General features: G+C 42.4%; 1 protein-coding gene and 1 pseudogene across 2 annotated transcripts; one reads left to right on the top strand and one right to left on the bottom strand.

The window, feature by feature from the left end:
* Nucleotides 1-405: 405 nt before the first annotated feature.
* LOC138825220 (lactosylceramide alpha-2,3-sialyltransferase) lies at nt 406-53,015 on the bottom strand. Of its 2 annotated transcripts, none has more exons than XM_070019612.1 (7): nt 52,824-53,015; nt 24,600-24,723; nt 21,622-21,733; nt 7,267-7,610; nt 4,785-4,971; nt 3,500-3,658; nt 406-1,873 (listed from the first exon to the last, which is right to left on the bottom strand). In XM_070019612.1, exons 1-7 carry the CDS (start codon nt 52,924-52,926, stop codon nt 1,625-1,627), a joined length of 1,278 nt encoding a protein of 425 aa, XP_069875713.1. In that variant the 5' UTR covers nt 52,927-53,015; the 3' UTR covers nt 406-1,624. The 2 variants fall into 2 exon arrangements, with proteins under 2 accessions (XP_069875713.1, XP_069875714.1); XM_070019613.1 differs by lacking the exon at nt 52,824-53,015 and adding an exon at nt 52,595-52,689.
* LOC138825221 (F-actin-capping protein subunit alpha-1 pseudogene) lies at nt 30,638-31,478 on the top strand (annotated as a pseudogene).
* Nucleotides 53,016-72,089: the final 19,074 nt, after the last annotated feature.

Below are 72,089 nucleotides of genomic sequence, written 5' to 3' on the forward strand. Positions count from 1 at the left end.
CCAGCCCCTTCACCCTGCCTGGGTCAAGGAGGGTAGATGCTAGAATGGGCTGGGACAAAGCCACCCTGGGGCTGCATAGCAGTGGAAGGACTTGAGCAATGAATGAGGAGATGACAGCAGTGACAGGGCACAGCAGAAAGTAAGGAGAGAGAGAGAACACAGGCCTGACACCAGAGACACTGAGCCACTAAGAGAGCGGTGACCCCAAGTCTGTTGGCGGGGTAAAGACACTGACACTACTGCCTCTCCAGCAGAATGCATCACAGTTTGTGGATCTGTCACCCTAATTCTCTGCCCCCACCTGTAGCATCTGCAGGGAGGTCTCTGCTTAGCGGGAGCATCCAGTATCATCACGAAGTATTTAGAGACTTCTTTCCCCCAAATAAATCAGCCAGACCACGGGAGTCCTCAAAAAACCTTTTATTTTTTTCTTTTGACCAGCACACTGTCTGGTCCCCTGTCACACAGGCATTCGAGAATCTTTTTTTTTTCCTTTTAAATAAGCAATTTGTAACACTGGGAGGATTTCATTTCAGTATTTCTGAAAATGATTTTGAAAATGATTATTCCTAGAAGGGACTCACCCCCCATGACGTGGGTAAGGTTCTGTCTGCACTGGAATAAACCACTTCATCAGCAAACGTCTCAGAAGCCACCTTAGTCAGCGACTGTCTCAGAGAACTTAAGTGCTTTGGAAGGGCAATTAAAAAAACAAACAAAAAAACCCCACTCAAGACCAAAAGTCAAGAGTTGTCCTAACTGCTGGGAAGACTGTGGTATGTTCAGTCCAGGGCAGCTTCACAGGACTCAGAGGACACAGAATGTGTCCCTTCCTCACCAGGGATACCCAGGACAGCTCCCCTGGCTGAGTCTTCAGCAGAGGATGGACCAACAGACTTTGAACTTGGCTCACTGGCCTGGGCCTCCTGCAGCTGGCTTAGCTAAGGAGCTGTATGTAACTCTGAAGCACGCTCTCCATGGGTTCACCAGATGGAGCAGCAGAGAACCAGAATCAGGCAATCCGGGCCATCATCAAAGGAGTGGAGACTCCCCTTTTCCTACCACTTCATTACCTGCCATTCAACACACACTCGGCATGGACAGACCTTTTACAATTTAAATTATTTTCTCAAAAATACAATAAAACATCATTCTACACAATTCTCTTTGCGGGTCCAATTCCATCCTGAAAATGAACTTGTAGGATTTTATACAAAAACAAACACTGATTTCAAATAAATAGAAAAGTGAAGGATGAGCTGACCTGCCCCCCTTTTTGTGCCAGTATTGATACTTGAACTCAGGACCAGGGCACTGTCCCTGAGCTTTCTCCCTCAAGGCTGGCACTCTATCACTTGAGCCACAGTCCTACTTCCAGCCTTTTGGTTGCTATTGGAGAGATAAGAGTCTCACAAACTTTTCTCCCTGGGCTGGCTTTGAATCTAGATTCTCAGATCTCAGCCTCCTGAGTACCAAGAGTGCCTCACTTATTTTTGTTGTTTTTAAATTAAAAGGTAAAAACACCAGCTGCATCACAAAGTATTTGCAGGATGAAACACATCAAGAAGGCTCTTTGGCACAGCCTTCAAGTCACAGCTGCATTTCCAAGTGAGGTTTGCTGGGTTCAGAATTCACAATGGATGCCCCCACTGAGATCCTTCACTACACCCTCTTTGATGAGCTTCAGGAGGAACTTGGTCTCCGTGGTCACATTATGCATGGTCTGCCAGTCCATGGCTGCCATGCACTGATTGCCAAAGTAGTGTAAGGGTGTTCTGGGTTGGTTGAGATCGTATCCAAAACCTACCAAGCTGACTTCATCACACAGATGTGTGGCTAACACCACAGCTATAATGCCCATGGTGGGGACATTCTGGAGGGAAAAAAAAGAACATAGACCAAATTAGAAAAAAAAATTCTAAGTACAATTCACCGCTGTGCAGGTACTGTACATATTAGACAAGCATAAAAGCTGTTCTGAGGTTGCCATTTGATATATCAGTTAATTTTACCTGTCAGAGAATTTTAAAATCTAATTCTCAAGTTAGGAAATATCTAAAATATGATCTGTGATGTGAGTACATCCTCAAGAGGCAGCTCAGCAGTTTGTGTACTACAATAGAGTTTCTTTGTAAAGCTTCTGCCTACAGCGGCCAGAAGCACAAAGCAAGCCCAAGACTACTGCCTGCCTTGCCTGCCCACCCACCTTTCCACCTTCCTTCCTTCTCCCATTCTTCTCTTTGGTGCAAGTTGCCAATGTTTGAACTCAGGGCCTCCAGCTAGCTCAGCTTGCATTCTCAGATGGGACTTGACCATTTGAAATGTTCCTCTAGCCTGACATTTTATTGTTTATTTTGGAGACAGGAATCTCCAGGACTTTTCTGCCTGGGCTAGTACCAAATCTTGATTCTCTAAATCTCAGCCTCCAGAGTAACTAGTATTAGAAGAACAAGCCACTGGCACCCAGCTAAGCAATCTCTTAATGATGAACATTTTAGCTCTTTTTTAAATATTTTTTTATTGTAAAGAAACTGTAGAGAGGCATTACAGTTACATGAGTAAGGTAATGAGTACATTTCCTATCGAGCATTGTTACTCCCTCATTTTGGCTCTTTTTAGTCCTTTCTTACTAATCTCATGGTGAATATCCTTTAATATCAGATGCTGTAGATTTCTCTACTCTCAAATTTTTACAGTAAAATTTCTGGATCAAAGGCATACATGTAATATATATATTTTTTTATTTTTATTTTTTTGTTAGTCATGGGGCTTCAACTCTGGGCCTGGCCTCTGACCCTGAGCTCTTCAGATCAAGGTGAGTGCTCTACCACTCGAGCCATAGCACCACTTCGTATATTTATGTATTCTAAAAAATCTTTTTGGCTTTTTAAGAAAGGGTCTCAGCCAGACACTGGTGGCTCACATCTATAATTCTAGCTACTCAGGAGGCTGAGATCTGAGGATTATGGTTTGAAGTGAACCTGAGCAGGAAAGTCAGTGAGACCCTTATCTCTAATTAACCATGAAAAAGCCTCAAGTAGAACTGTGGCTAAAATGGTAGAATGCCAGCCTTGGATGAAAAAGCTAAGGGACAAAACCTGTCCCTGAGGTCAAGCTCTAGTATTGGCATTTAAAAAAAAGGAGTCTCACTACGTTGCCCAGGCTGATCTCCTCCTGTCTGAACTTAAGTGGGATTACAGGTGCATACACCTTGCCTGTCCAAGATAACTTATATGTAAATTAGATTTATATTGTTAAATCATCCTCCAGAAAAAGTGCTAAGTAGAAGTCACAGAGGGAGAAAGGCCAATTCAACCATGAGAAACCTAGAGGTCAAGTTATACTGTGAATAAACATGGATGGAGAGACTAATAATGACTAGTAGAGATGATCTGGCTATACAGCTGAACTCATGCAATGAGACAAGAACATGAAGCATGAATATATCTCCTCTTGAACAGAGAGAACAGTTAACTTTGAGATGGATTAAAAAGATTACCTTATCTCGGCCCCAGAATCTTGACTGAGGCTCAGAGTATTGAAGGATGTCAAAAGCAGTCTCTCTGATAATAACCGGATTCAAAATCCTGAAATGTTTTGGCTGCAATGGTATTTTTTCAGCCACCTGCTTCCAAAAGAAGAGTCGTACCCAAAATGGCTAAGGGAAGAAAGCAATCAATCAGTATTTAGTAAAGTCAGCCTGTCAGTAGAGGGTGAGGAAGCATTTCTTGCTAATAGGGCCAAGGTCATGGGCACAACCCCGTATGATCTTGTGCCCTGCATTATGCAACATAGTCATTTTGATCAATGGAAATCTAGTACCTTGACTCAAAAAAGAACTCTGAAAGAATTACAAAGGCAATACTGGCCAAGGATAGAAACTGTAGAACTAGTTTTTGGTTGTGTGAGGAAGAAACTTCTCAGGGAATGTCCTAAGTTAGGAAGCCTTTTTCCTATGTGTGGCCATCATTTTGTTCAAGACAGGGCAATTTAAGGATATTAAGTGCTGTGAGTGTTCTGCCAGGTGGGCCTTCTCCTTGTATTTGCTCTCTACTGACTATTTCCTAGTCCCATAAAGTTGAGTAGTAACTGACTGCAACTCATATCCTATGGGCTTCATTTTTGTACAAGAACTTCTATCCAATAAAACCTAGAAGACCATGACAACTTGTTCAGAGTCAAGCTTTGGAGAGATATGAAGAAAGGAGAGTATGTTCCATCAGTTTTGCAGACAGCCAATTTGTGATCTTTTACAAAAATATACATATACTTCTTGACTGTGAGATCTGAAATTTAGATAAATGTAATGGCATGTAATTCTAAAGTAATCTAATTGATTATTGTAAAGACCCAACCAAACTAGGGCCATTTCCTCCACGCTGGCCCCTCTGGCAGGCTTTGAATTTACTTCAACAAGATGAATGACTGAAGCATTCTGGAGAATGGCTTTGGAACTGTATGCCTATTGGCTATCTTCAACAACAGTTTACATTTATCCAAGCAAATCTCAATTCTAGAACTAATCCAAACTCTAAAATTAAGGTGGTGATCTCAATCTTAGTGATAGAAATCTCGGTTTATCCAAAGCTGACATTCCTATTAAGTAATGATCACCATGTTTACATGCTACTCCAAGTCAGATTCGGAAAGCAATGTGCAGCAAGGTATTCTGTGGGGTTTCCATTGGAAGAAAACACAAAAGTAAATATTCCTCGGTGTCCATAATTATAATTTAAGAATCTTTCACTTGTCACTAAAGCACATTTGACTGAGGAAGTGCTTACCAGGCTCTCATTTTTTACCATTGCTTGAAGCCAGTTGAGGTCAACACTTTTAAATAAAACAGCAACAAATAAGTCATTGGCATAATATTCAGCCTCAGACAGGGGTGCACCTTCTGGGTAGGTCATCCTTATAGTAGTTTTATTCCCAACATGCTCAGAATATCCTTCAACTGGTGCACTGTTCAACCTATTCAAATCAAAAGAACACAGATACAGTAACCAAGCAAGCCATCATGTGGCATCCCAGGTCCCACTGCAATTCCATCACTGTTCTATTTGCTTCACACATTCCATCTCCACAGAAGTGCGCTGTACTACATCCATTATCCCAGTGAGGCAACAGAGGGAGGCACAAGCAGTTAGCAGACTTGCCCCAAATCACAAAGGTACCAAGTGAATGCATCATTACTTTTTGGATCAAGGGTCTGGAGTGGTGGATTCCATCATCATCCCTCATTAACTAGACATTTCTCCACTTCCTCTACTGCTAATATCAAGGCCTTAGACTCCCAGACTAGAAACCTTAGTGCTTTCTGATATAACTGTCAAACTGTCAGAAAATTTTGCCATTTGCTTTTTCAGTATGTCTCTCAGACTAACATTCTGGCATCACTTCACTTTCTGTGTATCACCCCAGGCTACAACCTTCATACCCTCTGAACCCAGCCTCATCCCTCCTTTCCCCTGTTTTTAATCCACCTGTCTACCATTGCTAGAAAAATTGAGTTAGGACTCAGCTCTCACTGAGGCCCTGACTCTGCACATCGCAGGGTGGAGTCAGCTAATCAATTCAAGGTATTAAGGACCTGAAAAGCATCCCTTAGAGCCAATGATACTGCTTTGAAGAATTCCTCCAAGGAAATAACCAGAGTTGTACACAAAGGGACATAAATAAGAATTTGCAAAGCATTTTAAAGTAACAAAAACAAAAAAAATCCAGAAACAATCCCACTAAGAATGCTTAATGACATCAGAAACTATAACAGTAAGTAAAAACTACCTTATGAAACTAGAAATGCCAGCAGCCAGGCACTGGTAGCTCATGCCTATAATCCTAGCTATTAAGGAGGCTGAGATCTGAGGATCACAATGTGAAGCCAGCCTGGAAAAAGCTGTGAGACTCTTAACCTCCAATTAACAACAAAAAGTTGGAAGTAGGCTCAGGGTCAACACCCAGGCCCTGAGTTCAAGCCCAGGACAGGCACACAAAAAAAGAAAAAAGCCAGAAGTGGAGGTATAGCTCGCGTGATATGGTGCTAGTTTTGAGTGAAAGTGCCAAGCAAGAGTTAGAGACCCTGAGTTTAAGCCCCAATACTGATACTATCACAAATATATGTACTCAGAAGTACGTGTCTAAAATAAAAGTTAAAAAAAGAGCAAACAACACTAGTGATTATACTTCCTTAGATTTTTATAATTGTTAATAATTAATCATAGTTTACCTTTATAATTGAAAAAGACGTTTTTTAGGTGTGTGGTTGGGATTGAACTCATGGTAGGCAATTGCTCTACACTTGGAAAAATACATTTTAAATATTTGTTTATTGCTGATACTGTGTTTTGAATTCAGGGCCTCATTCTTGTTTGGCTTGTTTACTAACCTGGCAAGCTACCACTTGAGCCACACCCCCAGACCAGCTTTTAGCTGGTTATTTTGGAGAAAGTCTCAAGGACTTTTCTGCCAGGGCTGGCTTTGAACCACAATCTTCTGGATCTCACTCTTTTTGAGTAGTTAGGATTACACGTCAGCCAGCAGCATGCAGCTGGAAAAACAATTTTTTCTCTCTTTTTTTTTTTTTTTTTTTTTTGGGTCCGGTCGTGGGGCTTGAACTCTGGGCCTGAGCGCTGTCCCTCAGCTCTTCAGCTCAAGGCTAGCGCTCTACCACTTGAGCCACAGCGCCACTTCCAGCTTTTTTCTTTTTGCTTATGTAGTGCTGAGGAATCGAACCCAGGGCCTCATGCATGCAAGGCAAGCACTCTACCACTGAGCCACTTTCCCAGCCCTGGAAAAACAATTTTTAAAAAGTTCAATGCCTGTGGGGTTGAATTTATTTTTTTAATTAATTAATTTTTTTTTGTATGTTCTCTATCCAAGCCAATACTGTCTTCCAGGGTTCACTAGCTTTAAGCCCTGCTTCTGAAGTCTAGTATCCCCCTAATGTCATTCTCTTACTGCATCATTCTGTGTCACCCTGCTTGGCAGCCTTCCTCTGCTAGCTCACCTGAATCTACCTATTGTTCCAAACCTCCTCTTACAGGCTTTGTCAATAATTATGTTCCACAGCATGCCCCTCAAATGTGCAACCACTATGGCACAGTTTGGGCATGGGATCATTTTGTATTTGTTCCAACTTCTCAAACAGCAAATCCCTTGAGGTCAGGGACCTTGAAGATATGAAGGCCGTTCATTGTCTCTGGAGCCGCACTAAGCCAGGCAATGGACAGACTAGAGAAGAAAGGCTGGTTTTAAAGGCAAAGGTACCTTATCACAACATCAAACTGGTTCAGGGTGTGGCCCAGTTCTAGTCCATGCAGTATTCCACCACTTCCAATAACCACGCACCGCCTACACTGCTTGGCTTGCAAGTGCTTGGGGAAGTCGTGCTCAGGCAATACATCCAGGAGCTCCTGGACTTTGCTGGAGAACTTCCGGAATCCGAAAGGGGGGTCATACTCGTCCTTGCTTTCACTCACTTTGGGAGCCTTCTGAACGAAAGGCACCAAGTCCACGTCGTATCTGTGCTCAAATAACAGTGCCATTGCTGACTTCACAAACTTGGGCCGACATTCTTCCTGCAAGACTTGCTGAGCATATTTCTGAGCCCTCTGGAATGGAATCACACAAATCTGAATTTGAATACTGCTCATCATTAGAAATACACTCTTATAGATGACTTTTGTCCTCTGGTGTCTGATGTAGCTCCTTTGTTGACCATTACCTCTTAACATTTGCTTTTCAGAGCTAATTTATGCTCAGGGACAGGAAGAAACCACCAGGGGAGCATTGTGTGATGGGAGAAACTCTGCCAGGTGTTTATTTTATAGCACAGATTGACGTGGTAGTCTTAATACTTCACTTTTCAATTGAGCACCAGTGCCTCAGGCCTGTACTCCTAGGCTGAGATCTGAGGATCACAGTTCAAAGTCAGTCCAGGCAGGAAAGCTCATGAAACTCTTATCTCTAATCAAGCACCAAAAAGAAAACAAAAGCTGGAAGTCAAGCTACAGCTCAAGTGGTAGAGTGCCAGCCTTGAGTGAAAAAGCGAAGGAACAGTTCCCAGGCCCTGCATTCAAGTTCAAGCTCTAGCATTAATACACACACACACACACACACACACACACACACACACACACACACACACACACACACACACACACACATACACACTCACACACACACACACACACACACACACACACACACATTTTTGTTTCATAAAATCCATGCTACAACATGTTTGAGGAAATAAAACCAGCTGCAAAAAGACAAATACCATATGACTTCACTTGTACCAGGAATCTAAAGTCAAGTTTATAAAAGCAACAAGTAGATCAGTGTTACCAAGGACTGACTGATAGGGTTGGGGGTGTCTTGCTCAAAGATACAGGTTTCAGTTTTGCAAGATGAAGAAGACCTGGAGGCTAAGTCACAACACTGGGTGTACTAAACATTGACCAACTGTATACTTAAAATGATTAAGACAGTGCACTTTATGTTATATGGCTTTATTTTTATTTATTTATTTTTTTTGGTCCGGTTGTGGGGCCTGAACTCTGGGCCTGAGCACTGTCCCTCAGCTCTTCAGCTCAAGGCCAGTGCTCTACCACTTGAGCCACAGCGCCACTACGGCTTTTTTCTTTTTGCTTATGTGGTGCTGAGGAATCGAACCCAGGGCCTCAGGCATGCAAGGCAAGCGCTCTACCACTGAGCCAACTTCCCAGCCCCTATGGCTTTATTTTTAAAACCTCTCTCTCACACACACACAAAACATAACACAAAAAACAAAACACAGGCTTCCTATTTCACATTCTCACCTAAGCAGGGTAAGAAACAGGCCTGTTTATGAGTTAGGGTCATGAATACCACAGAGGTTTAGAAGGCAGATTATCTTAAATGTTATTGGGGAACAATGTCCCGTTAACGCAGAAATGTGCTGGTTTCAGATGCATTTTCCCAGCATGTTCCAGGTTTGTAGCAGCAAGGAACTGCAGCTGACCTCGGGCTGGACACAACAAACCAGTAGTGGCAGGCTACACGTGCTGTCAGTCATAGGTTAATCTTAGCTCAGTATGGCAAAATGGTGCCTTGGTACTGTCAGGTTATTCTCCCTAGTCTTTGTGCTTCAGGCCTTTGTCTCTACCTTCAGCAGCCTGGGCTTTGCCCTGAGCATGCAGGCCTCCCCTGCAAGCCTGGGGCTCATATATACATGCCTGAGGGCATATGTGGTATCATGGCTGGTATTTATTCCTAGGATATCATCATGTCTTCTGAATTCTGTCAGTACCTTGAGGATTCTTATTGTTTTGAGTTTTAAATGTTTATCACCCTATTTCTTTTTCTCAGAGCCTTTTCACTCTTACTATCTGATTTTTGTAAAATACATTTTTTTTTTTTTTTTTTTGTCGGTCGTGGGGCTTGAACTCTGGGCCTGGGCGCTGTCCCTCAGCTCTTCAGCTCAAGGCGAGTGCTCTACCACTTGAGCTACAGCGCCACTTCCGGTTTTCTGGTGATTTATTGGAGATAGGAGTCTCATGGTCTCTCCTGCCCGGGCTGGCTTTGAACCGCGATCCTCAGATCTCAGCCTCCTGAGTAGCTAGGATTACAGGCGTGAGCCACCAGCACCCGGCTTGTAAAATACATTTTTAAAGGAATCTACTTACCCCATTATGACAGAAAGGCTTTGAAATATTAGAGCTTCAAAAAAAGTCACATGATGCTTGACTCATGAGGCACATGAGGCTCTGACTCCATTTCTGAAAAAGGAAACTGATATTCTCTAAGCTTCAGAGCTAATGTTAAAGGGATGTGAATAGGTGTAAGACGCAATTTAAAGATGCTTTTGCTATAAGTTAACTAAAAGTAGGATAAAAGCTGGACACTCAGCCATCTCCTTCATTTTGCAATCACTGATAAGGATCTTATCACAATAGGTAAGTTGCCCTTTCAGATAGGCAATACCTTTCTCTTACCAACTGAAAAAAACAACAACAAAAAAACAGGCAAAAGCTACAGACTATTAGCTAGGCCTCCAGAGACAAAGTCTGAGCTATGGTCAACCAGGCCATACCAGAGACTCAAGATGGTTTTAATTATGTGTATCTTTTCCAACCCTGCCCTCAATTCTTTGTATTTAACCTGAGCCCAGAGCAGTGTAGTGTACACACACACACACACACACACACACACACACACATACACACCTGAAGATGTACAAAAGGACTGTTTTCCTATGGCTGCCATATAATAAATCCCTTTTCTCTCCCCTCACTATGTCTCTTAATTTGCATACGGGGGGTAAGTGGCAAGACCTAATGTGGGACTCCTGGGGTATAAAAATCTGGTTCCATATCCACTGTCACCATTCACCCCTGTGGACCTTGAAAGATGGCCATTAGCATCTTTGCTCTGTGAACTTAAGGTCAAAGAGGTCTGAGGTGGTAAGTAACACATCCCCTCCACAAACAGCAGCTGCTATCCACAGAAAACAGCACACAAACATTAAGCAACAATTTGCATATGGATAGCCATCTTCTGAGGAATCGGTCACAAAGTCAAGCCATAAACCTTCATGACCCTCATCTCCCTGACCCTTCCCAGCACATGACACCAAATTGGGACAGGTGAGCAAACAGAAGGACCACATGTCCAAATGCACATTCATCTCCAGACTCAGGGCTGAAAGTCATGAACAGCATGTTAAGAGCCCAAATGGCCTCCTTTGTCACTCTTGGATGATACCTCAGGCACCTGGTTTTATAAAATCTCTCTGAATAAAAAAGAAGAGAGCTAAGACGTATAAAAAAGAGATGGACAGAAGCTTCCCCCTTGACTCAGGATGCTGAGCCCTCCCCTGCTGCCAAATCTTCTCCTCTGAAAAGTTGCATTTGGAAAGGAGTGAAATTTCATTCCATTCTCATTCTGGAAAAGAGTTCACTTTCAGGCTTCAAATTTAATTTTCTAGACTGTGAGCAGAGCACAAGGCTTACGAATCATTTCGACTGTAACCCCTTCCGTGCTGGATTCCCACCTGGGACAGGACATGAATCCGGGCATTCTAAATGCCCCTGGAAACCAAGCACATCAGGTCCTCCTCCTGCCCCCATTTCATTTCAACTTGTTTAAAGACATGGTGGGTAATTTCAATGAGATAATTTCAAACTGTCATCTCAGTGTCTTCCCTCTCCTCACTGCTCCCCTGAGGTTCAAAGCTTAGAAGATAATGTCTCACCTCAAAGAGCTGGAGTAGTGAGAGGAAACAGGAGACACCCACTGCTTTGGCTGTAGTGTCAGTCTGGGGCCTGGGTGGGACCATCCAGCGGAGGCCCCAGGGACACAGGGGATATCACTGCCCTTGCAAGATACAGGACAATTGTCTCAAATTCAGGGATGGAAATTGTTTTTGTTTTTGGTGTCAGTATGGAGGCTTCAACGCAGGTCTGATAACTGTTTCTTAACATTTTTGCTTAAGGCTGGAGTTCTACCACTGAGCCACACCTTCACTTTCAGCTTTTTTTTTTTTTTTTTCTGGTGGTAAACTGGAGAAAAGAGTGTCACGGACTTTCCTGCCTAGGCTGTCTTTGAATTGCGATTCTTAGATCTCAGCCTCCTGTGTAGTTAGGATTACAGACAGCAGCCCCCAGTACCAGGCTGCTTCAGTTTTAAAAACAGCTTGCAGGCTGCTCACAATTAAGAATAATCAGATAGGCCAGGCGCTGGTGGCTCACGCCTGTAATCCTAGCTACTCAGGAGGCTGAGATCTGAGGATCATGGTTCAAAGCCAGCCCGGGCAGGAGAGACCGTGAGACTCCTATCTCCAATAAACCACCAGAAAACCGGAAGTGGCACTGTAGCTCAAGTGGTAGAGCGCTTGCCTTGAGCTGAAGAGCTGAGGGACAGCGCCCAGGCCCAGAGTTCAAGCCCCACGACCGACAAAAAAAAAAAAAAAGAATAATCAGATATCTGGTAGTTCCAATTGTCCATGATGTGGTGATTTGCCAGGGAAACCATGAAGTCAAAGGTCTTAAAATCAAATAATTTTCCTCAGTAAAATCTCCATTTCCATTTTTACTCCATCATTTTAAGAATCATACTTACTTCTCAGAAATATAGATACATGGCATAATAGGAGATAATGTCCTATTGTAATTATTATTATCTTAATTTCAGGACAAGGCAAAATATTTAGGTGGAAGAACTTTGGGTATGGAATCAAAGGCCCAGTTCCATTATGGCTGTATGATTTGTGCATTTGGGGGTATTGATAACCTAACAGAATTTGTGGGATTTTGTTTGTTGTTGTTTTGTGCCAGTCCTGGGGCTTAAACTCAGGGCCTAGATGCTATTCTTAAACTTCTTTGCTCAAGGATAGTGCTCTACCTCTTGATCTACAGCTGTGCCTCTGGCTTGTTTTTGATGCTTAATTAAAGATAAGAGTCTCATGGATTTTCTTGTCTAAGCTGGCTTCGTACCATGAACTTCAGATCTCAGCTTTCTGAGTAGCTAGGGTAGGTAGGCATGAACCACTAGCTAGAATTTGTATTTTATTCCACGTCTACAAATTCAGATCTTAGTGATGCTCAAAGCACTTTGCCTATTGCCAGGCATATGTAAATGTAAAATTTTTGACACAGTTAACTGTCACTTAAGTTACCTGTGTATAAAACCTTAACAAAGTAGAAAATTTAAATAACCAAGTCAGTGGAAGAATACTATAGAAAGTCTCCATGACGGTCAGGGGTGGGGGGCTGAGTAAAGGATTGACTATGAAGAGGCTTAGTGACAGAGATGTCCCAAAACTAAATCATAATACACGGACAGTTAACAGAAGCACATGCTTCAAAGAAGTAAATCCAACAGATGATGGATTTTGTCACCATCAGCTGTGAAGAAAACATTGGACATTCTACATCTATTAACTAGTAGCATCATCTTGGTCCAAGTGCTGAATCCTGGGTGGACACTTAGGTTTTCTGACATATTCTAGGGTGGTGTGTGTAAAGGGGGATGTGGCACCAAGAACAGGGAAGGCTGGGTGTGGGGTGCTGGTGCCTCAGCTCACTGAATAGCCCAACTGGATGAATCTGCTCACTGCAAACATGGTAAGTGGAGGTCTGTGGAGCTGGAAAGAAAACTGAGGAAACTGAGCCATAATTAACATCATTGCGTAGAAAGCTGTCCCCAGGGTGATCTGTGGTCTTTAGCTCTCTGAGAGGAAGAGCCAGCCAAGTAAAATTGCTACCACCACGCCTAAATTAACACAAATGTGCCCGTAACTCTTCAAATACCTTTTAGTGCCATTTCACATCTGAAGCACACTTTCAATGTGTGTCCCTTCAGAGACTGCTCTGGTTTGGTTAACAATTGGCATATTAAAGGATATTATAAAATAGAAAACACCCCCCCCCCTCATTAATGTAGGCTAGGCCTAGTACAATGGGACATCACAAGGGTCTGATAGGGCAGGCTGGGTGCCAATCATGCTACAAGATGTTGAATGTTACCAATGAAACTAACAGTGCCCACCCTCCTAGATCCAAGACTGTCTTCTGTCAATACCCATCCAGAAAATTCAAATTCATCCACATGTTCATGTGGTAAGAATCATATCTCTACAGACAGCCTGGAGCTAGAGGACTCACACAGAACCCCCTCTCTCAGCCACTGAGGACATAGAATCACACTGGGGACATGAAAGTTGACCTTGGTTCCCATAGTAGATATATGTAACTGGAGACCTCATGAACACTTAAGTGTTAAGGCCTTATTATATCCTGGTTCATGATGCTCAGGGTAGATACCTAGGAATCTTTATATTCCTTCTTAATGCAGGCTGTGTGGCTGGGATGCTGACCTTGTCTCTCAGGTACTCTGCCTCCCCTTCCTACCCTCCTGTTCAGTGATTAGTCAGGAATCCTAACTGAAGCCAATCAAGGCAGGGCACTGGTACCTGTGAAGAGCTGTTAATGGTTCAACTGTGAACTTAAGTCTTAAAACTGACCTCTTTAGTCTCTATGAAAGGACTTATGATCCACCATTCAAAAACCTAATTTCTTAAAAACGTAATGCATATTACATCTTTAACGTATTAGGTAAACCTAATGTAAATTATGCAATGTACTCAAATAACTGGCTGTGAATTTTCTATACAATCCAAGGTTCAATGAAATGAGAGAGCACATTGTGGCTGAGCTAGTATCTCCCCGCCTCTCTGGTTTTTAATGAGTAACATAAAATGTTAGCACACAAACCTATCTCCCAAGATCTTGTCTAAAAGACAAACAGCAAAGACAGTTAAAATACTATGTATAGCAAATGTTAGGATTAAAATTTGAAGAGGTTTGGAGAACATAGAGGGCTATTTAGAAGGAACCCCTGATTAAGATATTGCTTAAAAGAGGGTAACAGAGTCAAAGCACAAGTAAGGGCTCAGGCAGAGAAGAATGTAACAAGCACAAATGGGCTACATGCAGCTAGAGAACTCACTATATGCAAAGGAAAACAGGTTGGGCCCTGACTCACATCACATGCAAAAATTGACTGAATCAAAAACATGAAGTTAAAAGCTACAACTATAAAACTCTTAAAGCTGGGAGCTGGGAGCTCACTCCAATAATCCTAATTATTCAGAAGGCTGAGATCTGCGGATCTCAGTTCAAATCCAGCCTAGAAAGAAAGGTTTATGTCTCTTATCTCTAATTAATTAGCAAAAATTTGGAAGTAAAGCTGTGGCTCAAGTGGCAGAATGCCAGCTTGGAGTGAGAGAGCTAAATAGGAGCAAGACCCTGAATTCAAGCCCCAATATCAGAAATAAAACCCAACTCCTCCCTAAAACTAAACAATCTCTTAAAGAAAATAGAAGGCTAGAAGGCCAGACAATGAATTCTTAGATATAACATCAAAAATTCAAGTGAAAAATTAAAAATATTAAAAAGACCTTTTATGCTGAAAATTATGTCATAAAAATGAATTAAAAAGAGATAATCCACAGATTGGATGAAAATATTTGCAAATCATATATCTGATACAGAGGACTGGTGTCCAGAATACATAATGAACTCTAAGTAAACTCAAAAAGATACTTCAGTAAAATAAAATGGGCAAAAAGATTTGAATAAACATCTCTTCAGAAAAGGTACATAAATTCAGCATCACTGCTATCAGGGAAACCCAAGCCAAAACCACAATGAAATGCTACTTCCATTACTACAATGTCTATAATAAAATAATAAGTTGGCAAGGACATGGATAAAGTTGGAATCCTAGTACATTGCTCATAGAGATAAAGAATGATGTAGCCACTTTGAAATAACTTTAGCAATTTTTCAAAAAGTTAAAGACTTATCATATGACCTAGAATTATATTCCAGCACACATACCTAAAAGACTGAAGACAGGCATTCAAACACTTAACACATACATGTCAGAGCACTGTGATTCATAGTGGCCCAAAGTAGAAACACCTCTAATATCCACCAACAGATAAATGGACAACATAAATGTAACATAGCCCTACAAGGGAATATTATCCAGAAATAAAAATGTTGTGAACTATGGCTGGGAAGGTGACTTAGTGATAGAGTGCTTGCCTAGCATGCATGAAGCCCTGGGTTCGATTCCTCAGTACCACATACGCAGAAAAAGCTGAAAATGGAGCTGTGGCTCAAGTGGTAGAGTGCTAGTCTTGAGCCAAAGAAGCTCAGGGACAGTGCTCAGGCCCTGTTTCGAGCCCCAGGACTGGCAAAAAAGGTTGTGAACTACTAATAAATGCTACAACACGTGTGAATTCTGAAAACATTACACTAAGTGAAAGAAGCCAATGGCAAAAGACCACACAATGAACAATTCCATTTATACGAAATGCTGTAAACAGTCAAATCCAGAGACAGATGGGTTACTTCCAGGATTGGAGGGAGTGTGGGGTAGGGTGGGATAGGAAGTAATGACTACTCATGAGTATGGAGTTTCTTTCTTGGGATGATGAAAATGTTTTAAACCTAGGTTGGGGTGATGGCTGCACATTTCTATAGATACACTAAAACTGCACCATATGCTGCCCACCATACTCTTAAGTAGTAAATTTTACAATGTGTAAGTTATATATCAACAAAGATATTAAAAGAGAAAATGACCATACTGCCAAAAATGGTATACAAATTCTATGCAATACCTATCAAAATCCCAATGACGTTCTTTACTGAAAGAGAAAACAATCCAAAAATTCACATGGAACAACAAAAGACCTAGGCAAGAAAAGCAATGCAGGAAGTATCACAATACCAGATTTCAAGCTCTACTACAGAGCTATTGTAACAAAACACCTTGCTATTAGCACAAAAACAGACCTGTAGACCAATAGACCAGATGAGAAGGCCCAGAAATAAAACTACATACTTACAGCCAGCTGATATTTGACAAAGGAGCCAAAAACATACAATGGAAAAAACATAGCCTCTTCAACTACTGGTGCTGGGAAAACTGAGCAGCCACATGAGAAAACTCCAAGTGGATCCCTGTCTGTCACCATGCACCAACATCAACTCAAAATGGATTAAAGACCTCAACATCAGACCTGAAACCCTGAAACTACTTCAGGACAGAGTAGGAGAGACACTAGAACTCATAGGCACAGGCAGGAACTACCTGAACAGAGTCCCAGGGGGCACAACAGATTGGAGAGAGACTTGATAAATGAAACTACATTAAAATAAAAAGTTTCAGCTAATGACATAGCTACTAAACTAGAAAGACAACCAACCAATTGGGAAAAGATATTTACCAGCAATACATCAGACAAAGGCCTAACATCCATTATATACAGGGAGCTCAAGAAACTAATCCCTCCAAAAATCTAATAAACCAATTACTAAATGGGTAAGGGAGCTAAAAAGAGACTTCCCAGAAGAGGAGGTAAAAATGGCAAAGAAACACATGAGGAAATGTTCATCATCCCTGGCTGTAAAGGAATTGCAAATAAAAACAACCCTGAGATACCACCTTACCCTAGTCAGAGTGGTCAATATTCTAAATTCAGACAACAAATACTGGCAGGGATGCAGAGAAAGAGGATCCCTACTGCACTGCTGCTAGGAATGTAAACTAATACAACCACTTGGAAAGCAGTCTACAGGTTCCTCAAAAAACTAAACACAGACATACCCTATAACCCAGCCACACCACTCCTAGGCATCTACCCTGAACAACAGGGATTAGACAAGGACACCTGAACTTCCATGTTCGTTGCTGTACTGTCCACAATAGCCAAGATATGGAAACAACCCAGATGTCCCACTACAGATGAATGGATCCAAAAAATGTGGTACCTACATACAATGGAATTTTACACAGTCATTAGAAAGGATAAAATAATGCCATTCACAGGGAAATGGATGGAATTGGAACAAATCATATTGAGTGAGGTAAGCTAAGATCAGAGAGACAAAAGGCGCATGTTTTCCCTGATATGGGGAAGTTAGAATTCAAATGCAATGAGATATGACAAAGTAAACAGGATTTAAGTTACCCATACACAGTGAGACAAAAAGAGGAAAATTTAATAACCAACCACTCCCCATATGTATATTAAATAATACACAAACTGAAAAGAACCCCAAAGACAAGGAAACAAAGGACCTCTCCTTAATTGGTCTTACCCTTTTTTTAAAGATGACCCTGTATTCTTTATCTCATAAATGTTATATACATGTGCACAACTGAGGGAAGGTAGGAAGAGGGTTCAGAATCAGTGGAAGGCTGGTGAAAAAATCCGTCAGCTGCACTGGACATTGATGAACGTGAACTAAGCAAGTCAAGAGTGGTGATAGGAGGGAGAGAATGAGAGAGAAGAAGGGAAAAGCTGATACTAGGCAAAAGGAATGAAATGTACATATCATCCATATATGTGAAGTTTACCTTGCTGTGTATCATCTGTAAAACAACAGTTAAAAAAAGATATTGAAAGAAAAAGGATGAGTGATAGAATATTGACAGTCAGAGCTCAGCTGAGGTCCTGTGAGGATTTCAGTATATGGATTCAGGCAAAAGGAGGCTGGAGAGACTGGTAGGAACTGAGGCATGAAGACTCTTAACAGGTCACAGACTAAGGATCTAGCTAGGCTCACAAAAGTAATGGAGAGAAACTGAAGAGTTTTGAGGAAAGTGGCCTATCAGGTTTAACCATGGCCATCTTGGAGCCTGTCTCATGCAGATAGTAGGCAGGAGAACTGAAACAGGACACTAGACCAGAGCATGACTCACTAGTCCTTGTTTTGGAACTCAGGGGAACTAAGTCTTCTTATAAACTCAGTGCCTGCCCTCAAATAACTTACAGTGTAGATGGAATGAGGAGATGCTCACATAAACAGTTAATGTCAGAGGAAGTCTGGACAGTGGCAGAAAAAGTACGAAGTCCAGGCCATTAGGACCCTCTCCCTGGAGTTTGGCTGCTATCCCAATACATAAGTCTGTTATTAGGGTCACCTGGGCAGGTCCCCTCCTTTCACAGGCTGGGCCTCTAGTTTGCTGATGTTAGCTACCATGTGCCCCAAACCAGGTCTCTCTTTCAAGCCATATAAATATTCCCATTCCTTCAGTGTTTTGTCAGTGTTGTGGTCCTGAGTCTCTTCTCCAGTCTCTCTGTTAAGTTACTAGGATTCCTGGAATACCTTTAAATAATGGCCATAATAATCAGAGCATTGTCTGGCCACTTCAGGGACAAGCGGAGCATCCCTGGTTTATTAATGTAGCTTAGAGGAAAAGAATGATTGCAGGCAGCCAGGTCTCCACAACTGCCAAACTGGTTTTAAGTAAGGATCTTCTCCATCCTGTGCTGGTGACATGGTGTGTACAAGAGGTCATCTCTCCTCTGCTGAATTCAAATGGCAGGAGAATAAGATGAATGGAAGAAGTAGAGAAATGGAAAAAAAGGAACAAAGAGTCCACAGCATCTTACTAAGTCAGACCAAATGTCATTATTTTAGGCTTTTCCCAGGAGACAAAAACAGAGACAGGATGTCTAAAAACTTGATCCAAGAGAGCTGTGAAGAACTTGGAATTAAAAGGGATTAAGGGAATGTCTACAGGGCCAAACAGATTGGAAGAAGCAGAGGACATGGTATGCACCTGGCTTCACCAGAGCAGATGTATAAATGCTGATAAAAGGAAATGAGGCAGTGGACATCGGACACATACACAGCAGGTAAGGAAGTCTGGCCTCATCAAGACCCTCGAGGCTTCACGGATCTGCAGAGACCATGATGTGTACTAATTAAGTTCATCATTGACTTTTTTTCTTAATGTTTTCTCCTCCTTCTACCCTTCCTCTTCCCTCTATTTTCCTTCTTTTGCTTTTTTTTGTGCTAGTACTGGGACTTGAGCTCAGTTTGTGAACTCAGCTTGAACTGAGATTTTTTTTTCTCAAAGTGCTCTACCACTTGAACCACAGTCCCACTTCTGGTTTTTGCTAGTTACCTGGAAATAAGTCTCATGTACTTTCCTGCCTGGACTAGCTTTATATCTTCACGTGTCCACCTCCTGAGTAGCTAGGATTACAGGTGTGAGCCGTTGGCTCCTGAATTTCCTTTTTTTTTTTTTTTTGAGACAAGAGTCTTGCTGTGTAGCCCAGCTTGGCCCTAAATTCAAAACCTTTCTGCCTCAGCCTCCTGAGTCCTGGGAGTATAGCATTTATCACCATGCCAGTGACTTCACTTACTTATTTATACCTATATGTACACTGCAAAGGATATACAGACTAAAATAGAAATAACTGAATAAAAACCAGAATGAGAAAGACACCCTTGTGTATATTATCTCATTCGATTTTTATGAAGACCCAGCTACACAGCTGTTACTATCTACACGTCCCAGCTGAGAAAATTGGGACTCAAAACAACTCAGTAACTTACACATGGTTTCACTGTTACTAAGGGGCAATTACATTTGAATTTAGGTTTAAACAAAAGAAGAAGTGGCTTTTTCCCTTTCTGTACCATATTGCCTATAAGTCGTAGCTTCCTTGAGAACACTCCCCACCCACAGAAATAGATCAACCTCTGAAGTCACTGGCTGGATGAAGTCATCTTGGGGTAGTTACTTTTCCTACAGCTCTTCAGTTGTCTCAGCTGTGAGATACATAAGATCGCAAACCTGTATCCCTGGGACAACCGCAAAGGTTTGATGAGCTGATATTGATACGGATTTTTTTCTGCTGTTCACGGTGTGCAGAGCCTATACAGCCCAAGAGGGCTGCAACCCTTTCAGAAGCAACAGCTGCTTAGTGATTCAACTCAGTGGCAGATAATGCCTGCCAGTGTTGCAGCACCACTGCCAGTTACTGCCATGGACAAGAGAAGATGAGTAGAGAGAACTTTATTCAGAAGAGAAGTATCTCAAGGACTGCTGCTAGTCTTTCTCTAGTGGGCTAATTTTAGGGGTTTTTATACCCTGCTTGTGCTTCAATTGGTTGCCCCTGTTTTACAATTAGGTGCTTTGGAAGTTGATTCTTTATTGGTTAGGTTTCACACATTCTGATTGGTTGTTAATTCTCAATCAAATCCCTTGAGAAAATCCTCTTCCCACGGTCGTGAGAAAAGAAAGCTACTGAAACCAGAGGGCCCAGGGAGGGGAAGCAAGATGTCCCCAGATGATGTCTCTTTTGCATCTGGTTTCAGCTCAGTAGGCCAAGGTACTGCCCAACGACCCTGGGAACTAACTAATCTACCCTTTCAACCTCATTAATGCACTTGGTAGCATACTGCTCAAGCACAGACCAAGTGCTGAATTAGGTTAAGTAAAATAGTTAACTCAAGTAACTGTGGATTTGGGCAAGCATTCAACCTTCCCAGCCATCTACAGATGGAGATGATGCTGGTGTGTCTCCCTCTCAAGATGGATGATTTGGAAAAAAAGTGATAATATATAGATAGTATCTGCCCACCTCATTTAAAAATTACCTCAGGGCTGGGGATCTGCCTCAAGTGGTAGAATGCTTACCTAGCAAATGCTAGGCCTTAAGTTCAAACCCCAGTACCACCAAGAAAAATTACTTCTTTCATCCTGAGCTGAATACTCTTAGACAACTTAAATCACTCAAATTATTGTTGAAATCTGCATTTTTCAATTAATTTACAAAACAAATACAAATAGAAAGACCTCCCCATACCTTTATTTGCTATAATGAAGCTTAAACAAAGTATCATCCACACAATAGGCAAGGGTTTTACCACTGAGCTCTACCCAAGGCCCCCCATAACATCATTAAACGTAAAAATAAAGCCCAGGAAATTATGAGTGAGAGTAAGAGAATTTCCTCCTCATGTTTTAAGAACAAGTCCACAGGCAGCATCAGGACAAAAGAACTTCATGGCAGGGGCCCTCATGTGTGTTGTGTGGGACCCACATCACCACACAGGATAGTTTCAGCAAACGGGTGACCAACCCTGAGGGCAGTGGGTGAGTTCGTTGCTTTGTGTTGGGGAGCTTCTCTTTGGTTTTGGAGTGCTGAGATTAGGTTATTTTCCCCACCTTTTCAAACTTTCATTAACATTTGCTTGTAACACATTAGAGTCCATATTACAGTTTAAATGTGTTCTTGGAAATGTTTTAATTTAAACCACATCTAACCTTTATGCGGTCAGGGTCCACATAATGCACTTTTTTCATGTCACATTCTTCAGAACTGTAATTGAACTTGAGGATATAAAGGATCCACACTCCAAACACCAGCAATGTACATCTAGGGAAAAGAATACAACAAGTAGGTATGATGCTGTTGTGTGAATGCTGAAAGAAAAAATATGAAGTGGAAGCACAATCCTAATGTAACTGGCCTGACATGAAGCATCAAGGTTCAACCAGCTAAGGTTCAAAGGAAGGTTCCATTTCCTGACAAGACAGCCATTAAGTAAATATGTAAGAACACTAATAAAATCTAAATCATAATGGGATTACTGGACTGAAAAAAAAGAGCAAGTAATTTTCTTTCATCTCTAAAATACTGTCAGTCTCTAAAAAATCACAATAAAAGAACAACCTACTCATAAATATTTTTAAAGAATTTTACGCAGAATTCCCTAAGTCAGGTAGTGAGTACAATGCTTCTTTTCTCTTCTGTCCTTGCTCACTAAAATATCAGATAATCTCACTCCACAAATCATGCACACACACAGGATTTGAAAAAAGAGATGAGTTGGATCTTGGCTCCAGGAATCTCACTTTTAATTGCCTCAGTGGCACTGACAAACTAAACGTTAACAACGTTTAAACCATAGTTTGAGAAACACTTCTTAAAGTAATACATGTAAGGAAAACTCTTAAGGGGGATATGATACATTTACTAAAGAAAGGGGCTGTTTTTAAAACTAAAGCAACTAGTATAATACAAGATCTTAATAGATGAGAAATACTGAAGACCAGAGGACAATGATACAAGCATGTGTAGCTGGAGTGTTTTGTTTTGTTTTGTTTTGTTTTGTTTTTTGGCCAGTCATGGTGCCTGAACTCTGGGCCTGGGCACTATCCCTCACCTCTTCAGCTCAAGGCTAGTGCTCTACCACTTGAGCACCACTTCTGGCTTTTTCTGCTTATGTGGTGCTGAGGAATGGAACCCAGGGCCTCATGCATGCAAGGCAAGCACTCTACCACTGAGCCACCTTCCCAGCCCTAGCTGGAGTGTTTTTAAGATTACATAATCCTAGCTACTCAGGAGACTGAGATCAGAGGATCATGGTTCAAAGCCAGCCCAGGCAGAAAAGTCTGTGAGACTCTTTATCTCCAATTAACCACCAGAAAACTGGAAGTGGTGCTGTGGTTCAAGTGGTAGAGCACTTGCCTTGAGCTGAATCGCTCAGGGACAACGTCTAGGCCTAGAGTTCAAGCCCAATTACAGAAGAAAAAAAAAGATTGCTTAATTCATGTCACCAAGAGCGTCAAGAAAATCTAGATAGTCATCAATTGAGAACACCATTAAGTGAAAAGGATGCTACCATTTGTTCATGAAAATGGGTTAGCTGGACAAGAAGAGACCACACACACACACACACACACACACACACACACACACACACACACACACACACACACACACACACACACACACACACACACACACACACACACACACACACACACACACACACACACACACACACACACACACACACACACACACACACACACACACACACACACTTTTTTTTCTTTCTTTCTCTTTTCTTTCTTTCCCCTTTGTGCCAATACCAAGACTTGAATTCAGGGTCTGGGTGCTGTCCCTTAACTTTTTTGCTCAAGACTGATGCTCTACCACTTGAGCCACAGTTCCACTTCTGGCTTTTTGCTGGTTAATTGGAAATAAAGAATATCACAGACTTTTCTGCCCAGACTGGCTTCAAATTGTGACTCAGATCTCAGCCTCTTGAGTAACTAGGATTACAGGCATGAGCCACCAGTGCCCAGCAGGCTCTTATATATGCTATAATTCCTAGCCTGAGTCTGCCTTGCCACAAGCAGCATAGGGCCCCAGTTGGTTTTGCTTGCTGCCCTATACTAGCAATCAACACAGCACCAGGCATGCTGTGGACATTAAAAAGTAGTGGTTGATGACAAAAAGAGGTGAATGTGATATAAGTCTTGAAACAAATTTCCTTTTATCACCCTTTCCCCTTTTACACATGCGTTAAAATTAGTAAACTGAGGCTGGATAGTAGGTTTCAAGGTCGGATTTCTATCTTTTTTATCTTCAGATTTTCCTCCCTCCCTTTCTTCTTTTGTTTTTTTGAGATAGGGTCTTATATGTAGTCCATTGTGGCCCTTCACTCACTAATGACTAACCACAAATTCAAGCTGATCCCTCTGCCTTAGCTTCTCAAGTACTGGGTTTACAGAAAACACACCTGGCTTTATCTAAAGGTAAAAGGCTGGATGCAGAAGCTCATTCTTAAAATCTTAGACTTTAGGGAGGCCAAGATCACGAGAATCAGTTTGAGGCTAGCTCTAGGGGAAAAAAAATGCAAGACCCTTCCTGAAAAATATCTAAAATCCAAAACGACTAGGGGTCAGCTCAAGTGGTAGAGCATCTGCCTAGTAAGCACATGACCCTGGGTTCATACTCCAGCACTGCCAAAAATAAATAATTCACATCTTCAGACATCTATAGAATTTCTGACTTGGTTTGGCTCATACCAAAAACTTGACAAATTTCTCCTTTGTTAATCCTACCACATATTAGGCTATCAGCTGACCTATCATATGTTTTAGTATTCAATATTTAATGGTATTCAAGTGTCTGTAAGGGACTTAAATTAGCTTAGGGAGAAAATTCTCTTTTGTTAAATAATGGCATAAAAGACAGGGTGCTGGAAGCTATGGGACATCCAAGCTCAGGAGGAGAGAATGAAGGTCTGCCAGGCACTGTGCTTCTACCAAATACAGATGCACACATAAACCACTCCATCTACACACTGAATCATGATAGCCTTTAAATGATCCTTTAACTAAATATGCTTTTCCAGCCTCGGCCATCTCTGGGGTTCTCATTGCATTGTTCTCCAGTTCCATACCATTGGCTTAAATAGGGATGTTAAGGCCCAGGGGCTGACACTTACTTGAGGATGTCCTTTAACAACAAACTGGGTCTTCTCATCTTGTTCTGGGCTCCGGTGTACCATTGCAGGGGGGGCCTTGAACATTCACTTCTTAGCTTCACAAAGTTGTACTCGCTTGGCATTTCTGTGAAGAGAGAGATGAGGACAGTGGTGGGAGGAGAGAGAAGTGTTAGGTAGATTTTGAACTCAGGAACTTGTGCTTTCTAGGCAAGCATGTTACTTATGCTCTCAGCTTTTTTCTTTTTCTCCTTATTCCAGGGCTTGAAGTCAAGGCCTCTTGCTTAGCATTTTGCTCATGGCTGCTCTACCACTTGAGCCACACCCTCAGACCGGCATTTTGTTGGTCAACTGGAGTTGCAAGTCTCACAGATTTTTCTACCTGTGCTGGCTTTGAACTTTAATCCTGTCTTCTGAGTAGATTCCAAGCATGAGCCATCAGCATCTAACCTCTCTAGCCCTTATGCTTTAGTTATTTTTTCAGATAAAGTCTTGTGCTTTTTTTTGTCTGAACTGTTCTCAGACCACAACTCTCCGATTTCTATCTCCTAAGTAGCTAAGATATCAGATGTGAGATATTGTGCCTGGCCTTAAAGAGATTTTTTTTTCTTTTCTTTTCTTTTTTGCTGGTCCTGAGGCTTGAACTCAGGGCCTGGGTGCTGTTTCTGAGCCTCTTTGTGCTCAATGCTAGTGCTCTGCCACTTGAGCCACAACACTACTTCTGGCCTTTTCTGAGTAGTCCATTGGAGATAAGAGTCTCACAAGTCAGGTGCCAGTGGCTCACCTGTAATCCTAGCTACTCAGGAGGCTGAGATCTGAGGATCATGGTTCAAAGCCAGCCTGGCAGAAAAGTCCCTGTGAGACTCTCATCTCCAATAAACTACTCAAAAAAGCCAGAAGTGGCGGTGTGGCTCAAGTAGTAAAATGCTAGCCTTGAGCATAAAGAGGCTTAGGGACAGTGACAAAACCCTGAGTTCCAGCTCTAGGATCAGGGGGAAAAAAGTCTCACAGACTTTCTTGCCCAAGCTGGCTTTGAACCATGATCCTCAGATCTCAGCCTCCTGAGTAGCTAGGATTACAGGCATGAGCCACCAGTGCCTGCTTAAAGAGACTTCAATGCGATTATATCCACACTATGGAATACTATTTGGCAACAAAAAGGAATGAGCTCGTGATACACAGCACAGTAAATGTTAATGAATTAAACACGACATGTTAACAAGCTAGGCCTTCTCATCTTGTTCTGGGCTCTTTTCTTATTTCAAAAGATTAATATTGTATGATTTCTAACATTTGTGGGTTTAAAATTTTTTTATTTTTTAAAAAGTATCTTTAAGTAGTTGTACAAAGGAGATGCTATTTAACAAAGCAGTTTACCGGAAGTGGAGCTGTGGCTCAAGTGGTAGAACACAAGCCTTGAGAAAAAAAGCTCAGGGACAGTGCCCAGGCCCTGAGTTCAAATCCCAGGACTGACACCCCTCCAAAAAAAAAAAAAAAAAAAAAAGACACAGCAGTTTATGGATACAATGCATCCTGATCAGTGTCAACCCTTTCAACATTCTCATCCATCTTCCCTACCTACCCCTTACCTCACTCTTCTTAATTTTGTAGGATATACACTGAATTATTGACTGTATTCTCCTCTTCTCCTTTTTGGTCATCTACCCATTTCCCCTTGACCCCACACCACCCCATTCAAGCACCCATTTCCTGGTGTTTATTTTTGCCTCTTTAAGGAATTACACTATTTGAGTTCTCCCTTGAATCTACCATATTTCAAGCAGTACATTTGTATGGGCCTGCATACCACCAATATATTTACTTGTAAGTTTATAAGCTAAATCTAGCTTCCACATATAAGGAAAACATGTATTGTCTCTCTAGGCTGACTTATCCTATGACCCAGCATTTCTACTCCTGAGCATTTATCCAAAAGATTACAAATCATGATACAAGAAAGATACCAGCACAACCATGGTCATTTACTATAGCCAAGTTATGGCATCAGTCCACATGTTCCTCAATGGATGAATGTGGTATAAAAACAAAATAAAATTTTACTCATCCATTAGAAAGAATGATATTGTACTATTTGTTTTTTGTTTGTGTGCCAGTCCTAAAGCTTGAACTCAGGGCCTGGGTTTTGTCCCTGAGCTTCTTTTGCTCAAGATTAGCATTCTACCACTTGAGCCACAGTTTCACTATCAACCTTTGCCAAGCAGTTTGCAGGAGATAAGAATCTCATGAACTTTTCTGCCCAGGCTGGCTTCAAACTGTTATCCTCAGAACTCATCCTCCTCAGTAAGTAAGAATTATAGGCATGAGCCACCAGAACCCAGCTGATACTGTACTATCTGTAAAGAAATGGAAAGAGATTAAAACAAATTTTTGTTTCATTTTTATTGATTTATTTATTTTTGGTCATGGGGCTTGAACTCTGGGCCTGGGCGCTGTCCCTGAGCTCTTCAGCTCAAGGCAATCACTCTATCACTTGAGCCACAGTACCATTTCCTGTTGTTTCATTTTGATTGGTTTGGTGGTACTGGGGTTTGAACTCAGGGCCTTGTACTTGCTATACAAGTGTTCTACCACTTGAGCCATGCCTCCAGCCCTTTTTACTCTATTTTTGAGATAAGCTTTCTTTTTGTTTAGGATGGCCTGGATCACAATCCTTCCATATATACTTCATTATTGACATACTAGAATTACAGAAATCCACAGCAGACAGGTGGGTGCCATGGTTATAGAGAAGGGATGGAGAGACAACCATGAAAGGGCAGTCTGAGGGGCACAGAACAAAAAAAAAAAAAAAAAGAAAAGTAAAAAGTGACTCATGAAGAAAGGAATGGGATTATCAAAAGTTTAAAAGAAACCTTTCTGGGCTGGGAAGGTGGCTCAGTGGTAGAGCACTTGCCTTGCATGTATGAGGCCCTGGGTTTGATTCCTCAGCACCACATAAGCAAAAAGAAAAAAGCCCGAAGTAGCACTGTGGCTCAAGTGGTAGAGCACTAGCCTTGAGCTGAAGAGCTGAGGGACAGCGCCCAGGCCCAGAGTTCAGGCCCCATGACCGACAAAAAAAAAGAAAAGAAAAGAAAAGAAAAGAAACCTTTCCTTTAGAACATTTATGCTAAGGGATATACCTGTTTATATTCTATTTTACTTTTCTTTTTCTTTTTGCAGGGATGGAGATTAGAGTCAGGGCCTTACATGTGAGAGTCAAATACTCCTTTCTTACCAAGCACTCCTTGTTACCTTAAACAACTTCTCTATTGACTCTAATTCTGTGAATCAAGAATTTTACCATTTCTAGACTGCAAGAATTCTTTATCACTATATTCCCTCTGTTCCCATAGTTTCAAACAATAGTGCCAAAGACCTTATTAGGAAACCTTTGCTGAAGAATCTACTGAATTCTTAAATGAAAAGTTAGAGCAACCGAGGCCCTGGAAGGCTTTCAGAAACAACTCTGTGGTTACCTAATGTACAGTCAGCCAAGTGGAACCGCCAGACTACTGTAGGCAGTACTTGCATAAAATTGAGGTGTACTGAGTTGTCTGAATGACACTCAATTCATACCCAGATAGACCTCCAGAGAACAAAGCAGGCCATGGTTAGAGAATGAGAAAGAATCTAAGTTTCCATCTGTGTGCAGTGGGCAGCCCTGCTGGCTCTGGCTCTGGCTCTGGCTCGGCCTGCTTCTTAAAACTACAAACCTGTAATCTACATTTTGCAGACTCTGTCTTGCCAGCTGGCTTCTTGTTAAACTGTGATCCTGGGATGTGCTAGCAAAAGACTGTAAGACAAAAGTAGTCTTTCAATTTGCCGACAGCAGCAATGAAGGCAGCAAGCAATGAGGGAGGAGGGGTAGTCGACATGTAATACCAGCAGCAGCTGTGAGCATCCAGGAAACTTGCTCTGTGTCTGGCAGAAGCCAGAGCTGGGCTCTGGGGGCTCATGCCTCCTAGTTACTCAGGAGGCTGAGATCTGAGGATCATGGTCAGACAGAAAAGTGAGTGTGATTCTTATCTCCAATTAACCAGCAAAAGCCAGAAGAAGTAGAGTGCCAGCTTCGAATGGATAAAAACTGCCAGGCTCCAGTACTAGCATAAAAAAATTTTTTTTTAGAAATCCCAGATCATCTCTTCAGTGTGTCAGGGATGATATTTCAAATCATGTATCCAAAAATGAAAAAAAAAAACAAAGCCAGGTGTAGAGGTTCACATCTGTAATCCCAGCACTTGGCTGGAAGAGGCAGGAGGATCAAGAATTCTAGGACAGCTTGGACTACATAGTGAAACCTTGTCTCATAAAAACCCTCAGAAACGAAGTTCCTAGGTTTTCAGAGGGAAGTTCATTTGGAAATGATCACATGTCTAGTGAGCTGGACAGATATACATTTATAGAGAGACAAATCAAAGCATAGTCACACTCAGCATGTTCAGTTTGCTCAGCAGAGACTGGTCAATTCCCTTCTGCATAAGTATCACAGACTCCCCAAGAACTTGTTAGTGGATCAATAGACCAAGAAAGAATGATTAAACTGAGCACTGGAGGTTCATGACTGTAATCCTAACTATGTAGAAGGCTGAGATCTGAGGATGGAGGTTTGAAGCCAGCCCTGGTAGGAAAAGGTCCATAAGACTCCTGTCTCCAATTAGCCAGCAAAAAGTTGGAACTGGAGGTGTGGCTCAAGTAGTAGAGTACCAGCTGTGAGGCAAAAGCAAAAAAAGTCAAGTGAGAGCACAAAATCCTGAGTTCAAGTTCCAGTACCAGTTCAAAGGAAAAAAGGAACAAAAAAAATGATAGAGGGCTTGCATTCCCACTTCCCATAGCAATGTCACCTGGAGAAGCAGCCTGGTGTAGGCACCTTCACATACTAAAACTACCTCTAGCCAGAGGTATGCCTGCACAATTCAACCAGTAGTAATAGTCAATTCCATTTGAGTTAAGAGACAACTACAGAAGGACCTTGCCTAGCAAAACTGCTTATACGGATGTATCTTTCTATATTATAACACCTGTCATCATGAGGCAAGTTGCTCATACTTTCAAACCTAGTATAATTTTTATCTTGTCTTCCCTCTAAGCCGTAGACTCCATGCAAGCAGGGGTCCTTGCTTTGCCCACCTAGTGGGCATCCAGTATCTATTTACTGGGTAAGTTACTCATTTCCTGAGGGCTGCAGAGGCCGTGGAAGAGTCAGGCATTCCTCCAGACTTCTGTTTGCCAGCTGTAACGAGGGCTAGCTGGCCTGCCTTCTGCCTCATGGCTCCCTCCTGGTTCCCCCCTTAATTTCTAAGTTCCTGAGTCTATCCATTTGGATCCTCTTCTTTCTGAGGTTCCTCAGGCAATAACTCTCATAATGGCTTCATCTTGACACAGAAAAGTATTTTCCTACTCACATATCAAAATGTTATGGATTCTTAAGAGTCTATGTTTCCCATGGTCATTTAAAGCCACTTCAGTGGCTAAGTCACCATCCCATAACTCTGACTTCACCGCCCCCCCTCCCTGCCTCTCTAGGCAGGGTGGGAATAAGTCAAGTACCTGGGAAATGTATTTGGGTACAGTGACAGCTATCTTCAGGAAGAAGGTGGGAACGCATCTGCCCTCACCATCACTAGAGCCAACCTCTGGTGTTATTGTGAGGAACTTTTGCTTGAGGCTTTTCTGGTCAAAAGGAACAGAACCTGTACTTTGGTTAAATTGGCTATTCCTTTCACCCTGGCATTTCTAAAACTAAAACCCTCTTCAATGTGACCTCCAAGTTTACATAGTTGCCATCAAGATTCAGTGAGGATTGGGCTGGGAAGGTGGCTCAGTGGTAGAGTGCTTGCCTTCCATGCCTGAGGCCCTGGGTTCAATTCCTCAGCACCACATAGGCAAAAACAAAAAAGCCAGAAGTGGCGCTGTGGCTCAAGTGGTAGAGTGCTAGCCTTGAGCTGAAGAGCTGAAGGACAGCGCCCAGGCCCAGAGTTCAGGCCCCATGACCGGACCCCCCCCCCCAAAAAAAAAAAAGATTCAATGAGGAGCAATCTAAGATGGCTGACTTCAAGGATCGGGTGCTAGATGAGGAGAAGGTACAGAGAGATGCTAAATTCATCACCCATGCATCTCCAAGGGAGTCTAATGAAGTATTCAGTGATGTTTGGCTACTACTTAATGATGACAATCTCCTTAGGGAAGGGGCAGATTTGTCCAGTATAACATGGATCAGTTCTCACTTGTGAAGATAGAAGAATATAAAGATTAGGTCTTAATAACAGAGCACGGTGACCTGGGTAATAGCAGATTTTTAGATCTAAGGAACAAAATTTCCTTTAAGTTTGATCACTTATACAGAGAAGTAAGTGACACCACTCTCCCCATCTCCCTAGCTAGAGGAAGGAGATGAAGGTTTGAAGTCTTGGAGAGAATTCTGTGACAGTGCTTTAAATCATTATTCCAATGGCTTCTATACTGTTTATGCTAAACTATAGATGGGCAACAGACTATAATTATGTGTATTGGAAGCCACAAGTTTCAGCCTAACATCTTCTGGAATGGTTCTTGGAGATGAGAGTGGAAGTTCACAATCATACTACCTATAGCACAGCTGGTTGCGGTGCTAAAGATTCAGGTTCACTAATATGAAGATGGCAATGTTCAACTGGTTAGTTATAAAGATGCACAAGATTCAATAATTGCATCTAATGAAGTCCAAACTGTCAAGGACTTTAGACTTTATTAAAATCTCAGAGTGCAGAAAATGAGTATCTGACAGCAATTAGTGAAAACTATTAATGTCTGATACCACATTCAAGGTGGCAACTTGAAATTTTTAGCACCAAAATTGACTGGATACTCAGCTACAAAATTGGCAAAGAAATGTAGAATGCTTAAAAGCTGACTACAGGATTCTTCAGTATGTGAAGAGGATTCAATGTGGTCATATGATAAATGATTTATAAACAAGAGTGATATTTTGCTAGGGCTACCAAAGTCAACTGATTTTCTAGCCTCATGAAAAACTGGTGAACCTATTGCATTGTCTTGATTTTTTTTTTTTTTTGCATTTTCTATCTTGTAGTTCTCTGTTATCACTATATCTACTTGTATAAATCTTTTTTTTTTTTTTTGGTTGGTCATGGGTGTTGAACTCTGGGCCTGGGCATTGTCCCTGAGCTATTCAGCTCAACGTGAGCATAATTTACTAGAGATAAGAATCTCACGGACTTTCCTACCTGAGCTGTTTTTGAACCGTGATCCTCAGATCTCAGCCTCCTGAGTAACTAGGATTACAGGTGTGCACCACTAGGGCCCAACTACTTGTATAAACCTTTTCCCCCCTGCTACATTTAATGGAGTGATATATCCTGGAGTCATTTTTCCGTATAGAAAATTTTCCTACTCATGAATTCCTGCTATTGATTTAAACAAAAATACAGTCAGTACAATTTTTTTTTTTATTTGGTTTTTAGCCCCAATTTTCCAAAACACTTCTGGTACCTTCAGTAGTTTCTACTGATCCATCAACAGCTAAAGAGGTTATGCTACAAACTAGCTAGATGGAAGACACATTCATCCTTCCTCTGCTTTGATCATCATCTATAGCATCTCACAAATGTAGTTTGCAGATGCTTAGATTGGGGCTTTTCAGATCTACTTTGAGGGGAAGAGGAAAATTTCTGGAAATTCTACTATCCTCAGCTTCTCTGGGCGATCTTATTTCTTTAAATGCAAAGACTTGAACCACATTCCCTACACATGAACATGCTTTCTTTTTTTTTTTTCATTCTCCCACTTTCTTCTCATCAAGTACCTTTGTAGTTAGAAACATGTACATTTTTAGTAGAGTTATGCCCATTTATGTATTTGTTTCCTCTCCCAGAATTGCTGACATATTATGGCTGTGGAAGAATATGAAACTCGAAAAAGGCAGATTTTTGAAGGAATAATAGGTATCTTGTGCTCTAAGACTTTGTGGCAGGATTGTGATATAAGCAAATGAAACAGACATCTATGTAAATCACAGAAACTGAAAATGAACCCGAGTGAAAGGATACCTTCCAGGCAGTATCTTTCTATTGCAACCTGTTATTTAAGGGAAAACTAGTGTTTTCTTCTAAATAGGTATAAAATGTGTTCCAAATAACTTCTTCCTTGATCCAACCTGCCAAGAACTCATGTAACTGTGATAAAGCAACTATTCCCAGGTATATTGGCAGGTATGTTCATGATCTCTGAATATGCAGGCAACACAGATATGACAACTAGTAATGGTGGATTCATTTACATTGTTTATACTTCTATGACCAGGCCTTGAGGGAAGGTCAGTGTTTTGAAAAGCAAGTAGTATCTTCCAACCTGTCTCCATATAATTGTCAAAACAGGGTGTTTGTGCTTCAGCTTTGTTTTTGCTCTGTAATACAGTCAAGTGACCGTATAAGTGAAAGCTATGTAAACATTTTTAAATTTTTATTTCAAATAAAATATATTCTTTTATTTTTATTTTTTATTTATTTTTATTTCAAATAAAATATATTTGTAATATCTGTCATTCACACTATCTGGGCATACTGTCTTGCTTTTGCCTGGTGGCTTACTTCTTGTTAAGGAAAAGAAGAACTGCATTGGGATATTAAAGGATTTTTGAAATGTTTTGTCTTAAACTAGTTTCTTTTCAAGACTGTTCAAACAATAGTAGAGGCTGTGGATATATTACTTGTGAAATGTTAATCTTATTTCAAAATAAATACATAAATACATTTTACCCTTTTCAAACTAGCCAATTGCAAGCAGATTGTGGGGGGAAAAAAGAAGAGTCTATATGTCTGATGAGGAAAAAAAATCTTATTAAGTTTCTGATTTAAAGAAATATAAGGGCTGGGCACCGGTGGCTCATGCCTGTAATCCCAGCTACTCAGGAGGCTGAGATCTGAGGATCAAGGTTCAAAGCCAGTCCGGGCAGGAAAGTCCGTGAAACTTTTATCTCCAATAAACCACCAGAAAGCCAGAGTGGTGCTGTAGCTCAAGTGGTAGAGTGCTTGCGCTGAAGAGCTGAAGGACAGCACTCAGGCGGAGTTCAAGCCCCACGACCAATTAAAAAAACAACAACAAAGAAATATAAGGGCGGGCTGGGAAGGTGGCTCAGTGGTAGAGCGCTTGCCTTGCATGCCTGAGGCCCTGGGTTTGATTCCTCAGCACCACATAAGCAAAAAGAAAAAAGCCGGAAGTGGCACTGTGGCTCTAGTGGTGGAGCGCTAGCCTTGAGCTGAAGAGCTGAGGGACAGCGCCCAGGCCCAGAGTTCAGGCCCCACGACTGGACCCAAAAAAAAAAAAAAAAGAAAAAAGAAATATAAGGGCAGGTTTTAGCGCATTGGTGAACTTTTTTTTTTTTTTTTTGGTGCTGATACTGGGGCTAGAACTCAGGACTAGGGCACTGTCCCTTAGCTATTTTGTTAAAGACTGGCACTCTACCACTTGAGCTCCACTTCCAGGGGTTTTTTTTGGTAGTTACTCAGAGATAAGAGTCTCACAGATTTTCCTGCCCAGGCTGGCTTGGAATGGCAATTCTTCTATCTCAGCTTCCTGAGCATCTGGGATTATAGGAGTGAGCCACCAGTACCTGGCTAGAGTTTTGTTTTGTGTGTATGTTTGTGTGATATTGTTTTTCTTTTACACAGGGTCTTGCTATGTAGCTCAGGCTGGCCTCAAACTTGCAATCCTCCTACCTCTATTACCTGACTGCTAGGATTACAAGTGTGTACTACCATGTAGAACAGTCACCTCAAAGCAGTATATATGATGAGCTGTCAGATTAACCATAAGCATATGGATAATTACTGGTGTAAGAATGGAAAGGGAACTAACATTTATGGGAAAGAACATGTCTACACTTGATCTCACGGAATCCTAAAAGCATCTAGGTAATCAGATTGTCATCTCCATTTAACCTGCCAAGGACATACTTGGGTATTCAAAGTAACTGAAAATTCCAACCTACATCTGTCCACTTTGGCCTCCATATCCACCTTCCCAGGGTTGCTTGGAACATGTGACTTGAAACAGTAGGTAGTGCGTACATGTGTGCATGTATGCATTCATGTGTGTATATTTAAATAATGAAGGCATGCCAGGGCACATACCGTTTCAAACAAAACTCTGAGGTTGAGAGAGCAATGTGTAAACCATCATAGCTGGTGTGGGCTGTCTGGAAGGTGGACAGGCATAGCTTAGACATTACTAGGGTAGTGATGGGCATTCTGTGGGGTTGGAGGTTTCTGAGAGTGAAAGTGTTTCCCATCAGAAGAGACTTCCCTGAGATACTGAGGCAGGATTTAGGCACTCACTTCAGTGGTGGTTCAGGAGGGAGGAAGACCCAAGAACCATCATGAGTAAGAGAAAGAAGAAAGGAGTGTAGATCTACTGAGATTTGACAACAGGAAGATGGCCATGCAAAGATATCTGAGTCCCAATTAAGGACAGAAATAGGAGTGGAAGTCAATTTTTATAGCTTAGTGATGATGAACTTGAGAGGATAAATAATCAGACAACAGTGCTCGGGAAACACCTCAAAATGTGGATTAGGGCTTGGCAAAATGTCCTTCTGGCCATCCAGCCCTTCTCAGCAGTACCAAGTAAATTAAGCCACAAGGCACATGAACCACTGTCTCTCCTGCATCTAGACTGGTACCACTTCCTACCATCTTCAGGAAGTGGCAAACAGTTGTTCAAGGAGTTTTGTGTTTTAAGATGACCCAAGTGCATTCACAAAGAAACAAAGATGACAGGACAGAAAGACTCACCTCAGGGAAAAGTCAGCCTTGGGGACACACCTTAAACTTGCTGATGGGAACTGTACAATAGATTCCAGCTCCAGCTTCAGATAGAATGGATGAGCCCACCACAGAGGCCTGGCTACCATGAAGAGAAGAGCAAACGACTACAAATGGCCAAGAAAATTTAGGACTGGGCTATAGGTGGGAGGCAGCCAGGAGGGAAGGTGGTCCTACTGGCAGGCATGGTAAATGTTGGCTGCTAACAGCACAAAGCTTTCCCTTTTGTACATCTGCCTTCTCCCCAGCCAGTGGCTGAATGACGGGGGACAAACGGCTCAGGCTCAAGCTAAAAGAGACAAATAGGACATGTGTTCTCTCATATGCAGAAGGTAGATCTAAAATACATGATAAATTATACAGATCTCTAGGCATTCATACACAGTGAGACTCTTAAGGGGTGCAATCTCTACATGCCTCTTTTCATATAAAATAGTATTTATCAAAATGAACTCCAGGAAATGGAAACAAGAAGTTTTTAATTTTTTTTGTCTTGTTTGTTCGCTTTTCTGTGTTTTGGGGGGAGCGGTAAGGGGGTCACAAAAATGTAGGACGATAGGGTGGACAAATGCAGCATTGGTACTCAGTAGAAACCACGTTGAAAATAAACAATACAACTTGTGGGTGAGGACAGGAGGGAAAAACTGGAAGAGAAGAAGGAAGGGGTGATATTGTCCAAAAAGAAATGTACTCATTATTTGACTTATAAAATGACCCCTCTGTATACCATCTTTGTGTGTGTGTGTGTGTGTGTGTGTGTGTGTGTGTGTGTGTGTGTGTGTGTGTGTGTGTGTGTGTGTGTGTGTGTGTGTGTGTGTGTGTGTGTGTGTGTGTGTGTGTGTGTGTGTGTGTGTGTGTGTGTGTGTGTGTGTGTGTGTGTGTGTGTGTGTGTGTGTTTAAAGTCTTTGGCTCCTTCCCTCAAACTGGGATCACCACAGAGATGGCAGAAGCTGACACCTATGTTCCTGTGGGAATCAGAGATCACAGGCTGGCTCAGCTCCTTGACCTGCATGCCAGCTCCTTTCAGCCTGAGGGCTCCCAGTAAGTCCAGGCCATAGCTTCAATTCTCTCTTGAGTTGCAGGACATCAAGGTGAGCAAGATAGCAGAAGGCTACCAGAGCACTTGTGGAATTTCTTGGAGATCTGGGGGAAGATGAAACAAGCAGGACAAAAATCCCTAGGGCAGGCAGGGGTAGCGGTGGGGTCAAGGAAGAGAGAAGTTGGTAAGAGAAGTTATATGAGCCTCTACCAGCCTCTGGGAAGATGGGGTGAGGCAGAGGACAAGAGCTTCTGCTGCACTGCCAGGTCAGCAGATAGAGCTGAAGGAGTAAGAGGACAGGAAGAAAAACAAGTTAAAGGGAGGTGGCAGAGCCCTATCAATCTAGGGCAGGAGGAAGTGATAGCAGTGATAGCAAGGTCAGTTGGCCTTGCTGAGTCTCAAACATCTGCGGGCCACCAAGTCAGAAAATTCCATTGAAAGGGGGAAAATCCTCTGGAGTATAGGCTGGAGTATAGACAGGAGTGGCTATACTTAGTTGTGTGTAAGAGAAACCTGATCAATAAGGCCTTGAACCAGGCAGGGTTTATTTCCCTTCAGTACAGGAAGTCTAAGATCAGCAGGCGGGCTAACACAGCAGCTCTGTGATGTTATGGATGTCCTGTCATTTTCTGTTCTTCAAGTACTGGAATTAGAATATGGTCAGCTTCTGCTCTATCATCCAAGCAGGAAGAACAAGGAGGGAAGAAGGGAGGGAGGGAGGGAGGGAGGGAGGGAGGGAGGGATGGAGGGAAGGAGGGAGGGGTTCTGTCTGGATCAGGAGAGGGAAAACTTTCCTCAAGACCCCAGACAATTCCATTAGTATCTCCTTGGCCAGAACTACTATGGCTAGATATAACTGCAAAAGTTGGTTGAGGGCTTTTTGTAAACAAGAAGGCTGCTTCCTCAAGTAAAATTAGGGTTGTATGAATAAGGAGGAGGGGAGTTTTTAACATGTAGTAGTAGAATTGGAAGGTCGAGATAAGAACTAAGGACCTTTGGATGAGGAAGACAGTGAAGGCTGCTTGCTCTAAAGAAATAAGATCCCCATAAGCCTTGGCTCAAATGGTAAAGCTGTGTAAGTAATAGACCCTGGGCTCAATCCCTGGTACTTCAGCAAAAAGGGGGGGGAGGTGAAGAGAGAGAAAGAGAGAGAGGGAAAGAAAGGAGAGGAAGAAGAGGGAAGAAAAGAAGGAGGGAGGGAAAAGAGAAAGGAAAGGAGGGGAAAGAAAGGAGAAAGAGAGGGAGAGAAAAGGGAGAGAGAGAGACAGATGTGTGGGAGTGTGTGCAGAGAGACCAGGGAGAGATAAGATTCCCAAGGACAAACAGAGCAAACTTCTCTTAATTTGGGAAATTACCTTGAAGGGATTGAGACCAAAGAGAAGTAAACATTAAGAAAAATCTAACTTCAATGTGACAATTCCAAGCTAAGTTCTGGAACACTGAAATACGAATTGTTTTAGAAAGCAGAGCAGTACTTTCTGGACAAAATGCATTTTAAATTGCTTTACTTGGAAAAACAAAACAACCCACTGCATACACACACTGTCTAAGTTATTTTCACAGATCCCTTCAATGTGCTAAGTACGGACACAAGGATGAAACAAAGACCTTGAGTTCCAGACTAAGTAAGGTCCAGCTCTCTGAACACAGGGCCAGGGAAATGACACAAAGAACAGAAAGGTAGAATGTAGTGAAAGCTGTGTGGGAAAGAGGGCTGTTAGCAGTGTGCGTCTCACACTCTGCCAGACATGGGAAGTTTCTAAAACTGCCTCCCAAGGGGGTCTCCAACCCCATCCATGGGCACTATGACAAAAGCAGTGTGGCCGGGGTCCAGACACTGGAGTGCAAGTTCTAAACTCTCATCTATCCCCACCCTAAAGGAAGAGGCGGTTTGTTGGGGTAGGGGAATGGGACAAAGATGACAACAGAGGTGAACTTAGAGGACAGTATGCTAAGTGAAATTTTTAAAAGAGCTCAAACTCTCTCTCTCTCTCCCTCTCTCTCTGAAACAGTGGTTACTTCTAGTGGGACTGGAGGAAAGAAACCAGAGTAGACAAAGAATATATAATGATCCAGTTTATACATTTAATGTACAATGTGAAAGCTAAAGTTATGGAACTTCATTATTATATTAGGTATTTTGTTAAGATTAGGTGCTTTTTGGCTGTTCCTGGGCCAGAAGAGTAACTGTGTGATATGACAGATATATTAGTTTGCTTTACTACGGTAACCACTCTACTATCTAGCTGTACCCTGTAATTTCATGTTGTAAATCTCAAATATACACAATAAAACTGCTTATGAGCACACTAGCGCCATGCCTTACCTGCAGCTTTTGGAGCTCTTGTTGACCTTTTACTTCTTTCTTATGATTCTACAATCAACCATCCCTTCCTCATCTAAGCAGATCTGAATCCAAGTACAACCTAGGAAACTTAATTGTAAACCAGTTTTTGCAGTAGAACCCTTTAAATGAAAGGTCACTCCGAATCCCAATTTATAACACAGGTAGGATTCAATTGTTCTCTCCTAAGGTTTCTATACCTTGGTACTGCAGACGTTGTAGCCTGGGTAATTCTCTGTGAACAAAGTTGTCCTGTACATTGTAGGATGTTTAGAACCATCCCTGAACTCTCAACACCAAACAACAGTAGCCTATCTGATCTTCCCCCTTTCAGCTTTATCAAGCAAAAATGTCTTCAGACATTGTCAAACATCCAAGAGATCAAAGGACTTCCTCCCCCCCCCCAGTTCTAATCATTCGATAGTCATCATGTATATTAAAATGTCAACATTATCTTATTTTTAAAGTCAATTAGGAGAATTAGACTTAAAGTAAAAACTGAAATCAAAAGTTGAAATTGGTGAGATGAGTTTCCGTATCTAATCTTTTTCCTTGTTTTACTTTGTTGCCCAATCTCAAGAAATCCTAATTTATCAAGATAAGCAGTTACGTCCTCACTCATGCAGGAGAGTCTGCACAAAAAACACAGCCTGAATCACACACCAGACAGGGTAAGGCAATTGGTAGGATCAGGTGAGGATGCGGAATGTGCACGTAAGCAAATTCTCTCGTGTTCTGTAATCGCAGCAATTGAGAAATCCTGCCTTCCAGGAAGATTTTACAGTGGAGGGAAAACACCTGGAATAAACAACAGGTTTCAGCCTGAAGTCAGGCAGATTTTCCTACAAACGGCAAAATTATGAGGTTTAGTCTTCATGAAGAAAAACTGATTGGTAAATCCACAACTAGTACTATACTAATCAGCACATTTCTGATTCTGAAATATGGGGAGGGTGTGGAGTGTGGGGTTGGGGGGGGTGGGTGTTGGTGGTAGTGGGGTTTGAACTCAGAGGCTTACGCTTGCTGGGTAGATGTACTAATAAGCCATGCCTCCAGCCCTTTTCGCACTGGTTATCCTAAGATAGACAAGATAACACTTTCTGACCAGACCATGATCCTCCTCTCTAATGTTTTCTGCTGTAGTTGGGTTGACAGGTCAAACCACTATATCCAGCTTTTTGGCTGAGATTTGTCTGAAGTTTGCTTGAAATGGTGTTCCTCCTAACCTCAGACTCTGAAATGACAAATGTAAGCCACCAGGACATGCTTTTTAATCTACATTAATAGTAATTCCTCTAATGTAGAAACTCCATCATTATTATAATTCAATATTCTGCTTTTCACGAACTTCAAGTATTAAGGCAATTAATTTGGAACCCTTGGAATACATGAAACAGTCTGCAAACTTCAACATGCTCAGCAATTACAGATGGTATTTCTCCCAGATTTTACCAAAGTGGCAAGGCTGTCAGCAGGCACTCTCTCTGAGTCTGGTTTTCACGCAAAAGCGGATTTCCTTAACAACTCTCTACAAACAGCTTCCCACCTTGCAACCCTGTTATTTGCTTTCCTGCTTCTCTTTATTTCATAGCACTCATTGCTACTGCTACACATTTGTCTAGTCTCTTCTGTCTCCACTAAAATATGAGGTTCCGCTCTGTACATTTTGTTCACTGCTACAATGTAGGAACCTCAAATAGTACCTAGCTTGTAAAAGGCACTTAGAAGCACCTGCTGCACAGATGAACTGATGCGTGAATGAATGCATTAAGCAGCTGCCTGCAACCAAATCCCCACTGAGCCAGGTGCCTGTGGCTCATGCCCATAATCCTAGCCACTGAGGAAGCTGAAATCTAAAGACCTCAACTTGAAGCCAGCCAGGCAAGAAAGTCCAGGAGACTCTTTTCGCCAATTTATCGCCAAAAAGCTGGAACTGGAGATGTGGCTCAAGTGGCAGAGCACCAACACTGAGCAAAAAAGCTCAGAGATGGTACCTAGGCCCTGATATTCTCTCTCCTTCTCTCTCTCTCTCTCTCTCTCTCTCTCTCTCTCTCTCTCTCTCTCTCTCTCTCTCTCTCTCTCTCTCTCTCTCTCTCTCTCTCACACACACACACACACACACAGAGGAAAGATTTAAAATGTCCAACTCTTTGGCAATTTGATAGAGGCCAGTCACTTGAGCTCTTGGAGGATGCTTGCCAATCTGTAAAAAAGAAATATTAGGCACTTCTAATTTCTAACACCCTTCCTCCCCTAAAATGTTAGGACTCTCACTCATCAGTTTTTCAAATAAAGAATGAGAAAACCTAAATCTTAGCTTGTTCAGTGGGTAAAAACATGTTTGGACCAATTAGGGAGAGTGATAAAATAAAATATGAATAAGTGGGAGATGATGACTGAAGGTAAAAGAGACAAACAAAAAATAGGGGTGGAGGCTGGGGGACAAGTAATTCTGGGGAGAAAGAACTGGAAGGAAAAGACAGGGAAGATAACCAGAAGCCACATAACTTTTTCCCACCTCTGCTCCCTGAGCCAGCAGTTTCAGATGGACTCTGCAAGTGCTGATAAACAGACCCACCCACAAAGCCATCCTACACCTCAACTTGGGGATCTGCCTCTGGACCCCAAACATATCCTTAACCACTCATTCATTCTTCCCAGGAGAACCTAGCCAGAAGTACAGAAAGTTATCCAGACTGGATTTAAAAAGTAAAGGCTATTAAAGGACCCTACCCCATGCTGCACACAGATGTGGGATTTTCACTGAAACATACAACTTGAGGTTCTGTCAAGGCAGGAGGCAGACTCTTCTAGGGACAAATGCTAGCTTTGGGAGGACTACATCCTCTGAGGCTTGTACCTTGTTAGCTATGGAAAACTCTACCACAGCACTTTGAAGTACTCCGATCTTTGTGCACAAATGCCCTTTACTATGCTTAAATATCCTTTGACGGTTGCATTCTACCTGGGAACCCTCTCTCACAGTATGACTATAGGGCCAATCTAAAGCAGGGCAAAGTGTGAGTCAGAGCCCATTGACTGGATGTCAAGAGGCAGTTTTAACGCAGGAACAGCAGCAACAGATGTCAGGAGAGAGAAATCTTCAGGTATAGTGAAGCCACAGTGTTAGTCAGGCCTTCTACCCAGTTTTATACTAAGGCCAGAAGAGGCAAAGCAAATTCTGAGGAGCCCTAAATGATACAGGAAGTAACTTCAGCAATGGCCATGGAGAGTTAGACATGGGGAAACCTCATTGTTGTTTCTGCTGTTGAACTGTTACAGCACTGTGACCTAGAGGCAGCAGGGGTTTCAACTTTTGTTTTGAAATTATTTCACATTTACAGAAAATATAAAGACTCTTCATCTCTCCTTCTCCCAGGCTTTCCTGATTGTTAACATTTTACCACACCTGTGCTGCCAGGCTATTAGTATATGATGTGCTTATAAGTTAATCACTTGAAAATAAGGTGTAGACATGATCATCTAAATACCTTATGTCCTAGAAATAAACATATTCCTATACAACCACAGGATAAGGATTGAAATCAGGAATGGATTCAACACCGGAATCCAATATAAAAGTTACAAAGAAAATTCTCTGAGAGTTCCAGTGATGGCCGATCTCAGCACAAAAGGCACAACAACATTATTTTTTTCTATTCCAGGATGCAGTCCAGGGTCAAATGTGGCATTCACTGTCATGTCTCTGAGCTTCTTTTAATCTGAAGCAGTTCCTTTATCTCTCATGACCATGCCATTTTCGAAAAGTACAGGCTAATTATTTCAGAGATTATCCATTAGTTGGTGTTCATCTAGTGTGGCTTTGTGATAAAATTCAAGTTACACATTTTTTCACTAAAATTTAGCAGTGAGGCTGCGCCTTTCCCAGAGCACTTCCTTCAGAAGCATGCGGCATTGTGCTGTCCCAGCACTGGTGATATTTAATGTGATCAGATAGTTAACAGTGGTATGAGCCATCTTCCTCTGCCATTCTTGTCATTTTCCCTTTGTAACTTTCTGGAAAATTTCTATTAGGAAAAGGATAAAATTATCTGACCTCATGTAGGCTCAGATGAGTTCCAACTTCAGGAATAAAACTAGGTTTAGACGGAGCAGTAGTTGGTGAGGTAGAATTAGCACGGAGATTCCTATCATATTTACTTCAAATAACCCCAATTCAAGTTTGATCCGAGTAAAAAACAAAATAAAACAATACTGTAGATTGCTTGGACATGACAGTTGAGGACTTAGTTTCTCTTTTGCCGCTCTATATCTGCTGGAAATTTTATGAGGTGTCCAGTAGCAGCAAGAAGAGATCCTTAGGTCCAGATAGCTGACAGCAAGAGTCACACTAATTTTCCAGGGCCAATGCCAAAGAGCTCAATGCCATGATTCCTGTTCTACTGTGGGGCAGTATAGGAAGTATAAAAACAAAACCTTAACTCTCTACCATGTCACATTCTCACCTGACTAGGTTTAGGAACTCTACCTTATTGAAAAAAAAAACCATTTAAAAACTGTTATCACAAAGTTAGAAACTTCAGAAAACATATGAAAATAGAAAAAACATTTTAAAAGTATTTGTTATACTACAAGCCAGAAAAGATCACTGTGTAAATAGATACAAATACATACACAGATAACTAACTTACCACGACTGGATTAAAGGTGTCTGCATTATCCTTCTTTGAGGTGTGTTCCACTGGCAATGAAGGCCTACAATCAAGGACTGTGAAGGATGGTCTACAACTAGAATCTTCCTTGAAGCACAGGACATGAACTAATTCATAATGAATAATGGTTACCTGAGAGTATTAAGGTTTCAGCTTTTTATAATCCCTGTTAGATGGGCTGCTCTGAATTGTATACTTTGCTTTGCTCACCTAGCAACCTTTTAACAAGCAACTTTCACACACCAGAAACAGGGAACAAAAATGTAAGACAGTTTTTCTTCCTTTTGTTTCTTTTTTTGTTCCTTCCTTTCTTCTATCTTTGATCTGTCTGTCTGTCTGTCTGTCTGTCTGTCTGCCTGCCTGCCTGCCTATCTATCTTTTTGATTGAGGATTAAGCATGCAAAGAAAGTGCTCTACCACTTGAGTCATGCCCCTAGCTGCCCCCCCCTTTTTTGGTGAAAGTCCTGGGGCTTAAATTTAGCATCTGGTCACTGTCCCTGAGTTTTTTGCTCAATGCTGACACTCTATCACTGCTCTACTTCCTGCTTTTTGGTGGTTTATTGGAAAAAAGAGTTACAGACTTTCCTGCCTGGACTGGCTTTAAACTGTAATCTAGGATTACAAGAAATCAGTTACTGGCATCTGGCTTGTTTTTTTTTTTTGTTGTTGTTGTTGTTGTTTTTTGAGATAGGGTCTTTAACTTTGTTCAGCCTGTCCTAGAATTCAAGATCTTCCTGCTTCTGCAGGTGTGTGCCACCAAACATACCAACCTTTCCTCTTTAAATTACCAAAAAAACAGGAAATGTTCAAGTACCTAAAAGTAATGAATATTTTAATAGTGGAGCTGCCATTTAGCTTGAGTGTCCTGGACAGGAAGTCATAGGGCAATCAGAGGAAATCAGGGAGGCTTTCCTGAGGAAGTGATGTGTAAATGGGTCAGTAAATGGAATGAATAAGATGTCAGAAGAGAGAAAGAAAATAGCAGGCATTCCAGATGGAAAGATGGCCATAGTAAATACCCAGAGAGGTGGACTGAGGCCAGATACCAGGGTCTTGGGGAAAGAAGTTCAGCTAAAAGAAACTAGGGCCTGCCAGTGGTTCTAAGTAGGAGAGTTGTGAGATCATCTTGGTATGACTGAAGCCACAGGAGTGGATGGACAACAAGTTGCTGAGAGCATGACTGAGAGGTGACAGAGGAGCTGAGCCGGAGATAAGAAGGCAACAAGGGGGTCAAGCAAGAGACCCAGGGGAGGAAGGGGCCTGAGCTAGGAAGATCTGTTCATAAAGCTCCAGGGCAGCTGAGAGTTATGAAAAAGCTCCCCACACTGCTATGGTTTTGAGACAATTTAGTAGTAAAGGTGGGTACCCCAAAGAAAGAAAGCAGAGGGAACAGGACTGGACAGGATGCATGGGAGGAAACCGAAGGAGATATACATAGAGCTGTCCTTCCCTTCTAAGTCCCTGGAACCTTACAAAGAGCTCTTTGGTGGTGGGGGATCTCATGTGACAGCTTATTACCCAAGGTAACTGCCATGAGGGAACAGGTCTAGGGCCACCCCACAGATGCCCAATAAAACAGACTGCAGGAGCAAAGGTTTAAATAAAATATTTCCCTAACTCTTAGGAGAGGAACAGAAAGTCACAATCCCTGTGCATCTGATCATACAAAATAATATTTATCAAAATGAACTTCAGGAAATGAAAACAGAGTTTCTTTTTTCTTTTTTTGAGGCTTTTTTCTTTTTTGTTGTTGTTGTTCTGTTTGCTCCTTTATATGTCTTTGGGAGTATAGTGGGGGCACAGAAATGGATGGAGAAAGGGTGAATAAATGCAGTAGTGGTACTTACTAGACACTATGTTGAAAATTAACTATATAACTTATGGTTGGGGATAGGAGAGAAAAACTGGGAGAAAGTGAGGGAAAGGGTGACATTTCCAAAAGGAAATGTACCTGACTTATGTAACTACAACCCCTCTAAACATCACCTTTATAATAACAATTTTAATTTTTTTTAAAAGAATTACAATAAAATAGTCTTTGTTCTTAAAAAAAAAAAAGACTTCCTAGAGCAAGCTAGGGAAGGGGCGACATTGTCCAAAAAGAAATCTACTTTACCTGACTTATCTAACTGTAACCCCCTCTGTACAGCAACTTTATAATAACAATTAAAAAAAAGATTTCCCTAGAAAAAATAAGTAGTGGGATTAAATAAGAATAATTCATAAGAGAAAGTAAGTGTTCACAAAAGAAGTTCTGATAGTAGCATAAATAGGTACTGAAAGAAGATCTGCCTCAAGCTGGTGTATAACAGAAAGCATGGGATGGGGGAGGACGGGGGTTTTAGGCAAACATTAATATACCCAAGATCTCACTGCCAGAAAGAAAGGACAAGGTGAGGCAGAGATCCAGGGATCACAGCTTGAGGCCAGCCCAGTCAAAAAGTTCTTGGGCTGGGAAGGTGGCTCAGTGGTAGAGCGCTTGCCTTGCATGCCTGAGGCCCTGGGTTCGATTCCTCAGCACCACATAAGCAAAAAGAAAAAAGCCGGAAGTGGCACTGTGGCTCAAGTGGTAGAGCGCTCGCCTTGAGCTGAAGAACTGAGGGACAGCGCCCAGGCCCAGAGTTCAGGCCCCATGACCGGACCCCCCAAAAAAAGTTCTTGAGATTCCATCTCAACTCCTAGAAGTAGTGGTATCTACCTGTTAACCCACTCTGGGGTAGCAGGAGCATAATGTCTGTATGGTGGCAAGGCTGGCACCTGTAGTCTCCAGTGGCACTGAGAAGCACAGGCTGGCCCAGCATGAGATACTACTTCAAAAATATCAACCAAAAACAGGGGTATGGCTCAAGTGGTAGAATATCTGTCTAGCAAATGTGAGACAGTGAATTCAATCCTCAGAAAAGGAAAAAAAAAATACCTCCTCAAGGGACAGGGAATATGGGAGATTTGCTAGGCAGCTTTGATAATATCTTATGGTATTCAAAATCCTGTGTCCTACAGGAACAAAAGAACCAGTGCAATAAAGTCCCAAATCAGATAGCTAATTAGGATCCTGAAAAAAAGAATGGAAGGAAAGTGACTAGGAATAATCTGTGGTTGGACCATAACCTGACTTCTGAGGCACTGAGTAGAGGGTAACAAAGGATGAATTTGTTTGGGCCACTTTAAACTCAGAACAAGGGGGCTGGGAAGTTGCCTCAGTGTAGAGTGCTTGCCTTGCAAGCATGAGGCCCTGGGTTTGACCTTAAGCAGAAAAAGCTGGAAGTGGCACTGTGACTCAAGTGGTGGAGCGCTAGCCTTGAGCTGAGGGACAGTGCCCAGGCCCAGAGTTCAGGCCTCACAGCCAACTACAAAAAAAAAAAAAAGTAAATTACCCTCAGAACAAGGTAATCATGTTTGTGTTTCTAAAACAGACAACAAATATTTAGATCTGCAAGAGGAATGACTAAACTACATGTTTCCTTTCACATTCCAGTCACAAATCCCTTTTATCTTGGTCAAAATTTTTAAGCCAGCATCTGAATAGGCTCCCAGACAGACATGCTAGTTTTTAGTCATACACAGAATCTGTGCCTAGGGATAGAGCAATCAGGGGCAGAAACACAGTCCCTCCTTCCAAAGGTCTTATAAGCTCATGTTAAAAAGCAGACTGATAGGGGCTGGGAAGGTGGCTCAGTGGTAGAGCACTTGCCTTGCATGCATGAGGCCCTGGGTTTGATTCCTCAGCACCACCTAAACAGAAAAGGCTGGAAGTGGCACTGTGGCTCAAGTGGTAGAGCACTAGCCTTGAGCTGAAGAGCCGAGGGACAGCGCCCAGGCCGAGTTCAGGCCCACGACCCACAAAAAAAAAGCAGACTGATAGATCCATCCCTGAAATAAATATTTTCATGTTTTTAAAAAAATGACATTCTGTGTTAAACATAAAGATAGTGCAATAAGACAATTGGGGGTTAGGTGTTAGGAAAGACTTCTAAGTAAGAAATATTCTACTGTGTTCTGAGTAGAAATCAGCGAAGCTGGGGGAGGCAGGAATAGATGGGAACATTAAGAATGGTAGTATGTCTACAGGGCCCAAGCTGGAATGGCACAATAGGCTGATAGTACTGGAAAAGTTGTCAGTTCCTGCCATGGGGTTGGAATTTTACCCCAGGAATAAAAAGGAGCCACTTGGGGGATTTTAAAAGTGTAACAAAAGCTGGGCATCAGTGGTTCATGCTTATAATCCTATCTCTCAAGAGGCTGAGATCTGAGGAGCGTGGCTCAAAGCCAGTCTGGTCAAGAATGTCTGTGAGACTCTAATCTCAAGTTAACCACCAAAAAAAGCCAGAAGTGGTGCTGAGGCTCAAGTAGTAGAACACTGGCCTTGAGCCAAAGAGGTTCAGGACAGTGTCGAGCCCTAAATTCAATCCCTAGGACTAGCACACACACACACACACAAAGTAACTGAAAGCCGAGCGCTGGTGGCTCACACTTGTAATCCTAGCTACTCAGGAGGTTGAGATCTGAGGATCACAGTTCAAAGCCAGCCCAAGCATTAAAGTCCATGAGACTCTTATTTCCAATAAACTACTAGAAAAACAGAAATGGTGCTGTGGCTCAAGCGGTAGAGGGCTCCCCTTGAGCTGAAGAGCACAGGGACAGAGCCCAAGTCCAGAGTTCAAGCCCCATGACCGAAAAAAAAAAAAAGAAAAAAGAAAAATGTAACTGAAGACTCTGTCCAGGGATGGATACTAGTGGGAGAAGGTCAGGAATGAAAATAGAAAATAGTTCAAATATAGTATTTGCAACTATGAAAACAGAACAATGAGACTTGGTGAAATTATTTTGGGAAAAAGGGAAAGGGGAAAGGGAAAGTGATAGAGGGGATGAGACTGATGGGATTGTAAGCATACAGAAATGTAACAGTGAAATCCCTCCTGAGCTGATGGTAACAATAATAACAGTAACAGTAATAATAATAAGTGGACTTGGATTTCCAGAGTCCTCTCTTGAGGCTACTTGGATTTCCAGAGTCCTCTCTTGAGGCTACACAGGAGAGGTCTTCTCCTGAGGCAGTTCCAGGTAGGGCTTCCATGGAACCCCAGGTGAACAAGGATATGGTACTGGGGGTGTGCTCACTTAGGGAACAGAGATGCCTCTGTCACCACAGACCAACCTCACAAATTTTGGCCAAAGGCCTTCTGGTGGGGTGAGAATGTACTACCTGCTACAAGGACACGGACAGCATTGTTCATTTATCACTTTCTGGCTTGGGTCTGAACCCTGATTCTTCCTCCTACAATTCCTTAGTTTCAAAACCTCTCTGCACCTTGCTGCCCTCCTCTGTAAAATAATAATGGTACCAAGTTCACAGGGGTATGGTGAACATGAAGAGCAAATTAGTCATGTCTGGAACAGAAGGCAGAGTGAACAGGTAAAGCATGTGACTCTTTTCGTCCTGTGTTTTGTGGCATGTGGGTTCTCAGGCAGGGCTTAGGGAGCAAGCAAACTTTGAGGACTTGGTATAAGGAGGAATATGAAGTAATTCATTACTAATTGACTGCATATACTTTGAATCTGTTATTAGATGCATAGGAGTTTAGAAGTTTATATCTTCCTGGGAAATTGAAACTTGGACCACCTGTTTCTTTTTAATTTTTAAAATGGAGCTACTAGAAATTTAGAATTATGGGTTTGGCTCAGGTTATATTTCCAGTGGACAGCACTGATCTAGAGAAAGAATAAACAAGAAGCTCAAACCAGCCACTAAGCCCTGAGTAACTAATAATGGGACTGTAGAGAATGACGAGAAGAAAATATGAAGGCCACATTCTGTCCTTCTAACATTTATCTGCTGGAGTGTTACTAAGAAAAGAGAACAATATGTTCATGAAAAACTGAAATGGGTGAATAACAAGGCTAGAGAGAATGAAATGGCAGAGGAAAAGCAGCCAGAGAGAAGCAACTACATATCTAATAGAAAAACTGCCACTGCTCAGATCTCAATATATACAAGTCTACAACTATGAAAATGAGTCTTAAAAAACAGCCTTCACATTCAAAACACACATTATATCATCAAGGTAGATTTTTAAAAATTTTTGTTACAACTTCATCAAACCTACCAAATCTTATCACATGAGACTTTTATAATTCCAGGTGTTAAAAACAAAAGGAACAAAAGACCTCATGGGTTTGGGAGACAGAACCATTAAAAAACTTAGTCCTAGATATTTTTCCATCGCATAACTGAAAAATAAAATCATATTGTATGGCTCAAAAGCCTAAATAAGCAATAGCTTTTCCTCTATGTCAATAGCAATTCTTAAGTAGAAATCCAGGTCTGGAGAAGGAGAGAGGGAAAGAGGGAATGAGACAGGGGTAGGGGGAGAAAGGGAGTGAGAGAGAAGAAAAGAGAGAGAGAAAAACAGAGAGAGAAAGAGAGATTTGCATCAAGGCCCAGGGGTGCTAAGATGCAAGTGAAAGAGTTTGACCAGAGAAACTCTTCCTTAAGATCAGAAGACCTTAGAGTTCATAACCATGAACACTAAGCTCAGCCTGCCCTGTTACCTGACCCAAGAGGAGACTAGAGTCTTGAAGGCTGAGTCCTCTCAAGGCTATATGGAGTTCAAGCAGAAGGAAACTGATCCTATCTATCCTAACTGATAAAACACCACCTGCCTCCATTTCCTTGACATTGTTGCCTTTATCGTCTAGTAGTGAGAAACCACTGATGTAGTTATTTCGAAACCTGGAATAAAAGAACTTTTGACTATCACTCCCCAAACTGAGCAAAACACACACTCATAACCTTGTGATCCTATTGTTCAGTATGGAGCCAAAAGATACATGTATGTGTACATATGTTTCCAAAGCCAGGCACTAGAGCGGTCACAGCAGCATGATTTGTAATAACAGCCAGATGCTGGAAGCTGCCCAAATGTCTGATGATAGTACATGGATAAATATGTGGTATATTCACCTGGTGGCTACTATTAGCAAAGACAATGCTGCCACAATGGGTGCACCACAAGAGCATTTTGAACAGTGCTTATAGAAAGAAGGCTAACACTGTAGGATTCTATTTTTATAAAAGCAGGAGAGGAAGTCAAGATGGTGTTGGTGCTGGGGAAGTCCGTGACAGGAAGCAGCAACATCCTGGGGTACGTGGATGTTCTGTTTCTTGATCTGAGTGCAAAGCACATGAGTAAATTCAGTATGTCATTAGGTATGCCAACTTTTTCTAGCACTTATATACTATACTTAAAAAAAGAGAGAGAGAGAAAAAAGAAGCTTCATCTGGTATCTGAGTAAGATAAGTCCTCAAGACCCTTTTTGAGCTCTTTTTTTCTACTGGTCTTTACAAACTTCACTTGCTCCATGGAGGTCCATGTAATCTAGGTCTTTCTCCAGGGAAAGCCCACATATCACCATCAGTATTTATGGCTGCCTCCCACACAAGGCCTATGATTCACACCCCACTAGTGGATGCCTTCCCTAATTTATGCCACCCACACCAATCTAGCTTTTGTTTTCCTTCCTTAGCAGTTAGAGAGTTTGTATCATCATTAATGTGGATATATTGTCACTTTTTTTTATTTCTGCCAAAGCTTCCCAGCTAGTCTAACAACAGGAGCATGCCCTCTGGGGGATGATCTCTATCCTCTAGTATCCACAGGCACCAAGGATTAAATCACTTCTCAGGAGCCATTCACTTCCTAAGTCACAGCTGCTAACCACTCCTTACTGCTACAAAAGACCAGGTGGGGAAGTAGAAAAAAGAACTGGAAGAGGCAAACCGAAGTATAAGTCGTTTCTTCTTGCTCTGTCTTAACTACAGCCTTACTATCCACCACTCAATCTATTTTGTTTACATGGGACATTTTGTAACATGTACCAAAATTATAAAGATTTTCAAGTCATAAATATGAGCTTTTTATTATGTATCATGTGTCCAAAGTCCATTCTCTCTCTTCTATAATCTGCTTCAAACCTACTCATCTCATTCCACACCAACCGTAAGACTCCTCAAGCTTCATTTCGCCTTAGACAAATAGCATCGTGTAACATATCGCAAAACAGAACAAAGACAAAATCTCACCGAATTCTAATGTTTAGAATACGAATATATTACTCTTCTTTGTTTGAACAACGAATAGAAGGCAGATGATTCCCAGCTCTGCAACTTGGAAGAAGACAACCCTCGGAGGCATCAAGCCTTGGGATTGATTACTCAGTGAAACCACAACCTGTTCTGACTCAGTCGGTGCCCCTCCATTCCACAGGGAAAGATCCTTCTTGGTTTCCGGATGTATAACCTTCAGCAGGTAAAGGATTAGCAATCCGAAGGCAAGAGAAAGGTTTAGCCAAACACCACGAGGTACACGTTTCTCTCTGTGAGTCCAAAATCCAACAGTCCTCAGCCCACACCCGTGGGTGCCAGGTGAATTGCAGCATCTAACAGTTTTTCTTTTAAATAAAGGGCATCTAAATTCGTAGCGTTCATACACATGAATGAAGACGGAAGGATATAAAAAATTCATCTTCCAAGTCAGCTAGCCATTCTGCAGAACTCTGCTCATAAATACATTTTTAATGGTCACAACTAGGAACCCGGGAGGCCTGGAAAGGCTCTCAGGTTAGCCAGCCACTGGGAGATGGGTGTCTGCCTCGGTCACCCCAATGGTGTGGGGTACCAGTGGGAACCCGCCTTTTTCTTAGGGGCCAGGCTTCGAGGAGACGCTCTCACAAAAACAACGCACACCGGACACACGGCCCGCGGTCAAGCCACAGCTCACGATCCCCAAGGAACCAAGGACTTGGGAAACGTGTGTCCTGCGCAGGGCTGGCCGCAGAGCGAGGGCGGGGAAGGTCACCCGGCGAACCTCCACCAGCCGGCCCCACACACGCCGCCTTCCCCCAGGGCGCACGCAGCGCCTGCGGAAGCTGCTGGCAACCCCCGCCCGGGGAGCCCCAAGCGCCCCCCCCCGCCCCGCCCCCGCCGTGGGTACGCGCGTTCACTCGAGCCCGTTGGCTCGGAAGCTTCCAGCAATGAATTAAACCGCAAGCTGCTGCGCAAAGCAGCGTGGAAACGGGCCACTGCGTCGGGACCTACCATCCCCGCCGTCCCCGCCGGGCGCCCTCACCTGTGCGGGCTGCGGCTCCCGGCGCACGCTCCACGCGGCGGGGAGCCTCGACCCTCGGCCCCCCGCTCCCCAGGCAGGCGCGACCGGAGGCACAGCGTCCCGGGGCGCCGTCCGCCGGGGCGGAACCGCGCAGCCCTGGGCACGGGAGATAAAGACAGCTCGCTGACGCCGCCCCCCACCCCCAGCCCGCGGGCCCCCAAAACGCCGAGGAGGGGGCTGCACCACGCACCTCGGCCGGCAGGTGCCGCCGCCGCCGCCGCCGCCGCCGCCGCCGCCTGGGTGCGCGGCTGCAGGGGACGCCGCTCCGCGCCGCCCGCCGTCTCCGTGCGCATACTAGGGAGGGGGCGCTGGCCGGCCGCCTTCCCCGGGCCCCGCGCCCCCGCCCGCCCCCCGAGCCCAGCTCGCGCCCATTCAGCCCCCGGCCTCCCGCTCCCAGGCGCGGATGCGGAGGAGGGGGAATGGGCGGGGCTGAGCGTCACGAGGCCGCTGCCAGCCAATCGGCACGCGCGAGGGAGCGCAAGTCCAAGGATGCGGAGTGGCAGGGCGCCCGCGCGGGGACGCGCGTCCCGCGGGAGCCGGGCGAGGTCGTCCGCCGCGCCCTCCGCGGGGTTACATGGTGGAAAGTGCACACCGGATCGTGGGGTGCGTTCAGAAGGCTTCGGGGCTTTCTGCGACGCGTAGAATTAACTGCGGAGCCCCACGTGCCTTAGGCGCCCGCTGCGCCCTTGTTCTCTGACAGATGACTGGTCCCAAATCCCTCAGGCCTTCCAGGAAAGCGCGAGGACGGGCTGAACGCGTGGGGACACGCAGAGCCGATCGCGGCTGCACGTGTTGAAGATGAGAGAGCGTAATGACCCCAGCTGACCACCCACCTTTACAACAGGGGGGACTGAGGCCCAGAGACTCGAAGTGAGTTGCATTAAGTCTTTGGGAACACTTAGTAGGGGCCCTGCTAGGGGACAAGTCTGAGCTCAGGGTGCTCACTTCCATACCTCCTTCCTAGGTTTTTAAAGCTCAGATATTAGTAAATACCAAAATCTGGAATGAATAAACAAATTTAGCCGGGAGCTGCTGGCTCACCCCTGTAATCCTAGCTATTCTGGAGGCTGAGATCTGAGGATCACGGTTCCAAGCCAGCCCCAGCAGGAAAGTCCCTGAGACTCTTATCTCCGATTTCCCACCAAAAGGTGGAAGTGGACCTGTGGATCAAGTGATAGAGCACTAGTCTGGAGCACGAAAGCCCAGGCACAGCACCCAGGCCCAGAGTTCAAGCCTCAGGACTGGCACAAAAAAAACAACAAAACAAAAAAAGAAGAGCTGAGCACTGATGGCTCATACCTATACGCCTACCTACTCATAATGCTACAATCTGAGGATTGTTGCCAGCTACAGCAGGAAAGTGCATGAGACAATTATTAACCTCAAGTTAACCACCAGAAAACCAGAGCTGGTGCTGTGGCTTAAAGTGGACGAGTACTAGCCTTGAGCTCAGGGACAGCATCCAGGCCCTGAGTTCAAGCCCCATAAATGAAAAAAAAAAATTAAAGCACTGATCAAGTTCTTTTTTAAAACAAAGCCTCTGTATGAATTATACACCTGCAATGTTCCTGTGTCTTAGGACTTGTTGATTCTAAGAGTCAAGCCCATGAAGTTGGCTAAATCTTCCTTTCAAGGGGACAGACAGACACAGAGTCTGAAGGCTATGAGTTTATGAGTCTCCTCTCAATTTGAAAAGGAATGTCCTAAATCCTGAGCCACATCAGTTTGCATAAACCTAGAGCATTGTCACTGGTTTTGTTGTTGTTGTCGGAATTTTCCCCCTCTTTGGCTACAGCTTGCACAGCTGTTTTGAAGATGTCTTTGTTCTTCCCTTGGTGCTGGTTCAACAGTGCTGGAGAAAATATATCTAGATCATCAAAGCCAAAATAAAAACCACTCCGAGGAAAGGCTGAGAGGACTCTTCTTTAACTCCTCCCAAGGCAGTTTTTCCATTAAAAAATGTTTCTAGGTTATTCTAAAGCAAGAGTGCTGAGCACATTTGGATGGAAAATGGAGGAAAAGCTGCCTGATGTAATCTAAAACTAGTGGGTTTTTCAAGGCTAGACAGCCTGAGCAACTGCCCGGGGCAGTGACAGCTGCACGGAGAATGTGATTACCTTGCCCTCTTTCTGTTGGAGAACATCCTGGAGCCTGCCTGTTTTGGGCGGATGCTCTTCACTTTTTCTTTCCACTGTTCCTAGATGCTTTTTCTCTTCTCTCACAGAAACCTGTCTGTAAAGCCAGGTCCCATTAGCATTATGGCCATGGTGGAATCTTAAGTAACCTGGCTTGGAAGGGTATGTTTAAGGTGAGAAAGAAGAAGAAATGAGCAGTTCACGCTAACTTCCACCCCAGCACCACAGAACATCAGTTAAGTACCCACTGCCTCAGTCACTCCAGTCACATTTGGGTGGAGGGGAAGAGTGTACAGGAAGATGAGCCCTGCCCCCAGAGAACCTCAAACAGCACACTAGGATCAGCCACTAAATCTCAAAGCCTTACTGTTTCTCCAAGTCAGTAACTGGCCTCAGAGAAACTTCTAGACACTGACTGGCAAAGATAGAATTACTTACAAATTGAACACAACTACAATTCCCTGACTCTTTTTTCCCTTGTACATACATCACTTTGGTCATTCTGCTAACAGGCATCAGGTTGCCACATCTGCCCTAATTCCTATAGTGATGCAACATATCCTTAGTGCAATCTACTCCCACTATTACTTTATTTTCAGGACCAACAACTGGCCTCAGACCGATCAGAACCTATTAAATCAGAACCCACTATTCAATCAGAACCCACCATTCAATGAATTCTGATCAGTCCTGATTGGTCTAGCCCAGTTGGTGGTCCTGAAAATGTGATCTGTGGACCCCTGGGAGTCCCTGAAAACCTTCTAGGGGATCTTTAATGTCAAAAATATCTTCTTTTTTTTCCTCTAGTACTAGGGTTTGAACTCAGAACTTTGTATTTGCTAGATGGGCAGTCATTTGAGCCACATATGCCCACAGCTAGCTTATAATAATCCAAGACATCATTTACATTTTTTTCATTCATGATGCAGAAGAAAGGTAAGCAAAACTACTGGTTCACAAATCAAAGCAAATCAAAATTATTAAAATGTCAATCCTTGAGTATGTATCCTTTTAATATTTTATGTGACAGGATGGAAACTGTGTGCCAGCACTGGTGGCTCACACATGTAGTCCTAGCTGCTCAGGAGGCTGAAAATATGAAAATCGCAGTTTGAAGCCATCCCACGCCAAAGTCTATGATAGTCTTATCTCTAGTTGATCAGCAAAAAGCTGAAACTGGAGCTTTGGCTCAAGTGGTAGAGTACCAGCTTTGAAAAAAAAAACTAAGGGAGACCAAAGGCTCTGACTTTAAGCCCTTGTCTGGGGTTGGGGGAGAGGTATACATAAAACACTTATGGGCTGGGAAGGTGGCTCAGTGGTAGAGTGCTTGCCTTGCATGCATGAGGCCCTGGGTTCGATTCCTCAGCACCACATAAGCAAAAAGAAAAAAGCCGGAAGTGGCGCTGTGGCTCAAGTGGTAAAGCTCTAGCCTTGAGCTGAAGAGCTGAGGGACAGTGCCCAGGCCCAGAGTTCAGGCCCCACGACCGGACCCAAAAAAAAAACAAAAAAACAAAAAACACTTGTAACTTGGAAGTGATATATGATGGCAGGCGTGCAGTTGTTTGATTTGGGAGCTGAATTAGTTGTGTTCTTCATGGAATACCATTTTTACTTGAAGAAACTATGGTTCTTTGAATAGTTGAAAGCTATTTACTAGAAATGTACTGAGTGAGCCTGTATCTTTTTTGTTTTGTTTTGGTCCATCTCAAGGCTTGAACTCAGGGCTGGATTGCTATCCCTAGCCTTTTTGCTCAAAACTAGCCCTGTACTACTTTGAGCCACAGCTCTACTTCCGGTTTGGGGTTGTTTATTGGAGATAAGAATCTCACAGATTTCTCTGCCTGGGCTGGCTTGAAATCACGATCCTCAAGATCTCGGCCTCCTGAGTACAGGTGTGAGCCACTACTGCCTGGTTGTTGTTCTTTTATTTTTGTTGTTTTGTTTTAAAGAAAATAATCATCTATTTGTGGCCAATGGTGGAAAGCTTCCAATTTTCAAGAGAAATTTAGTATTTAGGAAAACTGTATTACCATGAGCTTGATAGATCTCAGTATTCAAGGATTTTTTTTCTGATGTGCTCAATAATGGTATCAATGAATATGATTTTTGGATAATGTATAACATGTTGACCTTTGCAAAGCCCATAGAACTCAGTGAATAATTACTTTCCAAATGGTTAATGTACAATGTTATTAAGTCATACTTGGGTAAAGGTCCATTTAAAGGACAAGGCAGACAAAGAAATTCAACATTACGACAAACTCATAGATAGGTTTCTGATTCCTCAGTGCACCAATCTTTAAGAAACTAGTGCTTGTAGAATCTTATAGATCTGTAGTTTGGGAGATATGTTATATCAAAGAATATCCATAGTTATCTAGTGGTACTAGGGTTTGAACTCAGAATCTTCTATTGGCTAGGAAACAACTCTATCATTTAAGCATAGCTTAAATGATTTAGTTATTTTTCAGGTAGATGTTTTTAAAAAGATAAAACTGGGCAGATGCTGGCAGCTTGTGCCTACAGTCCTAACTACTTGGGAGGCTGAGAAATGGAGGATCTTAGTTTGAGGCTAATCTGAGTGGAAATTAAGAAGCAAGTGTTGGGGGCTGGGATGGTGGCTCAGTGGTAGAGTGCTTGCCTTGAATGCACGAGGCCCTGGGTTCAATTCCTCAGCACCACATATGCAGAAAAAACCAGAAGTAGCACTGTGGCTCAAGTGGTAGAGCACTAGCCTTGAGCTGAAGAACTGAGGGACAGCACCCAGACCCAAAGTTCAGGCCCCACGACTGACAAGAAAAAGAAACAAGGGCTGGAAATGTAGCTCAGTGGTAGAGTGCTTGCCTAGCAAGGTTTGATTCCTCAGTACAACATCAACAGAAAAAGCCAGAATTGGCACTGTGGCTCACCTGGTAGCCTTGAACAAAAAGAATTCCAGGGACAGTGCCCGGGCCCTGAGTTCAAGCCCCAGGACTGGCACAAAAAAAGAGTCTCCAATTAAGAAATAAAAATCCAGGTTGGAAGCAAGGCTCAAGTGGTAGAATATCATCTTTGAGCCAAAAAGATGAACTAAAGGCCAAGGTGCTCAAGGTTCAAGCTCTGGCAAGGCACGTGGGCGCTCGCGCGCGCGCATGCGCACACACACACACACACACACACACACACACACACAAGCTGATATTAAGAAGAAAGAAATGTTAAGGGAAGCAGACAACCAAGTAGAAGGAATCCATTTCCTTTGAATGTTTGAGATATTAGATCAAACCAGCCCTCCAGCCCATTTGCCTGTGTATTCTGTATGTGAGAATATAACAGAATTTCTCTATGGGTTAAACTAGTCAACTTCCATACCCCAACATGGGTTAAACTAGTCAACTTCCATACCCCAACGGATGTATAATATACTTATTCATGCATATTTTTACCTAAACAAGTGCTTGATCATCTTCTTTCTAAGATCTACTCATTTGGTCATCATTAATGCATCACAAATTAGCTTCAGAAATGAAAAGGGAAGGCAGGAAAGGGAAGAAAACAGACAAATAGGGTTAAAATAGTGGCATATGTACTAGATAGCAATGCTAGAGCAGTTTTTCTTCTTTTCTTTTGTCTACTTTCGTATATTTCCTGAATTGGAAGCCATTCACATGTGTTGTTGTTTTTTCCATTGAGGAACAAATACAACTACATTATTTGATTTTTAAACAGTCCTCAGTGGTACACAGGCTTAGTCAACACCCAAGGGAACCAGATGGCTATAATTGACAACAGAGAAGAAAGAAAATCTATAAGGGATGAAGATGGGGGTCCCTCCCCACTAAAACAATCAGAAACAACTCTTGTTTCATTTTCAGTTTTACCAGGCACTGGTAGCTAATCCTAGCTACTCAGAAGGCTGAAATCTAAAGTTTAAGGTTTGAAGCCAGCTCAGACTGAAAACTTTGATTCCTATTTCCAGTTAACTATCAAAAAGCTCGAAGTGGAGGTATAGCTCAAGTGGTATAACACTGGCCTTGTGTGGAAAAGCCAAATCAGAACATGAGGCCAAGTTCAAGCCCCAATACACACACACACACACACACACACACACACACACACACACACACACACACACACACACACACACACACACACACACACACACACACACACACACACACACACACACACACACACACACACACACACCCCAAAGCAAAAAAAAATCTTTAATGTTATTATAATATTGGTTTTCTTTAAAATGGACAAACAAAAATGTGAGGTGGGTCGTTGATATAAATCAATGCGATTTCTAGATAGCCTGTTTCTTTTCGCCTGCCAGCTGGCTCTTGTCCCACACCAGGACAGAAGTGATGTGTTCAAAGCTGTCAGAGCTGACACTGATGTGACTGCTTTAAGTGGCCAGAAGGGAAGGAGGGGCAGGCAGGTGCCACAGTCCAGGCTGAGGATGAGGTAGAGGTGGAAGGAGTCTTTCTCTCTGTCACAGGAGCTTGGTGGAGCAGACTTACTTACTGAAGCAGTGTCTTTATCTTTGGCTTCACGTCCTGTTGGACTTCTATCCTTGTCCTCTGGAGCTGTTGTCTCTTCCTCAGGCCCACAGGGACTGCAGCTCAGCAGCTGTCAACCAAGCAGACTGTCTGCTGCCCTGAAACACAAAGGAAATCAGTCCCTTGAGGTTTTTCTAGGAATTTTCCTGTGAGCAACCACAGGAGAAGCAGGAGTAAAACAAAGCAGGAAAGGAGACAGTACAAAACCATCATGGAAAAGCTGTGTGTTGGCAGAGTGTGGCCCTGCCTGAGGAAGCAGCCCTGCCCCACTGAATCCTTTGCAAGTGGGGGGACCCATTTTGATAGACTGAAGCATGGCTAGAAGCTAGCTCTATACCCATCCATCCATTTAATCCCTCATGTGTCCCATTGCATAGACATTTGCTGAATGAGTGCTTATTATATGCTGCAACTGATTCCTGTTATCTTCTCAGCAACCCTTTCAGGGAGAATCTTTATCCCACACTTAAGATAAATTTAAAGAGATGAAATAACCTACCTAAAGTCATGTGTTTAGGACAGAGCAAACCAGTATTTTTGAACCCAAGGTGTTAGACTCTAGAGCCTACTTAAGGCATAGTCCTTTCCATGAAGGATCAAAATGGCCTAACTGAAGAGAAAGACACTTTCAAACACACAAGCACAATAATGCAAGCCATCAAGGACTATTAGCACAGAGCCACAGGAGCTGGGGCGTCACTGAATCTTCCTAGCACTCAAGGACTTCTTGGATTGGTGAAATTTGAATCCAGCTTTTAAGAATAAGCAACAGGATTCCTGTTTGTCACCATGCACGAATATAAACTCAAAGTGGATCAAAGACCTTACTGTCACACCTGAAACTTTGAAATTACTGCATGAGAGCGTAGAAGAAACACTAGGTATGGGGATAGGCAGAAACTTTTTTAAAAGAGTCCCAGGGACCACAGCAGATAGGAGACATATGGGATTGACAAATGGGGTTACATCAAAAATAAAAAGTTTCTGTACAGTAAAGGACATAGTTACTAAACTAGAAAGACATCCAACAGATTGGGAGAAGGTCTTTACTAGCAACACATCAGACAAAGCCTAATATCATACATATACAAAGAGTTCAAGTAGCTAACTCCTCCCAAAGTCTCTCCTTAGCTCCTTTACCCATTTAGTGATTTCAGTCATAAATGGGCAAAGGAGCGAAGGAGAGACTTCTCAGAAGAAGAGATAAGAATGACAAAGAAATACCACAGGAAATGCTCAACATCGGTGCAAATAAAAACTCACATTCCATCTTACCCCAGTTAGATTGGCCAACATTGTGAATTTGAACAACAAATGTTGGCAGGGAGGTCGGGAAAAAGGAACCCTATTGCACAGCTGGTGAGAATGCGAGCTAATACAACCGCTCCGAACAGCGTTTGGAAGTTCCTCAAAAAACTAAATATAGATCTTCCCCACCACCCAGCCACTCCACTCCTTGGTATCTACCCAGAGCATCACAAGTCAGGATACCATAAAAACATTTGGACATCCATGTTCATTGCTGCACTCTTCACAATAGCCAAGCTATGGAAACAGCTCAGATGCCCTACAATAGATGAGTGGATCTAAAATGTGTGGTAGCTATTCACATGGAATTTTACACAGCCATTAGAAAGAATAATATCATTTGCAGGGAAATGGATGGACATAGAACAAATCATGTTAAGTGAGGTAAGCCAAGGTCAGAAAGACAAATGGCACATGTTTTCTCTCACATACAGAAGCTAGATCTAACATACACTGGAACATAGTAAATTATACAGGACTCTAGGCTTCACACACAGTAAGACCAAAGAAGGATATCGTTAGGTGCAATGCTTACATGCATTTGATCATATAAAATAATATTTATCAGAATGAACTCCAGGAAATTGAAATTAGATTTTTCTTCATTGCTGTTTTCTTTCTTTCTTTCTTTCTTTGGTCTGGTTTGTTTATATATGTTTGGGAGGTAAGGAGGGGCACAGAAATGGAGGGACAAAGGGTGAACAAATGTAACAGTGGTACTCACTAGATACTATGTTGAAAATTAACTATACAATTTGTGGGTGGGGATGGGAGGAAAAAACTGGAAGTGAGGGAAGGGGTGACATTGTCCAAAAAGAAATGTACTCTTTACCTGGTTTTTGAAACTGTAACCCCTCTGTTTATCACCTTTATAACAATTCTTTTAAATTTTAAAATCAATTAAAAAAAGAATAGACTAGAGATTGAAGTTTGAACTGTATTGATTTTCTACTGATGTGTAACCAGTTATGGCAAGTTAAAATTAGAACAATACAAATTTGTTGGGTTCCACTGGCTCACCCCTGTAATCCTAGCTACTTAGGAAGCTGACACTTGGAGGACTGAGATTTGAAGTCAGCTCAGACAAAAAGTACAGGAGATTCCATCTCCAATTAATCAGTGAAAAGCCAGACTAGAGACCTGGCTCAAGTGGTAGAGTACCACATATAAACAAGAAAACTGAAAAAGAGCTTGAGGCCCTGAGTTCAAGCCATGTGAAAAAAAACAAGTCCACAAATTTACTATCTTACAGTTTAAGTCTGCTATAGTATGACTAGATTCTCTGCCCAAGATCTTGTGTGATCTAGTCAAAGTTTTTATCTGGGCTCTTGTACAGTTAATGGTTTTTTGGGGGGGGTTTGCAGAATTTATTTTCTTGCAGTTACAGGATTGAGGTACTTTCTTGCTGGCTGTTGGCCAGCACTCTTTGCTTCTAAGAACTGCCCGCAGTTTCTTTTCATGTGGTCCCATAGGAAATTCACAGTAGGGATGGTTGTTTTCTCCAAAGACGAAACAGTCTCTTTGTCTACCAATCATACAACAATGGTACTTTAAAAATCCTTATGTAAGCCGGGTGCCAGTGGCTCACGCCTGTAATCCTAGCTACTCAGGAGGCTGAGATCTGAGAACTGAGGTTCAAAGCCAGCCTGGCAGGAAAGTCCCTGAGATTCATATCTCCAATAAACCACCAGAAAACTGGAAGTGGCACTGTGGCTCAAGTGGTAGGGTACTAGCCTTGAGCTGAAATGCTGAGAGACAGCATCCAGGCCCAGAGTTCAAGCCCCATGACTGACATAAATAAATAAATAAATAAATAAATATTCCTTATGTGATTAAGTCAGGTTCACCCAGATAATCTCCTTATTTTAAGGCCTACTATTTGGGGCCTTAATTACATCTTCAAACTTCTTTCATAGAAATAGCTAGAATTTGGGGTTTAGCATGTGAAGATGAGGAAAAGAACCCCATAAGGAGGAAATAGAATAAGCAAAGGATTCTGGGAGGCTATTGGAAAATGGTGATAGGAAAGTCATATAGAAAAATGAGATGTTTTCAGCAACATGGGAGACTATATTCAGGAAAAATCTGCCAAGTAAAAGGCTCTAAGATCCTGGGCAGGGAGTAGGGGGAAAGGGACATGAAATATCATGATTATGTTCTTTTGTTGTTGCTTTTTGCTTGCTTGCTTCCTTCCTTCCTTCAAACACTGGGAGAGAGCAAGGGAAGGTGACATTGTCCAAAAAGAAATGTACTCTTTACCTGACTTATGTAACTGGAACCCCTCTCTATATATTACTTTTGTAATAATAATTCAAATTTTTTTAAAAATTCTAGATTTGAACTCAGGACCTAGCACTTGCTAGGCAAGCACTCTACCACTCAAAATATACCTCTAGCCCTTTTTCATTGTTTGTTTATTTGTTTACTTATTTTTGTGCTGGTCTTGGGGCTTTAACGCAGGTCCTGGGCACTGTCCTTTTGTGCTCAATGCTACCACTCAATGAGCTACAACTCCATTTATGACTTTTTTGGTAGTTAATTAGAGATAAAAGTCTTACAACTTTTCTTGTCCAGGCTGGTTTTGTACTGCCATCCTCAGATTTCAGCCTCCTGAATAGCTAGGTTTTATGGATGTAAGCCACGGGTGCTGGGCTTGCCATTGGTTATTTTGAGGTGGGGCCTCACTTGATGCCCCAGCTGGCCTGGGCTTCCATCATACTACTGCTGCTTGCCTGTGTAGCTGGGGTGACAGGCATATAGCACTGCATTAAGCCATTGTGTATCTCTTGTAATCAGAATAACAGCTGTGCACTGCCACACCCAGCCATTGGTTGAGATGGAGTCTCATAAATGTCTATGTAGCAAACCGCAATCCCTGGTTCTTCATCTCCCAAGTAGCTAGGCTTGAGCCACTATGCCCAGCCAAAAGCATGCATTATAGCAAGGCTGACCCAGAAAAAAAAGAAGGAACTTCTCTGGGGCAGAAACCAGGAATCCGAAGAGGCAAATGGCCAATGAGGGTGAAGGCAGAAGATAAAACCTATGCTGGACAGAATTAAAGGCTGGATTGAAGGAATTTATGTACACTCAAAGCCCTCTAAGGGTGAAAATTTGGATGGAGTCAGTGGGACCTTGCTTTTCAAGGGAATCAAGGGGCAATTTGCTGTAGATAGCTACTTGCGTTAACATACCTGACTGTACCTCACAGTGAAACAAGAAAGAAAGATAACTTTTCCCTTGGAACTCTTTAGGAATAGAAAGGGAACCAGTGTTGGAGTAGGAAGTACAAGAGAAAGTAATATGACCAAAGTACATTACATAGACCCATAAAAATGTCATAATGATACTCATTACTATGTAACAATTCATTTATGCTATTAAAAATATTTCCATTCATAAGTAGAAAGCTTGTATTTGTGCGTATTTGGGGTTAGAATTCATACTACCTTTGTAACTAAAATTCTTTCAAACTAAACATTGTAAATTGGTCCCAAGTGGATAATTCCTATAGGTATTTCTCATCTCTCTCTCTCTCTAACAAGCAAATCAGCTCTGTGGGCATGTTTTTTACAACTGAACTCAAGATAATATCACCAAAGTTCTAAGAAATTTGGGTTTGCTAGTTAAACTATCACAATATGTACTAGGGGTGTGGCTCAAAAAGGAAGAACTCTTGGGCTGGGAAGGTGGCTTAGTGGTATAGCGCTTGCCTTGCATGCCTGAGGCCCTGGGTTCTATTCCTCAGCACCACATAAGAAAAAAGAAAAAAGCCGGAAGTGGCGCTGTGGCTCAAGTGGTAGAGCACTAGCCTTGAGCTGAAGAGCTGAGGGACAGCACCCAGGCCCAGAGTTCAGGCCCCATGACCGGACCCCCCCCCCCCCCCCCCGCAAAAAGGAAGAACTCTTACTAGAGCATGTGTTTCAATTTCAAGTACCAGGAGGAAAAATCACAACACACATAAGCTACTACTGTATAGTGGTATGAGAATCAGCAGAAATATCAAAATAAATATTCAGATGATGGAATTAAGAGATTCAAGATATACAATAAGGTACTAAGTAGTTCAAGAAATAAAAAATATATCTAAAAATTAAGAAAACTGGGGCTGGGAAGGTCCTCGGGGGTAGAGTGCTTGCCTTGCATGCATGAGGCCTTGGGTTCGATTCCTCAGCACCACATAAGCAGAAAAAGCCAGAAGTGGTACTCAAGTGGCTCAAGTGATAGAGCACTAGCCTTGAACTGAAGAGCTGAGGAACAGTGCCCAGACCCAGAGTTTAGACCCACAACCGACAAAAAAAAAAAAAAGTAAGAAAACTAAGAGAAACTTCCAATAACTCAGTAGGTAAGACAATAGGAGAAAGAGGTAAAGATTTAAGTAGTGATTTGAAAGATGAATACAAGCCAGGTGTGATTGTTTACATCTGTAATCCTAGCTACTAGGGAGGCTGAGATTAAGAGAACAGAGGTTTGAGGCAAGCCTGAGCAAAAAGATCATGAGACCCTGTCTCATAAAATCTGGCTGTGATGGCATATGTTTGTCATCCCATCTATGTAGGAAGCAATAATAGATGTGGGAAGCAATAATAGGATTGAGGTCCAATCCCGCTTTGGCCAAAATGGGAGATCCTATTTGAAAAATAACCAAAGCATAAAGGCCTGGAGAATGGCCTATGGTAGAGTGCCTGACTAGCAAGTTCAAGGCCTTGAGTTCAAACCTTGGTACTGCCCTCACACACAAATAAATAAATAAGTAAAGATACATAGATACATAGATATAAAGAAACAACCCCAAGTACAAAACTTAGAGAAAAAGTAATCGAAAATATAAATGAGATTAAGAGATATAGAGGATAGAATGAGTAAGTAAAAAATCTTAGTACATGTCTAACCAGATTTTTAGAAAGAAAAAAATCATGTAGAAGCAGTAAAGAAATAACTAACAAAAAGTTTCCAGAATTGTTGAAAAAAAAATCTTCAGATTCCAACCCAACAAATCATAAGCAAGAAAGCTGACAGAAATTCGAGACACGTCCCTGCAAAGCTGTAGAACACCAGAAACAAACAAACGAATGAACAACAACAACAGCAAAACTGCCAGAAGGAAAAGACAGATAATCTACAGAGAAAAGACAGATTATCTAGAAAGAAAGAAAAATCTTGCTGAAGATACTGATAGGAGAAGGTCAACCTAGAATTGTATAACTAAAGATCAATAGCAAAATAAAAGAGTATGAGATAGTAAAGTGGGAATAATAGGTAGGGATCATTGTAGTTACAGGATTGCAAGTGAAGGTGAACCCCACTGCCAGCTTCTGCCAATTGCTACTGAATTTAGCACCTTCTGAAGCTAGGTTCTCAGATTTAAAAAAAAAAAAAAAAAGACCAGAAATCTGGATTTTTTTAAATAAATGTCCTCTAGTTTTAAGTATTACAATTTTTTAAAAAAATATTAAATTATAAGATAAATGAAACTATATAGGCAAAACAAAACTTCTGTATAGAGGACCTTTGGACTGATAAAGGGGATAAAGATGATATGGAGTACAAGTTCAACTGGGGACACCAAACCCAGGTGCTGCCACCTCCTTACACACTAGCCGGTTTAAGCAGGTTTCTTTTTGTGTGTTTTATACTCAGGAATGATCCCTACCTAGGCTGTCTGATCATGACAGATAGCAACATCCTCTCTGATTATTCCACAGGGCAGAGCTTATCGCCTGGTGTTTAATGGGTAGGGCAGACAAATGAACAGAATTTATTTATCTTTGTCCTCCACTGGGCTGTCTTAATCTCAAAGACTTGGAGATATTCTTCTCTCCCTCCATTCCCTCCGAAGAACTGTATCCCTTGACCAAGGGATGGTGGGATGATGCAGCATTGGAAGAGCAAAGCCTACTAGAAAGGCCAAGGCTAAACCCTGTGTTCAGTGCCCCTGAAATTCATGCTGAAATACCCATGGATGATCAGATGCTGACCATTGAAGGCCACAGCTGCACAGGAAGCTGGCAGTACTATGGCTGAACTATACACGGTAAAGGCAGGTAAAGGTGCTTCACACACCCCCTCCCCAGACCCACTTGTTAAGCCTCATTACTATATAGTATGGATATACCACAATCTTTTTTTTTTTTTTTGGTCGGTCATGGGGCTTGAACTCTGGGCCTGGATGCTGTCCCTCAGCTCTTCAGTTCAAGGCAAGTGCTCTACTTGAGCCACAACACCACTTCCTGTGGTTTATTGGAGATAAGAGTCTCATGGACTTTCCTGCCCGGGCTGGCTTTGAACCACGTTCCTCAGATCTCAGCCTCCTGAATAGCTAGGATTACAGGTGTGAGCCACCAGCCCCTGGCCACAATCTTTTCTTCTTTATCCCCTTGATGGACATTTGAATTATTCCCAATTGGATCTGGTCACAAATAATGCTAATGAATGTTCTTCTCCAGTCATTGGTAGCCTTCTGCTCTTTGTTTTTTCATTCAAAAGGGAGAAAAAGCCAGCACTGGTGGCTCACATCTACAATCCTAGCTAAGATCTGAGGATCCTAGTTTGAAGCCAGCCCAGATAGGAAAATCCATGAGACTCTTATCTCCAATTAACCACCAAAAATAAAATGCAGAAAATGGAGCTATGGTTCAAGTTTATAGAGCTTCAGCCTATAAGAAATAGCACCACCCCTCTGTACAGTATTTTCACAATAAAAAAAGAAAGAAAGAAATAGCACCAGGGGCTGGGAAGGTGGCTCAATGGTAGAGTGCTTGCCTTGCATACATGAGACCCTGGGTTTGATTCCTCAGCACCACATAAGCAGAAAAAGCTGGAAGTAGTGCTGTGGCTCAAGTGGTAGAGTGCTAGCCTTGAGCTGAAGAGCTGAGGGACAGCCCCCAGACCCAGAGTTTAGGCCCCACGACTGGCAAAAAAGGAAAAAAGAAAGAAAGGAAAGAAAGAAAGAAAGAAAGAAAGAAAGAAAGAAAGAAAGAAAGAAAGAAAGAAAGAAAGAAAGAAGGAAGGAAGGAAGGAAGGAAGGAAGGAAGGAAGGAAGGAAAGGAAAGGAAGGAAGGAAGGAAGGAAGGAAGGAAGGAAGGAAGGAAGAAAGAAAGAAAGAAAGAAAGAAAGAAAGAAAGAAAGAAAGAAAGAAGAGTAACCGGGCCTTTATTTCAAGGCCCAGTTCTGGCACCAAAAAAGGGGAGGAGGGGGAAAAATTTTAAATGATTAATTGGATAACTAGGAGTTCTGTGGTCATTGTACTATATAACTCTTTTTTTTTTTTTTTTTTTTTGGTCAGTCGTGGCACTGAACTTTAGCCCTAGGTGCTGTCCCTCAGCTCTTCAGCTCAAAGCTCCACTTCCAGCTTTTTCTGCTTATGTGGTGCTGAGGAATCGAACCCAGGGCCTCATGCATGCAAGGCAAGCACTCTACCACTGAGCCACCTTCCCAGCCACCGTATAACTCTTGAGCACAACATCTTACTAAACTCAGATAAGCTAAAAGAACTAATATTTTAATGTGTTTTGGTATTTCCCCTGTACTCAGCACAGCTATATATCAGTGCAGAGTGTCAAAGCTGAAAGAGATCTTATCCATCATCCATCTTAGAAGGTCACAAATTTCAAATTCACAAATGCCATCTTTGGAATTTTTGCTATAGCTTAATACCACTTATCCTATTGCTTATTTAATATTTTTTTTCTTTCAAGTTTCTAACTTTTTAAAATCTAATTGTCTGCTTTGGCCTTATCCTAATCAATAATAGCTATAATTGTATGCTAGCTAGCTATCTTCTTTTTTGTGACATATGAAAATGTATATATAATTATTCAGATAATTTTGTTAGCATACCATCTGTGTCAGGTTTCCATGCTGCCTTTTTCTAGTCTATTTCATGCCCTTCTCTATCTTGGAAGTTGACATCAAAGGACTGCCCCTGTCCTTTGGCTTTTGCCTGTGTGCAGTTGAGATTTACTGGAGGGTAGGTACCATACAGTCCATACAAATACCTTGAGCTCTTTATCACCCTTTCCTGCCCCCATTGTCAGTGGCTGCATTCTCTAGCAAAAGCCATATGTTTGATCAGACAGCCCCTCTCTCACAGTTAATAGTTTCATCCTCTTGCCCTTCCAAGTCTATAAGTGGTAAAGACTTCTAGCTGTTGCAAATCCCTAGAAAATTCCCCAGTATGTGGTTCTTTAACCCATGTCCATTCTTTTGTAAACAGTCCTCCATTGATCTTTCCTCATCTTCCCCCATTCATAAAGCCACCTGTTTCTTGCTAGGAGAAATTCAGTATCAAATGCCATCAAAAGTAGTACCTGTGCAGATAGAGACCTAGGAGGAATTCATCCAAAATCTTCCAGTTCTCCCAGTCTGTGAGGGTGACCACTAGGAATGTCCTGCTGGCTGAATGTGTTTCTCACTGTTCCTCACCCAAGAAGCTGGCCTGTTTTGGTGATTGTGCCCAAGTGTTCAATGTGACAAAGTTCACTAACTGATCTCTGTCTCTTACACTCCCTTCCCTGTCCCAATCCAGGTTCTGCTGAACCATAGATGTGACTGAGATCATGACCCTCCCTCCCCTTCATTATCATTTCCAAGTCACAAATCAGTTCAACAAAGAGCCTGACCTTTTCTCTGACTCACCTTTTATTTACCTCTCTCCTTTGATCAAGAGTATTACATGGAAAGGCCCCATGCCCAACCCAACATCTCTTACTCCATAAATCTATGGCTTAACATATCCCTTCTGTCCAGAAGTAGTAGTCATTGATGTCTGGTTCTTAGGTAACTCCTAACGCAGTATTGGCTGCAATAGTAAATAGAGAAAGGGAAGAGGGAGAGAGAGAGAGAGAGAGAGAGAGAGATCTATATAGTAACTATATATATTTCTCTCTCTATATATAGTAAATATAGAGAGAGAAAGGGAAGAGGGAGAGAGATCTATATAGTAACTATATATCTATATCTATCTATATATCTATATAGTAACTAAATATATTTCTCTCTATATATATAGTTTATACACACATCCATATATATATTGGGTTTGAGTTGAGATATATTTGTATGGTTTTGATATATATGTATCAAATATATATGTGTGTGTCAAATATATATATGTGTATATATATATAAATATATATATATTTATATTTATATATGTTTGATTTCCAAATCCAGTAGTTGCTTGCCAGGCAGACACTCCACCATTTGGGCCGCATCCCAGTCATTTTTGCTTTACTTTTCAAGTAGAGTCTTTGCCCTGGCCCCTGGACTATAATCTTCCTGTTTAGGATTCCTTCATAGCTGGGATGACAGATGCATGCCACCACACTCAACCTCTTTTTGGTTGAAATGAGAGCTTGTCAACTTTTTGCTCTGGCTGGCCTTGAACCTACAAACCTCCTGATTTTTGCCTTCTCGGTAGCTAGGGTAACACGAGTGAGCTACTGTGATTATACTGTGAGTGCTTCTTTAAAACATCAACTTGCTTTCTGAGTAATCACCACACACCTTGATCCTGACTCTGGGAGACTTCATTGAATGAGCTCCTCTGTGAGCCTATTAGGAACAACATAGTATGAGAGATGTCCTAATAGTTACAGAAGAATGCTCAACCTATTATTATTATTATTATTATTATTATTATTATTATTATTATTATTATTATTATTAAAGCTAGTACTAGGGCTTGAACTCAGGGCCTTGCTTGTCTTTTTTTTTTTTTTTTTTTTTTGCTAAAGCCTGTCATTTTACCACATGAGCAACACCTCCACCTCTACAACCAGCTTTTTGCTGGTTAATTAGAAATAGAGTCTTTCATATTTTTCTCCCTAGACTAGTGTCAACCCACAATCTTCAGATCTCAGCTTCCCAAGTAGCTAGAATTACAAGCATGAGCCATTGGTGCCTGGCTACAACACAATAATCATAAACAATTATTGTTGTTATTATCATTACTATTCCAATATATGCTGGAGACGTGTTCTGAGTTGAGGGTAGGGCAGGGGTGGATGTTTCCCTCATCTCTCATTGGCTCCCGGAGGAGTGCTCATCAAGTCTCATTCTGGGCCATGGTTCATCTAAGAACCTAGGGATATGGAAGGGTGGCCTCTGATCTGTTCATGTCCAGTAATGGGGTGCAACATGTTGAGAAGGGTAGTAAGAGAACTCAGAATTCTTTGCCTCCGTTCTTAAGATAAAGGAATCTCCATGGCCTCCATGTCTAAGATTGGGGCCAAAGTTCCCACAAGTTATAAAAGTCCCTTCATCTAGCCTCCTCTTCAGTGCGTGGACCTTCCATGGGACTTTTGGCCTCAAGAAGTAACTTACCTGGGATCCAGAATCTAGGCCCTTTTTTCTTTTTCTTCTGGCTGTCTTGCTGACACAGTTCCATGAGTATCCGTTCAGAATGTGGGATAAGAGTCCTCATGGAGGGTTTCCAGCTCCCCCACACAGGAAGTCAGCTCATGCTCTGAGCACATCAGGGGGCTCAGCTGTAAGCACAGTCAGGTGATCACAAGACACAATTATCAGGTGGCACCAAGCCTTTACACAGGAAACTCCCCCATCCTCCCCCCACCCCCCGCTCCCCCCCTCTGGTTCTCTCAGGCTCTCAGGCCTTGTGGATGCCCTCTCGTGTCACACCCCAGACATCTCAGCAGCCACCCCCTGGGAAAGGGCACCAGGCTGAGTCAGGAGCCCTTTAGTCAAGTCCCAGCTGTGCCCTCAACTACATCTTTGGCAAGTCACTGAATCTCTCTGGGCTATAAGAGGAAGATAAGGGTCCTATGAAACTCTCAGGATTGCTAATAAGTATGGAAGTCCTCAATTTAAAGTGTGATGAATAGTTATTGTTCTTTTCCCAAAGCCTCTTCCTTCCATTGCGCCTCATGAAACGAATTAAGGTGTCGATGTCTAAGAAGAAACTTTGGGCTTCCTTTTCCAGACAGGTATTTGCACTTGACACTAGGACTTCATTCAGAAGCCAGAGGGGAAGAGTAGGTGAAAAATTCCAAATTCTCTGGCTGAAAGGGAGAAACTTCTGAGCAGGCAGTACACCCGCTGATTCTTTCAAGAACATTCCACTGGTTTCTGTTCCTAAAGGGATGGAATTTGTTACCAGTCTGTCACATCCTTTGGTACAATGCTAAGGGGAAAAGAATTTCCAAAGACAAAACATTAGCCAGGAAACCCCACCTCACAAGCTTCCTTTATTTGTCAGCCCCTTGATATACAGTTGGTCTTCAGTGAGACTTGTTTGCAGCTGAAACACCACAGCAGTGGGAAAGGAAAGAATATTTTATTCCACTCAGTGTGAGGTCAGCTAAGGGGCAGCAACCTGTTAGCAAAGTTAGTGATATATGAAGACCCTTGTTGTTTTTTAATGTGTTTGTTTTCATCCACCTAGATTGCAGCTTCTCTTCTTTCTTCTGTCTCTCTCTCTCTCTCTCTTGCTCTCTCTCTCTCTCTCTT

This window comes from Dipodomys merriami, unplaced genomic scaffold (genome assembly GCF_024711535.1).
Source record: "Dipodomys merriami isolate MVZ:Mamm:240054 unplaced genomic scaffold, mDipMer1.0.p SCAF_136, whole genome shotgun sequence".
Classification (NCBI taxonomy): Eukaryota; Metazoa; Chordata; class Mammalia; order Rodentia; family Heteromyidae; genus Dipodomys; species Dipodomys merriami.

Bases quoted from the DNA above. Each gene is read 5' to 3' on its own strand.
- LOC138825220 (XM_070019612.1), bottom strand. From the start codon at position 52,926: ATGCGCACGGAGACGGCGGGCGGCGCGGAGCGGCGTCCCCTGCAGCCG. The intron at 21,734-24,599 runs GTAAGTGTCAGC...TCTTTTCCCTAG, and splicing joins TTGTTAAAGGACATCCTCAA to ATGTACATTGCTGGTGTTTG. The intron at 3,659-4,784 runs GTAAGCACTTCC...TTCTTCCCTTAG, and splicing joins TGGTAAAAAATGAGAGCCTG to CCATTTTGGGTACGACTCTT.